This window comes from Hibiscus syriacus, unplaced genomic scaffold (genome assembly GCF_006381635.1).
Source record: "Hibiscus syriacus cultivar Baekdansim isolate YM2019G1 unplaced genomic scaffold, ASM638163v2 tig00110318_pilon, whole genome shotgun sequence".
Classification (NCBI taxonomy): domain Eukaryota; kingdom Viridiplantae; phylum Streptophyta; class Magnoliopsida; order Malvales; family Malvaceae; genus Hibiscus; species Hibiscus syriacus.
Window position 1 is genome coordinate 1,376,567 of NW_024062677.1, and position 55,578 is coordinate 1,432,144.

Here is a 55,578-nt window from a genome sequence, read left to right on the forward strand (position 1 = left end):
TTAAGAGTCCAAATCCGGGTTCAGTAGGTCTGATCCAGCCCAATAACCCAAGCCCATCTGACTGACCTAGCAGGGGATAGGGTTACACACTTTAGCAAGGGTGCTGCATGGGAAGGCCAAACAGCGCGCGTAGAGGTTACGCGCCAGTAACTGGCCGGGATTCCCGGCCAAGCAACCCGATACTGAACTCTCCCCAGATTTCCAGCCACACAAACAATCGAACGGCCCGCAGATAATGGGGATGAGGGAAACAACCCTATCAAGAGAGGAAACAACCACCGACGGTGGGGGTATAAATACCACCCACTAAGTTGTCAAAACATACAAGGAAAAACGGAGAAAACGACAACCACAATGACAGCAGAGACAAAAAGCAAGCAATATACCACCAAAACCAACAAAACAATCAATAAAATTCATAAGCAGTATTCGGCCAAAACCGAAAGTCACAAAGCAAAAACCAAAACAACGTTGAGCAAGGCATTTTTAGGCCCCAAAAAATAAGAGTAACGTCAATCTCGTTTCGGGAGGGGAACAGTCACTGGAGAACGAAGAAGCATGTCGAAAAAGGACAATTTAAAATTCGTCAAAGGTAAGTAAATCGGTCGAACTTTTAAATTTTAATTTAGTTTTTAATTTTTGCAATTAAGACAACCGATAAATCGAATTGGTACCGAAAGGGCAATACATATGTGTTAATCATTCCCTGACTATAATAGACTCCCAAATTCGATTATTTTCTGGTAAAAATGCATATTAGGTAAAATGGTAAATTTAGGTATCCGATCAACCTAATTTTAAATGATCGGTGGCGGCTCTAACACATTAAATTTAAGTCGAAGCCTGATTCCAGGCCCACCCGAAGGACGGTTACGACAGCTTGGCAATTCCACTGGGGATATGTAAGTGAGTCCAACCAAAATTAATTTTCGATTGTCTTCTTAAGCGAAAATTATAAGTTTAAATTTTAATTTATCTTTTCGATTTTTCTTATTTACCTTTGATTATTTTTTTTCTTATTTTCCAAATAAATAGTTGTAATGATGTTTCTTCAATGATTTCAGCTTTTCAAAAATTCCTCTGAGGCTCTATACCCGAGCTCTAAACCCTTTCGTAAGTGGAGGTGAAAGCGACGACTTCTTGAGAATTTATTCTCATTATAGGCCTACCAAGTAACCTTTGGGATTCATATACCTTATGTCTTCGTGTGAATTTATTCTCCGTACAGACATAAGGGAACGTATCCTCTCGAGTTTAGCTTAGTCCATATGAGATTGTAATGGGCTTAGGACTAAGGGACTGGTAAGCCCAATGGGGCACCAGCAAGGAAAACTCAAGTACCTTTTTAGAACCTAAATCGAGATGTTGCAAGGAATTAGAACCCACCATGAAACTCCGTTTCAAAACCTAGGCTACTTGAGTTATTTCCTGGTTTATTTTCTGTTCAAGACATGCGAATTAGAAATATATGCGGTTAGGATTTGTTCAGAAAATTAACATGCAGGATAAAAATCATGTCTGGGTAAGAAAAGCGTGTGGGTAAATATCATGTGAGGTAGGAATTCTTTATTTTATTATCATTCCAATTATTTTTTTTATTTTTCTAACTAGTTTCCTTTCATTTTTGTTCCTTTTCTTTTATTTTATTTTTTATCATTTGCATCATTTAAAGAGGTGTTGATCTGCAAAAAGTGTTTGTTAAAACTCAAATAATTTTCATTAATGGACAAAGGGGTTGTAATGCAAGAAGTGAAAAATAATAAAGTCCGACTATGGTCAGAGAAGACTCAGAAGGAAAAGGGGAACAGTCTGCAAAGAAATTATATGACAGATCTGGTTGGCTATGCTGCTGTTAGCCTTAAACATAATGATATTCAGGAGTTGCGAAGCATTTGGGACAGTTGGAAGAATTACAGGAAACAAAGATCTGTTAGCGGTACGGTGATATTGCACATCTGCTCTTTGTCAAGATTGATGAATCTTTGATTTGAGCCTTAGTGCAATTTTGAAATTCGGATTACAACTGTTTTACATTCAACCAAGAAGACATGGTGCCCACAATCGAAGAATACACTACTCTATTGCATTGTGAAGGAATCAGAATAGACCTGGTCTACACCAAATATATCAAAAATCAGCCTTTCAAGAATGGGTTGGCAAATGTTACAGGGGTAGATGAAAAGTATGTAACTGACCGGATGTAGTACAAAGGCAAGGGATAAGGAATTTCCTAGACTCACATCAAGCAATTAATGAAGAATCATCCTGATGAATGGAAGGTGATTGACCTTTTTACACTGGTGTTTATGGCTTGGTTATCTTCCAAAAACTTTGGTATAGACTGGTGAACTATTCAAACAACTACCTAAGTGAGTGAACCCTGCACTAGCAATCTTAGCCGAAACTTTTCGTTCACTAAACCATTGCAAAAGGACTGGTGGAGGATATTTATAGGATGTATACAGCTTCTTCAGGTTTGGATTCGTAGTCATTTTGGAATACTGATGGATTTCTTACCGCCAATTCAGCACCGCTTACTCTCATTTGGAGGAATTCCTTACACAAAAGTGGTGAGAAGGCATTCTGTATAAGTAATGGATAGTTGTATTCATGCACCTTCAAGATAAAAACATTGTATGAAGAGCCCCTTGGTTGACTCATAGTGGCATCCTTTATCGATGTAGAGACTCAGGAATCATATGTTACTTGGGTTATAGGGAGGAGATGTTTATTTTTTGCTTTTGGCACTTCTGCAATATAGGGCACGACATTTTGTCCCTATTGCACATGAGATATTTGGATCAGAGTTTGCATACCATGAGGATAATTACAAGAAGAATGTCAAAGATGTAGCTGAGTCATAAAAGAAGATATTTCGTACAAATGTCGTAGCTGCTAAAGACATGCTTACTCCAAATTATATAGAATGAAGGAAACTAAGGAAGAATAACATATTTACCATACCAGATCATGAAGATACTCAGGCCATGGAAGAGTATCTTAAACCTATTCCTTATAAATTAGAGATAGTAAAAAAGGAATTTGAAGTTAAAAATGAATAGCTGAAACAAAGACTAAGGGATCTCGAAGCCGAAAAATTCCAATAGAATTTAGATGTCGATACTTAAAAGGATCGAGCAGACATGTTAGAAAAGGAACAGAAGAAATTCTACTTTGAGTTTGAAGATTTGAGAAAAGGGTATCAAGAGCAAGTTCAGAACAAATCCATCTTAAAAAGGTTTTCTGAGTACTAGAAAGGTGAAATCAATAGTCTGAAAAGAAAGTTCGAGGGACAAGATGAAAGAGAAATGCTGAAAGAACAGTTAAAGACTTCCTAAAGACGTTTTTTAGAAATACAACACCAAAATAAACGATTAAAAACCAAGGTAACTGTTTTAGAAAGGTCCCTTCAAAAGCAGCAATAACAAGATGGTAGAACTATAGCTGAGTTAGAGGCCATTGTAGACAAATTCAATAAGCAAGCAAGTGAACTTCATATAGTTCCTTTTGATGGAGGATTTGAGTGGCATTTCGGTGGGAACAGGCTCAGCAAAAGGTCAAGACTAAAGATGCAGTCATTCAAGACTTCTTAGAGCAGGTACAAAAAGTGGTACGCCACTTACATGGTTTGACGAGAGAAGTCGGGGTGGTTCGACAAGGTATTTAGCCAGTAACAAATGAAGCAAGAAGACTTGTCAACCTATTAGAAGTTATTCAGGGTCTAGAGGACCTAGTTAGAATATACCTTTGAGTTATTTTGGTCTCTTAGAAATAACATTTTTGTCCTAATAAAGATTATTTATAATAACAAACACGTTTTTTATCAGTGCCTCGAAACTTCAAGCATGCATTCCTGCATTCTGTATTTTTCTTTTCATTTTTTACATTCACATTAACTAACAGAAAATGTCTCATCGAAAAAGGAACAAACACTAGACATACCACCTCAAGCATTGGACACACATCATCCTCATAATACCCATTCAAAGAAAAATAATATGGAAGCTAAGAACACTAAACTTAAAGAAAACATGCTAAGGTTAAAAAAAGAGCTTAAAACAAATAACTCAAAATCAACAAAATACCTTAGATTCCATCACTAGGAACCAAGATTCTTTAGTTGATCAGATTGTTGCAAGGCTATATGGCCTAAGTCAAATGAATGCTCCTAGGGCAGGGGCATCTGAAGGGGTGACTATACAACATACCCCATAGCTGATTATCTCACCTGAGATCTTATCGGGACTTCAAGGAGACTCATCTGCTGCAAAAGCACAAACTTCATCTGCTGCAAAAGCACAAGCTTCATCGGTCGCAAAAGCACAAGCTTTTGTAACTAACCCTCTAACAATCCAAATGATTGTCGTATTTTAGATTTTGATGAAGATGATAAAGCAAAGAATATGTAGGAGAAAATTAAGTTGTTAGAAGATCAAATAAAGGCAGTTAAGAGAGAAGATAATTATTACGGAGTTGATGCTCTGGAACTAAGCTTAGTCCCATATCTAATTCTTCCTCCTAAGTTCAAAGTCTCATATTTTGAGAAATATGATGGGAACAGTTGCCCTTTAGCTCACATTACCATTTTTGTCGAAAGATGATAGGATACGTGGGAAATAATCAGCTCCTAATTCACTGCTTCCAGGAGAATCTGTCAGGTTTAGCTATCCGGTGGTATAATCAGTTGAATCGTTCACACATCAGAACAAGGAAAGATATCGCCATCTTTCTTAGAACAATACAAGCATGTAAACGACATGAGGCCAGATTGTGTCATGATGCAAAGTATGGAGAAGAAACATAATGAAAGCTTCAAACATTATGCATAACGATGGAGGATTTAGCTGTGCAGGTTCATCCTTATTTGGATAAAAAAGAAACAAGGAAACTCTCGTACATAATTTGAAGGCTCCTTTATTCGGACATTTGGTTGCAATTACATCTGGGAATTTCTCTGATCTGATTATGGCTGGAGAGATGATCGAGATGTCCATTAAACAAGGAAAGATATATAAAGGTGAATCAAGTAGGAGACCTCCCATGAAGAAGAAAGAATGAGAGATCAACAACATCAACACCTTTAGTGCCAACAAAAGTGTTACGATCTCCAAGTCAAAACCAACTGCAGCTGTACCATCTGGTACTTCTAGAATATATGCGAATGAACCAATGAGGAAAAATGAGTATTTTGAACTGATCCCCATGACATATAAGGAACTCTACCAATAACTTTTTGACACACTTGTCGTGTCACCATACCAGTAGAACCACTAAAGCCCCCATACCCTAAGTGGTATGATGAAAATGCACATTGTGGTATCATGGTGGTGTCTCGGGGCATGCTATTGATAACTGCCTCACTTTTAAGATAATCGTTCAAAGGATACGCAACAAGAACTGATTCATTTTAATAATTCAGAATCACCTAAAGTTGCACAGAACCCTCTGCTTAACCACCAAGAAAGTGGGGTTAATGCAATCATGAGGAAAGGGGCAAGAAAGTTAAAACAAGTGTTTCTAAAGTAAAGTCTTCTCTGGCCTGTGTATGGAGGCAGATGGTAAGGGCAGGATTTCTTGCATCATATTATTGTGCACCAGAATACAAAGGTGGTAACCTTTGTTTTTATCACAATGAAGAAGGAAATGAAGTGCAAGAATGTTCTAAATTTAAAGTCATGATCCAGCTAATGATGGACATGAAAGAGCTGGAATTTTATGAGGAAGATAATGACACTTCAGAAGTCGATATTTGTGCTATTGGAGATTCATCTGACAAAGGATTCGACGCGGGTCATTATTTGATAATCACTCCAAAAGCAAAGGTGGTAATAACGACACCAAGACCTTTTCCCTATAAAGACATCAAATAAGTGCCTTGGAAGTATGAATGCCAAGTAAGCTCTTTGAAGGAAGATGTCAATGAAGTAGGGTATACTATAGGGAAATACCACTCCCAAGAGTCTAACTTACCCCATAGACCACTCGAGATGTTCAAAGGAGATGTACCAACAGTAAATGAGCCAATAAAAGAAGAAGAGGCTATGAAGTTCTTAAACTTCTAAAACACAGTGAGTACAACATTGTGGAATAATTACATAGCCTACCAACACGTATTTCAATGTTGGCAAAGTTGTTAAATTCGGAGGCACATAGAGAGACACTTCTGAAAGTCCTAAATCAGACATTTGTGCCAAAAGGCATACCAATCAATAAGATAGATTGGCAGGTTAACAACATCCAAATTGATAATCTCATCTCATTCTCTAATGATGAGATTCATTTCGGAGGAAGAGGTCGAGCTAAAGCAATACACATCACCACTTATTGCAAAGGGCATGCTTTGTCAAGTGTATTAATTGACAATGGCTTGACCCTTAATGTAATGCCTTTGGTTACTCTAAAAATGCTACCAATGGATATTTCCCACATGAGAACGTGCCAGAGTGGGGTTTGAGCATTTGATGGGACAAAGAGAGAAGTGCTCGGCAAAATTGAGGTATCATTGATCATTAGACCGCCACTTATAACATAGAGTTCCTGGTGATGGACATTATGCCTTCTTACAACTGCCTTTTAGAAAGACCATGGATCCATCAAGCTGGGGTAGTACCATGAACACTGCACCAGAAAGTCAAGTTTGTTATCGATGGAGCTATCATAATAATTAATGTTGAAGAGGATATAGTGGCGAGTGTGACCACTGATGCCCTTTACATAAATGTGAATGAGGAGGCTTTAGAGTGTTCGTTCCACTCTCTGGAGTTTGTTAATGCCATATTTATGGCTGAAGAGAGTAAGATTTCCAAACCTAGGCTCTTAGAATGCACCAAGATGGAAATCAAACAGACTTTGGGGGGAGGTGCAAAGATAGAGAGGGGGCTTGGGAAATCTCTGTAAGGAAGAATAAACCCTATTTTTGCTATTACCAAGCTAGATTAGTTTGGACTTGGATTTCAGCCTAGTTATCAACAAAGAAGGAAGGAAATTCAGAAATGCCAAGAAAAAGAAAGGCAAGATTGATTGGGGAAGAAATTCAAGGGGAGTCGATGTTTTTCCCTCATCTTCACAACACATTCAGGTTTGGTGGTAATACTTTTGAGAAAAAAACAATGATGGCCTTACCTAATTTAAAATAAGCTCTGAAAGACTTGAGCATCAATGTTATAACAACGGATGACACTGGGGATGTTGATAGATCTGGAATTAGTCCATTACCGCCAGGGTTCGTGCTTAACAAGTGGACGACTGAAGAACTACCTATGGTTTTCAAATCTCTTTCAAAGTAATACTCAAACTTTCCTATTCACCTATACCCGGGCAATAGGTGATCTTTTGTAAGGGTTAATGGATTGTTTTTATTTATATTTCAATAAAAAGATGCAATTTTCCTTTCTGACAAACATTTTTTTTTCTTTATCTTATTTACTTTCTTTCGTATATAATTATATTTCCTTTGCTTATTCTATGTGGGATATTTTTCTCTCGCATATACATTTTTTTCTCCTTGCCCTTTCAGGTCTTTGGATCTTCATGAAGTGGACAATAACGATTCTGACCCAGAGGTAGATTTTAAGCAGTTCAAGTGTCTTGGGGAAATTGATGAATGTAACTAAGAAGAAGAGTACAACTTACTTTCTAAGTTATTAAGAATGGTGGAGAGAGAAGACAAACAAATATTACCCCATGAGGAGAAAATCGAAGTTCTAAATTTGGGTACTGAAGAAGAAAGAAAGAGGTCAAAATTGGCACAACTCTTTCGTCTGAAGTAAGACAAAACTTGATATACTTACTTCAGGAGTACAAAGACGTATTTGTATGGTCGTACCAAAACATGCCTGGTTGGACATAGATATGGTGGTTCACAAACTTCCAATCAAGCCAGAATGCAAACCCGTACAACAAAAGTTAAGGAGGATAAAACAAAAAATGCTCCTTAAAATAAAAGAAGAAGTCAAAAATCAGTTTGATACTGGTTTTCTTCAAGTGGCCAAATATCAGAGTGGGTGGATAACATAATGTCGGTACCAAAGAATGATGGAAACGTACACATGTGTGTCAACTACCGAGACCTCAATAAAGCATGTCCTAAAGATATCTTCCCTTTGTCGCACATTAACACTTTGGTGGATAATACAGCCGTAAATTCTTTCTTCTCATTCATAGAAGGGTTCTTAGGATACAACCAGATTAAGATGCATCCAGAGAACATGGAGAAGACCATATTCATCATGATGTGGGGGATATTTTATTACAAGGTAATGCCTTTCGGATTAAATAATACAGGGGAAACATACCAAAGAGCCACGGTGACCTTGTTTCGCGATATGATGCATAAAGAAATCGAAGTTTATGTTGATGACATGATTGTCAAAGCACAAACTGAAGATGAACATATTAAGAATATGGGGAAACTATGAACCATTAGACTTTGATTTCCTAGATGAAGACTTGATGGTCATATATTTATAAGAAGCAAATATTTCCACATGTAACTCTTGGAAAATATATTTCGATGATGAATCAAATGCGTTGGGGCACAACATTGGGGCTATTTTGGTCTCACCCAAAGTAAATCACTATCCGTTCACTAGCATATTGAACTTCGATTACACTAACAACATGACTAAGTATGAAGCGTGTGTTTTGGGAATTCAAGCTGCTATTGGACATAGCATAAAGACTTTGAGAGTGTATGGAGATTCTGCCTTGGCGATCTATCAGCTCTGAGAAGAGTGAGAGACAAAAGATACCAAGCTGGTAGAATACAAAAAACTCATTTTGGATCTACTTAAAGAATTTGATGAGGTCATTTTCCATTACGTTCCAAGAGAAGAAAATCAAATGGCAGATTCTTTAGCTACCTTAGTAGCAACACTCAAGGCTGGTGGGGAACCTGACATGATGTCAATCGATATGCAATCATGAGTACCCGACTCATTGTTATTAAATTGAAGAGGTAAAAGATAAAACACCATGGTACCATGACATTATGCAATATATCAAAAATCAAAGCTATCCGAATGAAGACATTAAGTCTGACAAAAGGAAAATAAGAAGAATGACAGTCAGATATGTTCTTTATGGAGAAGTCTTATACAAGAAAAATCATGATCAACTATTGCTAAGATGTATAGATGTAGAAGAGGTAAAAATAATCATAGAAGAGGTACATGATGGAGTATGTGGAATACATACAAACGTGCATATGATGGCAAGATAAGTTCTGAGGTGCTGATACTTTTGGTCCACATTGGAGAGTGACTGCATCAATTATGCCAGATGATGTCATAAGTTCCAAGTCTACAGGGATAAAATAAATGTTACACCTCGTCCACTTCATGTGATGACGTCATCATAACCCCTTTTCCATATGGGGCATGGATGTTATTGGACAAATCCATCCAAAAGCTTCAAACGGTCATCGATTCATTCTTGTGGCAATTGACTACTTTACCAAATGGGTGGAGGATGCATTATATGTCAGTGTCACTCAGTCCACTATTTGTAAATTCTTGAAAAATGAGATCATATGTCAGTATGGTTTACCAAAAAGGATCATTACTGATAATACAACCAATTTAAACAACAAGATGATGGATATTACATGTGAATAATTCAACATAAAGTCTCACAACTCTATAGCTTATCGACCAAAGATCATTTGAGCGGTAGAAGTAACAAATAAAAATATCAAGAAAATAGTGGAGAAAATGACTGAGACATAAAAAAATTGACACGAGAATTTACTTTTTTCCTTATTTTCTTACCGAACTTCGGTGCAGATTTTGACTAAGGCAACCCTATTTTTATTAGCATATGGGATGGAGGTTGTATTGCCCATTGAGGTGGAAATCCCATCACATCGGGTTTTGTCACAAGTTAAATTGAATGATGCAGAATGGGCGCAAACTCGATATAATCAATCTGAACCTAATAGAAGAAAAAAAGTTGAAAACCATTCACCATGGTCGACTTTACCAAAAATGAATGATTAGAGCACACAACAAGAATGTGCGCCCATGAGTATTCCATGAAGGAGATCTCATACTGAAAAAGATATAGTCAATCCAAAAAGACTTCAAAAGAAAGTGGATGTCAAATTGGGAAGGTCCTTATGTCGTGAAAAAGACCTTCTCGGAGGAGCACTTATCCTGACTGATATGGATGGGCCAGAACTATCAAATCCTGTAAACTCTGATGCAATCAAGAAATATTTCGCTTAGGGTGAAAACCTGAAAGTGCACTCTAAGTTGAAAAAAAGAGGTTTAGAGTGAAAACCCGAAAAGCGCTCTAAATAAAAATGAAAAATATAAATAAAAGGTGAGTCTAAGATGAAAACTCGCAAAGGGAATCTTGAAACTGATGGAGGATCTAGGTTTAAAACCTGAAAGCCAGCTTGGGTAATGATCCAGGATTCACGCATGGGAAGGTCCCAGATCAAGGTAATAAAGCATCACGACATCCAAATCTTCAGAGGACTTGGTCATTTGGGAGGAGCTTTGCACTTTTCCAAATGTTGTCACATCTTCGAAGTCCCCTTGATAAAGTTGCACTCAAAAGTCATCTAGCGGCGTGTCAGTTCAAAAGCGTCCATATTATCGAGATCTAGGGCACCTATTTGTATTTCTAAATAACTTCATTTTTTATGTTTATCATGTATTTTATTTTTCAACATAAATAAATATAGCCATTTGTCTGAGAGAAATCAACTCCTTAACATCTTGCATTGAATTTAAATAATAATAATTTATTCACTTTTGAAAAGATAATTGTGTATTATTGTACAAAGATTTTTGAAAGGTACAAGAATTTGGAAGCTGATAGAAGTTCTTGCACCATACTCGAAAGAATGGCATGGATACTAGGCATTAATAAAAAAATTAAGATTAGAAGCAAAACTTCTTTCTAAAAATTCTCGGAGAGGATATCAGATCAAAACTCGTTGAGGATCAAATAATCCAAAATCAAGAATCAGAAATTCAAGATTGGCAGGGATCAAGAGACGTCATAAAAATCAAGACTGAGAGTAAGAGATTGAGATTTCTCTATAAAAATCCTAAAATAACACACTTCACATATACATTTTAGGCATACTGCATTTATAACATTGTACATATGCATAACTTTCGCAGATTTTTATCAAGAGTCAATTTCAACTTCGTAATGAAGGATATTGAACTCGAGAACACTCAAGGATTAAGACAATACAATCCATTCAAGTTAGATTTCAAGTTCACGGTGAAGGATATCCGGCTTACAAAATATATTCAATTTGGACTCAACTTCATGGTGAATGAGTAACCTATGATTTTAACTTCACGACAAAGGACATCATGCCTAATAATCGACTTAACTTCACAGCGAATGAGTCATCTACTACAACGAGGAACTATCTCTCAACTAAGGTCATCTAGTCAAATTCCAACTTCACGATGAAGGGTATTGGGCTAGAATGAGACGTTGAGGGCTTACTGCCTACTACAGGCATCGAGCTAGATTGCAACTTTATAGTGAAGGATATCATGCTCGATTGACTCAACTTCATGACAAATGAGTTAACCACAATTTCAACTTCATGACGAAAGATATCATGTTCAAAGACATCTCAAGATCAACTCAACTTTACGACGAATGTGTCACCCGAAATGCGGCTCAACAACAGGGAGCCATCTTCTATTTTTAAGTCGAATTTCAACTCTACGACGAGGATATTCGATAAAAGAGTCTACTGTAACACTGATTTGGATTTTAAACTCAGAGATCGACAACCCTCATAGAAACATGCTTACTTTCAAGTCCATTTGTACCAAACGAAAATTTGTGTCTTCTTGTCTTTGCCCTATTTTCGTTACACAACAATGGGCAAAGAGGGGCAACTGTAGACATCCATTTTCGTCCGAGTCTTTTTTACATTATATAATATATATGATAATATATATATAATAATAATAATTTCAAAATATATAATATATAGTTTTTGAAGATATAGTATAGTTTTTGAAAAACATGTTTTTTGAAAACATACAATATATAGTTTTTAAAAAATGGTTTTTGAAAACATATATAATATAGTTTTCGAAAACATATTTTTGAAAACATATAATATAGTTTTTAAAAAATGGTTTTGAAAACATATATAATATAGTTTTTTAAAAACATATTATTTTGAAAACATATATATATAGAGTTTTTTAAAAAGCGGTTTTTAAAAACGTATATAATATATATAACCTTTGAATATATTATATATTATATAGTTTTAATACATATATTTTATTTTCCATTTTTATCTTTATCTTTATTTTATTTTATTTTATTTTATTTTCATGTCCAAATTAAGAGTCAAAATCTGGGTCCAGCAGGCCTGATCCAGCCCAATAACCCGAGCCTATCTGCCTGACCCAGCAGGGGCTAGGGTTACACACTTTAGCAAGGGCGCCGCACGGGAAGGCCAAACAGCGCATGTGGAGGCCACACACCAATAACCAGTCGAGATTCTCGGCCAAGAAACCCAGGACTGAACATCCCAATATTTCTGGCCACACGAACAACCAAATAACCCGCGAATAACGAAGACGAGGGAAACAACTCCGTCAGAAGCGGAAACAACCAGCTGCGCTATCAAAACACACGAGGAAAAATGAAACAAATGGCAACCACAATGATAACAGAGACAAAAACCAAAAAAAAAAATTGAATTGGTACCAAAAGGGCAGTGCATAGGTGTTAATCTTTCTGATTGTAATCGACTCCCGAATCCGATTATTTTCTGGTAAAAATGAAGATCATGTAAAGTAGTAAATTAATGTATCAATAAACCTAATTTTAAATAATCAGTGGCGGCTCTTACACATTAAATTTAAGTTGAAGCCCGATTTCAGATCCACCCGAAGAACGGTTACGACATTACTATTAATATTTACTTAATCAATATATTAATTCGTATTAAATATTATAAAAATAATCAATATAAAATAGTTACTTTAACTTTAAATATAATTTTATTATAACAATTTATTTTTATATATTAGCAATAGTTAATGTAATTAACATGTTCCAATTCAGTATCGAGGTCTGAACAGACTCAAGTCATCTTCTGTAAGGAAAACACTATAAATCTTCTCTTCAACCTTTGGCTTTTCCTCAACGTCTAGTTCTTTTTTCTTTCTTTATTTTTCATATCACCCCGTCAAAGGCCTTCGAATCTAAAGAAGTGAAAGGTTAATTGTATTTCAGGTAAACGAAATGAAAGCAGGCTTGGTTGTGGATGGTGATTATGTATACGAAGAAGAGAAGCATCTAACTGTTCTCAAAACTTCGCTCTTCTTCGCCAACGATGGTTTCACTGTTTACGATTGTAAAGGCCAGTTGGTTTTCCGAGTCGACTCGTACGGTCCTGACCCTCGTGACAAAGCCGAAGTTGTTCTTATGGATGCTCATGGAAGATGCCTACTTACTGTTAGAAAAAAGGTAAGTGATTTGACTTGGTTTGTTTGAATCTGTAACCTGTTTAGTGAAATGGAAAGGTAACTGGATTTGCTTTAATGAGTTCTTTTATGATTTGATTTGGATAAATTGGTATTGATTTGATTTCCATGTTGTTCAAGAAACGTTGATAACTCGTTCATGGAGTGTTCTGACATTTAAACGATTCACTCTGTTTGGCTGAATCTGTTTACTGAAATGGGACCATATTTGGGTTTGCTTTATTGGGTTCTTCAATGATCTGATTTGGTTAAATAGGTATAGATTTGATTCCCATATGATATAAAAAAACTTTGGTAACTCGTTCACGGAGGATTTTTACCTATGAGTCAACTCGCCCAGATATTTTTCCTTCTCCTTCTGTATTAGTTTTGATTGTCTAAACCGAGTCAAATCGTCCGTCATTTGATGGGGGCATTAATCTATTTACGCGCGCCGGGGTGGGTGGGATATTTTTAGTGTTTGTGAGTTAACTCACTGATAAAATCTTATAACAGAGGCAGGGTCAGAAACCGGTCTTCAGTGCGAAAAGATCATCGATAATCGGACTGTGTGGGATGACAGTGGAGGTGTTCAACAATCCCGGGGAGGAGTACCAGATTGAAGGAAATTTCGGACAGCGAAGTTGCACGATTTTCGATGCGGCAAAGGTATCAGTGGCTGAGATTAAACGCAAAGTTGATGCTTCCGCTAACGTGGTGCTTGGTAAGGACGTTTTCTCGCTTTCCTTGAAACCTGGTTTTGATGGGGCCTTTGCTATGGGCTTGGTACTCGTTCTTGATCAGATCAACGGTGATGATTATGTGGAAAATGATGAGGCTGAGATGAGCCCTACCGCGGAGGATTAATGTGCTGTGTATTTTATAAATATTGGCCTTGGATCTCTTTTTCTAAATAAAAATGCTTGTATATTATTACAATACTAATAAGAATTACTCTTGAAGAAGATCAACATTCTTTTTGTTTCTATAAGTATATATTAGGAGAATGGCGAAATAAATAAGAGAACATATTAATATCTGAGTTTAATTTAATTAATTAATTTTGATAATTTTGGAAAATGGCTTACAACCACCTGTTTACTGTTGTAAATTATTTCATATTAGCTCGAATCAAACGATTTCGGTGATAAATAAAAAGTTATTCTTTGAAGTCTAATATTTGAGCATCATAAATAGAGATATAAGTGTTTAATGTTGATTGAGAATTATTTTTATATAAATACTATCCTATATTTGCTCTAAATTAATAAAAAATACATTTCATATCAGCGTGTAAATTATTATTTTTAAATTAAATATTTTATTATAAAATAAATACTGCACATGGATATACTTGTGTCTTAAAAAAAATGAGGTTCATATATCAAGTAAGATCAAACACCATTAGTATATAGTATTTTAAATCTAGCTCAAAAATTAAAATATCATGTTTCGATTTAGCTTAATTCATGTGAAATCTGAATGAATAATCCAATCAAATGTATGGGTATATTTGCACGAACCAAGTGATCTCCGTAATAAAAGAATTATTGTTATTCTTTGAGAATCTGAGTTCGAGCACCATAGATGTTAGGGATGTGAACGTTCAATGTGGAGAGATTGAGAGTTATCTTCGAAAATATACTATCTTGTACTTACCACAAATTAATAAAAAAATATGGGCATATGTAATATTCACATTTAAATATGAGAAAATAACATCAGTGACCAAAAATGCCTTATAATATACGATTTTAATTATATTTTTTTTGGATTTGCCAAAATGACCAACTAAATCGCAATGCGATCGATAATTCGCAACGCGATCTCCGGTATCGCAAATCAGTTTCCAGATTCGCAACGCGATTCTGACTATAGCATTGCGATTTTCTGAATTCGCGTTGCGATTTTCCGAATTCACAATGCGATTATGTATCGCAATGCGATTATGACTATCGCAACGCGATTCTGACTATCGCAACGAGATTCTGACTATCGCAACACTGAATTTCAAATTCGCAACAGGCTTTAGTTTCACAACACAAATGTTTTGGGTATATAACTACGTAGCATAAGCAACTCATAACCTAAATCCCTAAATCGCAACTCATTCCATCTCCATCTATCACTCTCTCCAGCGACATTCGTTCCTATATCCAACGACATCATTCCCCATCCGGCAACAGGTTTTAGTTTCACAGCTCGTTTGTTTAGTAAATTAATTTACAATAATGAAATCATCTAATGTTGATCATGTTTGGATAGATTTGTGTTTTGGAGGGTCATGGGAGAATATTCATGGTGTTTTACAATATATGCCTTTACCCATGAATCTTCAACTAAAATTGTCATTAAAAAAGTTAACTTATGAAACTCTAATGTTACGTGTTGCAAATAAATTGAATTTAGAGCCCTTAAGTGGATTTAGGCTATCTTATCAGAGAAAATGTAAAGTTTATTTGTTAACTGACAATGAAGATGTTGAACGATTCATTACTTACATTAGTGTTTCGCAAGATGATGTTACATTGTATGTTGTTGAACCTAGAAGTAGTGAAGTTGGGTCAGTAGTGGGTAGTAATCAACTAAGTTTTTCAACCCCAGTTTATGGTGCTCAAAATTTAATGGTTCCACCACAATTTCATCACCAAGCAAATTTTGTTTCACCACATTTCTAATACCAAACACAATCTCAAAACCCACAACCTTTCCCTAATCCAAATCCCAATCAACTTTCAACACCAAATTCCAGTTTTCGTATTGACCAGTTAGATGATGATGAGCCAACAGAAAAAATTGTGAGTACTAGTCAGTATTCGAAATTTGATCTTGGTCAATACCCAGACTTTGATCTTGGTCAATACTCAGATTTTGATGATGTTTCAGAAGAAGAAACAGACCCTACGTGTAATGATTTTGATATTGGTCAATACCCGAATTTTGATGATGAAACAACCGCTACCGAGGAAGATGTTGTTGATGATAATGAGGAGGAAGTTACGACTGTGAATGAACATGTTGAACATCCATTATGTAATTCATATAACCCTGAAGAAGAAAAAGAAGAAGAAGAAATCCCCAAAGAAAAGTCCCCGAAGAAAATGCCACGGGAGTATAACTGGAATATGCCAGAATTACTTCAGATACCGGAAGAAGAGTTGGTAAAGATAGCAGTTGATTGTTACACAAAAATTATTCGTATCAAGAAAGATGATTGTTTTGATACAAAGGAAGACTTGAAGATAGCTTTGTATACGAAATGTGTGGAAGATGGCTATCAACTAAAAGTTAACAAATCAAGCAAAGATCGTTTCGAAACAAGGTGTATGATTGACAAAAACTGTACGTGGCATATGATTACAAAGAGGATAAAAGATTGCGAAATGTTTCAAGTTAGGACTTTTATTGATAAACATACATGTTCAAGAACCCAAGTTTTTCCTCACCAGAGACAGGTAAACAAAAAGGTGTTGGGTGATTTTCTGGCTGAGTTAATGTTTTTGAATGGCAGGGTATATCGGGGACATGAAATTATGACTGACATGAATGCTCGGTTCAAGATTAGTATCTCATATTCTCAAGCTTGGAGAGCCAAATGTTATGCCTTGGAATTGTTGAGGGGGTCGCCAGAAGCATTATATTTGCCCAACTGTCGGCTTATTGTCACAATTTAAAGCTGAAAAATCCTGGGTCGGTAACTCATATCAAAATAGATAGAGATGTATGCTTTGAGTTGCTGTTTATCGCCATTGGTGCTGCGGTTAGTAAATCAATATAATTTTGTTGACTCATTTTATTAGTTACATGCATTTCACATTTAAATTATTATATTTCTTGTGTATATGCTTTTGTAGATTCGTTCGTTTATTACTTGCATGCGCCCAGTTATTATAGTTGACGGAGCACATTTAAAAGGTCGATAACTTGGAGTAAACTTATTAGCAGTAGCCATGGATGCTAACAATGGGATACTGCCAATAGCTTACGGGGTTGGCAAATCTGAAACCTCTGATTCATGGACATGGTTTATGGGGCATCTTAGGGATTGCATAGGTCCTATTAGCAATCTGACAATCATATCCGATAGGGCAAACTCAATTGACAACGCTGTTAGAAGATGTTTCCCAGATGCTTTTCATGGACTTTGTGGTGTTCATTTGTATAGAAATCTAAAATCAAGGTCAACTGGTATAAAAAATCACAAATGGACATATTGGAATGCTGTAAAAGCTTATCGGGAAGTGGATTTTAATAAGCATATAAATTGTTTAAGACGTGTTTTGCCTCAGTGTGCTCAAACACTAGAAGATGTCGGGTTTGAAAGATGGTCAAGAGTATATCAACTTGGAGCAAAATATGGTTTCATGACGTCTAATAGTGCAGAATCAATAAACGCTCTAAGTCGTCATTCCCGGAAATTACCCATTACTATGTTAATGGAGTTTTTTCGAGCCTCTATTCAACAGTGGTACTACAAGAAAAGAAACCATGCAGGTATTATTTCTTTAAATTCGTAACTTATCATATATTTTACTAAGTATTATTTATTTAAATTTACAGGAACATTGGAACATCGTGTTACACCATGGATTGAAAAAAAGATAACGAAACGTGTTGTGAAGTCAACGTCATGGAGAGTTGAACCATGTTCAAACACTTTGTTTGAAGTACTGGATAATAACTTAAATGGGCTTGTCGATCTAAATGCAAAGACGTGTAGTTGTATGAAATGAAAAACATCTGGTTATCCGTGTGGCCATGTTATAAAAGTTGCTCTTCATCTAAACCAAGATGATTCAAGCGCATACGCTATGGATTGCTACACTACATAAGTATATCGACAGACTTATGCCGAGATTATCTACCCAATTCCACATCCTTCTGAGTGGGACATATCAGATGACTTACAAACAGTTTTGCCACCAGCCATGGACAGAAGGCTACCTGGCCGACCAAAAAGTCACGATCGTATACCGTCTAAGGGTGAAGAGAAGAAGAGATCGACATGTAGTTGGTGCAAGGAAAGTGGTCATACAAGGTTGACATGTGGATCACCAGTGCCATTACAAACATCTTTTCCTCTACCAAAATATGGATCCTCATCAAAATCCAAAGCTCATATGGTGTCAAGAAAAAGGCAATCAAAATCAAAATCCCAATCACAACCGGCTTCACCTTTTGGGACTATTAGCTTAGGTGATTTTTAAATGCAAACGTTGTATTATGTGTATTTTATGTGTAAACTTTTAACATTTTCAGTTAGGCATGTATTAATAACTTGAGTTTGAACATTGCTATGATATGTTCAGTTGTTATCACTTATTACACATTCATTTGAATATCGCAACGCGAATTTGACTATCGCAACGCGAATTTGACTATCGCAACGCGAATTTGATTATCGCAACTCAAAAATCGCAACGCGAATTTGACTATCGCAACGTGAATTTGATTATCGCAACGGGTATTTGACTATCGCAACGGGTATTCAACTATCGCAACGAGAAAATCGCAAAGCGTATTAGACTATCGCAACGCGAATTGAATTTCTCGTTGCGATTTTGGCTTTCGCATTGCAAAAGTGTACCTTCAACAGGTCTTTTGCCTTCAATATGATGTAAATTGAAATCAACAAATCAACTTTTACATTTCAATCAATTAAACAAGCACAAATAAGAATTATTTACACATCAATATTAAACAAATCAACTTTTACAAATCAATTTTTACAAATCAATTAAACAAGCAAAAATTGCTAATAATTCTTATTTTTTCCTCATCAATTAAACAAATCAGACTTTTAAGAATCAATTAAACAATAAAAAAAAGTGTACCCCAGACAGTTGTTTATGCACCCATACATCAATTTCACGCAGCTCACTTCAGGATTAACTTGCAGAAACCAAACATTTGCTCAAACAACACTTTCTACACATCTAAAACTAACAAACAACAAATTATTATTGAATTCTAGGTACTTGACAACACTTGCATTTGACTTACAAATTATTTATGGACACTTTCATAACGCGGATGCAGGTAGGCAGCGTCTCGCATATATCGCTCTAGCCATAAAATGCCGAAACCACAAGCCTACTGCACCTCTATCTCTATCGGTGGAAGGTAGAAACTGTGTACTTCCTGTCGTCAAACGCTCCAAGCACATGCATACGAGAGGACCACAGTCCCCTTTGGCTTCCTGCGTTTGTTGTGGCGCGGTCTCATCTCTAATAACTGTAACATTGAACTTCTTTGGCTTATTGTTTCCAGAATAAGTCCAATAATTAATCGCATCCAAGAATTTAGCCAAATGAGAGCTTCATCCCTTAATAATATCTCTCAAATCAGACAATGATATGTAATTTATCATGTTCTCATATACTATTTCTTTAGGGATGAGAGCTGAAGCTCGATGAGAAGCCAATGAGTACGTTCCAAAACACGGATTAACACCTGCATCGAAATGTAATAATTCAAATTGTGCACTTATTTATGAACACCTTTAAAATATTTAAACAAATAAATACTAACCTTATCGACCTCCCACCATGCAGGATAAAGTTTAGCTTGTCCATTAGCCAACAAATATGATTCATGTCGTTGATTCTTCAAGTGAACTACGTGAAAAGACGTCGACATAATTGTATATCGCGTATTTTTTTTATTTTTCTTCAATTTCCTTACTATTAGAAGACGTGACACCCATGCATCAATATGCTGTTTTACAAAAAAAAGACATATATTAGTGAATTACATAAATTTTAAAAAAAATTAATCAAAATGAAATATAAGAAGAAATATAAGACTTACCCCCATCGAAATAGCCATTGTCTTCAACCCCTAATAACACACCCCACCAAGACCGTTCAATCAACAAATGCATATCATCGTTGAGTTTGTATATGTCAGCGTAAAACCCTTGGCTCCGCTCATGTAGATAAAAATCAACTGCGGTCTTAGTCCAAAGGGTATTATCCAGAATTGTTTCCGGTAGTTGTTTCCTCTCCACTTCATCTGCCGGAATGGTACTGGCCGGTAACTTATACGAAAGCCAACAATCATCCATCATGTCCGGCACGTGAGGAGGTTTCTCAATAATTCGATATATTACACCGTGTGAATCGGGCTCTAGAATGTTGGGAGGGACCTCTTCAACGATGACAGTGGCCTCTTGAACGATGGGAGGGGACTCTTGAGGGATGATAGGGGCCTCTTGAACGATAGGGGATGCCTCTTGAACGATGACAGGTGAGTCGGGTTTTTTCTTACGGATTCTTCGCATTATTGGGGTGAACGGAGACGTAATGGCACGTACACGCCGTCTGATGCGCGAACTCCGTCTTGCAAGAAAAACCCGACGTAGAGCATTCACCTTAGCGGGCCGCTAAAAATAAATTAATACATAAATCAGTAAATAAACAGACATGATATTAAACAGTGAAAACAAAGACAAATATATTTCAAACTTGCACGGTATTCACCCAAGTCATTATTCTATCATTATTCACAAAATGCATCAGATAATATTCCAGAAGTAATCACTTATATAAACATTTAAAAGGACAACATATAGGTTTAGTGCAGGTTCAATGACAACATAAAGAGTAGTAGTTTATTCTTGAAACTTAAATTTTCAACACTGTGAAGTTAGTATTTATCTTTGTCTTTTGGTTGAAGTAATGCAATTCATTCAAGTTTCAATTTGCAGAAGAAGAATAGAATCTGAAACTTAAAATCGCAACACGAATGACTATTGCAACGCGAAAATGACTATCGCAACGCGAATTTGACTAACGCAACGAGAGAATCACAATGAGATTTTCATTTCGCATTGCGATTCTTTCATTGCGATAGTCAAATTCGCGTTGCGATAGTCATTTTCGCGTTGCGAAAGTAAACTATTCTTCTTCTGCAAATTGAAACTTGAAAGGATTGCATTACTTCAACCAAAAGACAACAAAAACAAATACTAACTTCACAGGGTTAAAGAATAAACAGTTTAGCAGTATTGGCAGCAACCGAATGAATTTACTAAGCAATCTAATTGAAATGGTTAATCTAAGTAAAATGGTTAATCTAAGTGAAATTACGAGTAAATTTATCATCAAGTTAAATATGAAAAATATTAAACTTACCTCGCTGCGTAGAGTATGAACCTCATTCTGCAACGATGCTACCATCTCACATAGAGCGGCTACCTCACCACGTAAAGTAGACACCTCAACACGCCATGCACCATTGTCATCGCGTAAAGTACCGACCTCCTCACGCAAGGTATTGACCTCATCACGTAACTCCCCTAACTCATCCCGTGGAGGTGGAGGTGGAGAACACGGAGATAAACGTCGTGGCATCTTTATCGGTCGCCTATCATAAGGTGATGGTGGAGAAGAGGCTCGATGATGTGACAGAATAGGTGATGGCTCTCATTGTGGAGGTGTATAGTCGGGTCGATCAGGTGATGGCTCTAGGTGAGGTGATGGCTCTCGAAGTGGAGGCTGCTCATCATCCGTGCCATAAAAAAATGCTTACTAGCTTGCCACCAATCAGTGGCAAGCTCAGCTTTCGTTGGTGTCAGCCTCTGTAATGGAGTGTTGGCCTCCTAACAATATAAAAGCTCAAACAAAGTTAAACGTGTACTAATAATAACTTGTTTATAAACATATGGTAGTATTTGTGTTAACTTACATTATTTATTGTCGTATACGGTAGTAAATCTTCCCATTGCTGCAAGGTCTGTTTCCTCTTCCAGGAAATAGCCCTAGGAATATCATTAAAAGTTTTTAATGCATATGTATGCATGGCGGGAAAGGCCTCAAATATCCAAATCTACAAACAATATAATAACAAACATTAGTAATTGTTAAATAATTAATTATAATTTTGGAAACATTATATAAAAATTCTTACCTTAAAGGCCCAAATAAAGCCTGACAAAGTGTATTTTGAACCATCGCCACGCAAATTTTTTCGATCATCAAAGGCAGACGACAACTTATTACATGTAGCTTTCCATAGATACGAACCCCACAGAAACAAGTTCCATGCATTTAGGTCCTCTACCAATTTAATTAGATCATTAGGAATAGGTTGTCTGGCCTCTCTGCCTAAAAAGCCGGCATGCAAAAGTATTAGAAGGCATACTCGGACAACATCGACGTCATCCATCCGAGTAAAACCATATTTCTTATTCAATAATCTCGTCAAGTCTTCCATGTGTAAATTCGGCTTCTCCATTGACAGCTCAGGAAAAACCCGGGATAACCATGATAGGCTGGTAATATGTCTAGTGTACCGACCTACATCATCGTGTCCGAAGCGTAGACCAATGATTAAACAAAACTCCTCCCGCCCAAAACACGTATACGCCGGTGGAAAATCAAACCATATCTCTTCATCACGACGTTGTATAGTCTCTGGTAGATTGCTAGTCATGGTTTGAAGAAATAGATGGGTCAACATAGCATATCCACCCGGATATTGTACTTTCAGCCATGGCCCGAAGCAAGTATCCTCAAATATTTTTCTTTGTGCAGGTGAAATTTTCGACACAATTGTTTTGGCCATACTTACTTTATTTCTTAAGGTCAATTGAGCCGAATAAAAGTTCTACAAAAACAATAAACATACCAAGTTAGATATACCAAAAACTACACTGTGAAGATATACCAAGAACAATAAACATAAAGAGTAGTAGTTTATTCTTCAAACTTAAATTTGCAACACTGTGAATTTAGTATTTGTCTTTATTTTTTTGTTGAAGTAATGCAATTCATTCAAGTTTCAATTTGCAGAAGAAGAATAGTTTCTGAAACTTAAAATCGCAACACGAAAATGAAAATTGCAACACGAAAATGACTATCGCAACGCGAAACTAAAATCGCATTGCGATTCTGTCGTTGCGATTCTCGGTTTCAAATACTAAAATTGAAACTTGAATGGATTGTATTACTTTAACCAAAAGACAAAACAAAGACAAATACTAAATTCACAGGGTTTAAAGACTAAACAGTTTAGCAGTATTGGCAACAATCGAATGAATTTAATAAGCAATCTAAATGAAATGGTTAATCTATTATTGAAATTACCAGTAAACTTATCATCAATTTCAATATGAAAAACCTAATAATAATACAAAAATTTCAAAATAAAAATAATTAAAAAAACTAACCCTCGGTAGTTGATTTGGTTGATTTTCCATTTCTGACCGTGAATGATTGTGAGGGTGGCTCTGAGAGATGGAGATATTCGGATTTCGTCGGAGATGGGGACGGATGTCGCCTTAGAGAGTGAGAGAAGGAGATGAGATTGAGTTGTGATTTAGGGTTTTAGGTTATGAGTTACGATTACGGGATATACTATGGATGGGTCAGTGTTCCGATATATTAATATTCGTGTTTGGAATTTAAAAAAAAATATATGCGTTGCGATAATAATGGCGCTTTGAAAATCGCATTGCGATAGTCAGCATCGCGTTGCGATAGTCATATTCGCATTGCGATTTACATATTCGCATTGCGAATTCGGAGAATCGCAACGCGAATTTGGAAAATCGCAATGCGATAGTCAGAATCGCGTTGCGAATCTGGAAACTAATTTGCGATACCGGAGACCGCGTTACGAATTATCGATCGCATTGCGATTTAGTTGGTCATTTTGGCAAATCCAAAAAAAATTAGTTAAAATCATATATTATAAGACATTTTTGATCACTGAGATTATTTTCTCTTTAAATATTCATAAAAGATATACGTGCTATTATAGATATTCATACTATAAAGATCGAGAGTTGCAAAAGTAAAATAAAAAAAGTCTTAATAGAAAATTTTCATAATTATACTATTAACTTTATTCAATATACGGACATATCTAATATTCACTTTTAATGACACCAGTTAATAGAAAATTTGGTAAATATTAGTTGAAGTTATTATTGGCCAACCAAATAATTGGCAATTTAAAGCCTAATATATTAGTTTAAAAAAAAGGAAAAAACCTAATATGTTTGACCTTTATTACCACAAATTTTATTAACTTCTATATTCGCTACAATTTGCAATTTGGTGGAAAAGAAGAAGAAGAAGATACATATTAAAGGACGAATTACATGTTTAGTTTCTAACTTTAGACAAAAATTTAAAAGATTATTCACTTATGGGAAATCATGATTTGGTTACTGACATTATATCTAAAATTATTCTGTCGCCGTTCCATTTTTAGAGATGAGGGAGACGTGTTATCATCATGTATAGGTATAGCAATATAATGATGTAGAGTGGAATGAGACAAATTTTGATTCTATTGTTTTTTTTATCTTGATATGATATAATGAAAGTATAATTTGATTCTAACTTAATAGTGATTTTAATACAGTTTTATTAAATTTAAATTTGAATCTAACTCTGAAATATATATGTCTCTATAAATTTATTCGATATTAAAATTTTTACTGATAAAATAAATATATTATATAAAAATTAAAAAAGTATTTTAATAAATATATGGGGTTGGGGTAGGTTTTACCTAAATTCAACCATGCATTTTTTCTTCAAAAATTCTAATTTGATCCATCACAAAACTCAACTTTAAAAAAAAAAATCAATCGGGTCATATCAAAATCTATCGATTTAATTTTTTTACCATCCCTAATAATATCAATTATCATACACCATATGATATTGGTATATCATTTAAATAAACTAAATATTTTTCAAAAAATAATAAAGTGATTAAATGTGCAATTTATTATTTTTTACAAATTCATATTTCTTTTTAAATGTTTGTAACGTGAATATGCCACTAGTTTCATGGAAACAATCAATGATAGTAGCAAATGATGAAAATGAAAACTATATTAAATTAAATCACCAAACATATAATTTATCCAAAAACAAAGGGAAGACATAAGCATAAAAGCCATTTTGTGGAATTAATTGTTCTTTGTATTTAATTAAAGAAGACTAAAAGATTCCGGGTCGACCACAAAAAAACGAGTGGATATAAAAGTGATAGAGTAAAACCATTTATATAGAGTTGTTCATTCGGTTCATTCGGTGGTTGATCGAACCGAATTACCATTAACTGAATTAATCGAATTTTTTTCTTTAACCGTTAATCAAACTGACCTTTTTAAAAAAATATTAACTGAACCAAATAAATTTCAGTTAATTCAGTTAATTTTTAAATTAACTAATTTTTTTAAATTTTTTTTATTTATATAAAAATTAAATATTTTTTAATTCAAAAAACAGTTTCTAATTAATTTAAATAATATCTAATTATAAAATATAAATTTTATATAAATTTTTTAATTAATAATTGATTTAGGTTTAAAAGTTATTGGATCTTAAATTATTAATTGGATTTTAAAAGGTTTGGGCTGAGCCTATATTATATATAATATTTTTAATTAAAAAAAACATTTACAATTAATTTAAATTATATATAATTATAAAATAAAAAATTTATATAAATTTTTTAATTAATTAATATTGATTTAGGTTTAAAAGTTATTGGATCTTAAATTATTAATTAGATTTTAAATGATTTGGGTTGAGCTCATATGTTATATATAATATATTTAAAATTTAAAATTTAATTTCGGTTAATTAACCGATTTCGAACCGAATTAACCGTTAACCGAATTTTAAAAATTTTCTTAACCGTTAACCGACAGAACTAATTCGGTGGCCTACCGAATTAACCGAACTAATTCGGTTCGGTCGGTTAATCGAATTAGTTTGAAAATTTGAACACCCCTAATTTTATACATGTATGGTGGAACATTTAAGGACGTGTTTGGTTCAGAGAATGTGAGATTACCGGAGGAATGGAATCCACATTCCCCGTTTGGTTGCCGATAATCTCATTCACAGTAATGTTTTATTACCAACAGTAGATTTTTGGGATATATTATCCGGAATGTCATTATCTCACTTCCCTTAAGTATTGTTGGATTACCAACGTTTTGGACTAAAATGCCCTTAATTTTTTTTCAAATATACTTCTTATGTTATTGAATAATAAAAATTCTACGAATGTTGAATTACAAATTTATCCTTAAACTATTTTAGATTTACAAAAAAATCTATAATTAAAATTTTATATGAAGTTCAGGGGTTAAAATAAAATTTTATCCTTTCATTAAACCTTTTTATATTTTCAAATTTGTAAAAAAAATTATATAAATTTTATGAATTTAATTTTTTTTAAAGAAAATATATAAATATCTTATAGTAATATTATAGTATAATTCAACTTGTTAAAAAAATAAATATATAATAAGGACAATTTGATCAAATATACATTACAATAATCTTTTATTCCTTTAACCAAACACGGTAATCTTACATTCCTGCTAAACCAACCAAACACAAAATATAACATTCCCAGTAATCCTATTCTCTTGTAATCTTTTATTCTCACTGGTAATCTTACATTCCGTGAACAAAATACACCTTAAATGCAATTAGGTAACGTTTAATGGACTCCAAAGTTTTTAATGGCCACACTCGATTTAATTAAGCTGAGCAATGCTAATAAAATTAATTTAAGAAATTAACCTTAATTTTGGTGATAGAAAGTTAGGAAGCAAATGAAAACAATATGTAATTAAGGTTTTGAGGGAGATTTAAGAAAATAGGGCCAAAGGAGAGTTCTGGATTGATGAGGCCGACAAATACATTAGCAAAGTCAAAACTTTAGGCCATTCACATATCAATTTTGAAGGGTCCGGCTCCTACTTTGATAGGGATTCCTCAATGTGTGAGCCATAGTTGAGCAGACTGGTTGATGCCCATTTTTAACATGGGGGCGTGCTAAAGCTTAAAATCAAATTGTGATATTAAATTAGAACAAATCATATTTCTTTTTCTTTTGAAATTTTAACATTGATTTTTATTCCTAGATATGAGTAATTTGCATGGTGCGAAAACAACCGAAGGGGTCTACAAAATGAATAAATAAACAAAAATAATTTTTCCTTTTTCACGGTATGACAGTTTAATTAATTAAGGATATGCATTATCACTTTCTTAAATTTGCTTTTATATAACTTTGCATTTAGAATCGATGACAGGCCATATCAAGCCATGAACTTTATATGTACACACACAGGTGGTTGGCCAGCATATAAGATATTGAATAGTAATATGAACCCCACCAATGCGCCAACTCCTATCCAATACCAGTATGCTTCTGTAAAGAACCCGAGAGTCTTTAAAATTAAAACATCTAGCCTTTTAGAAGTGAACGGAATAACCTATATCAGAAAGTTATTTAGACATTAGCTTTACTTGATAACCTGACAAACAAACGATCAAAAGGACACCTAGAATGCTCAAATGACAAGCCAGTTCAAGAAAGTACATGATTCCAGCTCTCTCCATGGAATTCATTAATTACTACGGCATTCTGCGAGTACATCAGGGCCGGTCCTGAGTCCAAACGTAGAGTACGACCGTCTGAGTTCAGGTTTAGAGGGATTCATTCTTCTCAATTTGTTAGTTTGCTACTACTTTAAAAAAAAAATTGTTCTTACCTATTGCAAAGTTAAATGACGGGATGTCACAAACCACAAGCCCACAACAAAAAAATAAACTTTCTCAATTAATGCATGCTAGTCGTCATGCATATTTAAAAAATAAAAAAAAATTAAAACATTAGTTTTTGACCTTTGAATCACAATTATATTAGATTCTCAAAAACTTTTGACACTTCATATCCTTCTTTTTACGACCTTCAGTAGTTCAGTCCACCGTAACTGATTCTCCGAAGCTCAAGTTTCAAGTTTACAACAGTCTAATTATTAATCATAGTATTAAACACCATTAAATTTTCTTCTTCCTTTCCCAAATTCCTAGTTTTTCTAATCAATATGGTGTCAACCGAAATAAAATTACCTAATATAAATAGAGAAAGAGGTGGATTCATCAACCACAAATAATCAAATCATCATCTATCAAATATTAGAATCATATATTCAATCAATCGATTCCTTATTTACTATTCTAATTTTTCCGACTCGTGGTCTTGCGGAGGGCAATTGGCGATTATGAATTGTCCTAATTGAGAAATTAGAAGGTATGCTTGTTTCTCCCTCCTCTTTCCTATTTTTAATTATTAAAGCATAACTTATAACTTGTAATTTATAATTATAATAATATTCATGATTTAAAAAATTCTACAAATCTACAATGATGTCTAATAATTCTGTAAATTTCTTTTATGTATAGTAATTCTGTATTTTTGTATATATTTTGTCTATGGTACAAATTGTAATTCTCAAATTCTATACAAACTTACAATTATAAATTTTAAATTTTAAAGTAATTATCACATGCCTATTTTGTACAATAGATTTTTTTGAGAAAAATGTATACAATAGTTATTTATACTCTTATTTGATGTTTTTATTTTGGTGTTCATGTTATAACTATTAATATTTATGTCAACAGTGTCAATTATCAAATTGGGAATTTGGGATTTTATCTTACTCCAATGGGTTACAATTCTAATTGAAGAATCCAGGTACAATTGTTCTTTTCTTATACTTATTTATTAGAACTGGTTTGTATTTGGCTCTTTGATGAGATGTTACCTAAAAAACATTTGTCTGGAAGTGAAAAAAGGAAACGAGATGAGGAGTTAAAGAAGTCACAAAAAGGTGCTCTTGATAAATTTGTGTTTAAAAAGGCTGATTCTCATAAAACTTTGAATCAATCAACTGAAAATTTGCATACTAAAAATCCTGGAAATTCTGAAAAATGTGAATGATGAAGTGAATGATCCAATTGATGTTAATGATGTACCAATTGATGAAAATGTTGAAAATTTAGGCATTAGTGAAGAAACACTTCCTCATTTGAATATATATGATCCTATAAATTGGGAGAATCTTGACAATAATGCGAGGGATATATTAGTTGAAAAAGGACCCATAAGAGAAATGAATCTTGAATTTCCTGTTGATAAATATTATAGACATTTCTCATATGCATGTTATTCTAGAAAGTTGAGCAATGGTGAGACTAGTGATAGAAAATGGTTAGTTTATTCCAAAAATGTTGACAAAGTATATTGTTTTTGTTGCAAGTTGTTCAAATCGATTAGTAATGTAAGTTTGTTAGCAAATCATGGCTTAAGTGATTGGAAACATATTAGCCGAAGGCTTAAACAACATGAAAATAGTGTTGAACATATGACTAATATGAATACTTAGAATGAATTGAGAGTGAGATTGGATAAAAATCAAACAATCGATAAAAATTTGCAAGAAAATATTATGAAAGAGAAAGAGCGTTAGAGAAGTGTTACAAAGAATATTCTCAGTTGTGAAATGTCTTGCTAAACATAATCTTGCATTTTGAGGATCCAATGAAAAACTATATCAAGATAACAATGGTAATTTTCTGGGATTGATTGAAATTATTGCAGAGTTTGATGTGATTATGCAAGATCATGTTAGACGCATTCAGGATCGTGAAATTAATTATCATTATCTTGGACATAAAATTCAAAATGAGTTCATTTCCCTTTTGTCTCAAAGTGTGAGAAATTCTATCATTAAGATCATAATTCTTGATTGTACACCTGATGTGAGCCATCAAGAACAAATGACTCTCATAGTTCGATGTGTTAATATATTAAATAACAAAGTTAAAATTGAGGAGTTATTTTTGGAGTTTCTAAAAGTGGATGATACATCTGGATTAGGACCCTTTAATGAACTACAAAATGTTTTGAAGTCTCTTGATCTTAATGTTGATGATGTGAGGGGATAAGGTTATGATAATGGTTCTAATATGAAAGGAAAGCACAAAGGTGTTCAAAAACGATTTCATGAAATTAATCCAAAAGCATTATACACGCTTTGTGCTTGTCATAGTCTAAATCTCACTCTTAGTGATATGGCACATTCTTGTGTTAAAGCTATTTCTTTTTTTGGAGTTGTTCAACGCATATATGTATTATTTTCGGGTTCTACAAAGAGATGGAAAAATTTACTTGATAATGTTCCTGGATTAACTGTGAAATATTTATCAAATACTCAATGGGAGAGTCAAATTAAAAGTGTCAAAGCTATTAGATTTCAATGTCCCCAAATAAGATTAGCTTTGTGTGAATTATATGAATCTTGTGGAAATGATGCAAAGTCAAAAAGTGAAGTTGAAAGTTTGGTGAATACACTCTCAAGTTTTGAGTTTTTGCTTGGTGTTGTGATTTGATATGACATTTTATTTTATGTTAATATGATAAGCAAGAAATTACAATCTAAGTCTATGTGCATTAATACTACCATAAGGCAATTAGACGGTGTGATGTCCTACTTTGAAAAATATAGATATGAAGACTTTACAACTAGTATGAATGTAGCTAAAAGTCTTGCACTTGAAATGGATGTGGATCATATCTTTCCCACAAAACGTCGTGTGATTAGGAAGAAATATTTTGGAGAGGATAACGAAGTTGAATCGCCTGAAGAGTCATTTAGAGTTAATTATTTTTTGGTTGTGGTAGATATGGCAATTACTTCTTTGAAGAATATATTTGAGCAATTGAAGACATTTAAAAGTATTTTTGGATTTTTATATGATTCAAATAAGTTAAAGTCATTAGATGATAATGAGTTGAAAGAATGTTTTGCTCATTTTCATTCTACCTTTTCTCATGGCAATTCATTGGATGTTGACTTAGATGATTTTTTCTATGAATTGAAAGTCTTACAAATGACTTTGCCGACAAAATTGTTATCCGCCACTGAAATTCTTAAGTTTGTCAAATCTGCAGATTGTTATTCGAATGCTTCAATTGCTTATAGGATTTTATTAACTGTGTCTATGACCATAGCTTCAGCCGAAAGAAGTTTCTCAAAGCTTAAATTAATAAAAACGTACTTGAGGTCATCAATGTCACAAGAAAGGTTGAATGGTTTAGCAACATTAGCTATTGAGAAGGAGATGATAGGAAACATTGATGTTGATGTTATTATCAATGACTTTGCATCTCAAAATGCTAGAAGAAACCGTTTCTTATGAGAATTTGTGTATGTTGTTTTGTAGGTAAGATGCGTCAATTTTCGATTGAAAGAAACAATTCTAAGAGATGATTGAAGACATAATAGGAGTAAATTGAGTGAAAAATTGTCGTCTCTTTATATTTTTGGTAAAATAGTGTTGGTTAATGTAATAGAATCTATTCGTATAATTTTTAATGAAAAAAATTGTTTGGCGTTTATCGAAGTTTATTCTTGAATTTTAAGTTATTTTTTAAGGGATCTTATCTCTTATTTTACCTAGAGCCCTTAAAATGTCAGGACCAGCCCTGATTAGGTGAAATATAGAATTTATTCATAAAATTGAAGCAGGCAATTTATTAGAAGAAATGAATTAATTGAATTAATAAATGTAGATTAACGAGCGTCTGCGCATAGTTAATTTTGCTTTTGCCATCCCACCCCAACCCCCCCCCCCCCCAACCCCATCCCCCAAATTGGTACATCTGTCAAACGATATTAGATTCATTAATTATTATATTAAGTTATTCAGTAAATCATTACTCTTAATTGACTGAAGGGAAAAAATGATCGCTTTTTAATTGAGAACATTCTATGGATGATTGGATAGCCTATAAATAAAAGGAGAAAACTAGTAATTACTCCACTACTTGAGAACAAGTTTCAAGCCTAAATTTAATCAAGGATAATCGTAAATGTTAACTCCAATATTTATCCTTTTGTCAATTTGATCCTAAGCTAGATATTATCTTCGAAATCTAAAATTAAAAAAGATTATATATTTAAATACACTTAAATCTATAATTTTAAAAATACTAAAATAAAACCAGATTAGTTAATGCTTACATTAATACATGTAAATAATACTAGATGCATATTTTGGACCACTAAAAAGAATATATTGGATTTGTAGACACCCGTTTTTGTCCAGATCTACCAAAAATAATAATATAATATTTATTATTATTCATATTATTAAATTATTATTATTATTATTATTATTATTATGTTTATTTATTTGTTATTATTATTAATACAAGTATATATATTTTTGCAGGCTTAATTTGCAGCCCAGATTATAAGCCCAACAGTACAACCATATCTACCCAGCAACCCAGAAACCCAGTAGCAGACCCAGATCTAGACTTGACCTGAAGGGTTTCATTCTCTTCAGTTTCCAGCCGCCCGAATACAAGCCATTGGATTTGGACCTAATCAACTGTCCAGATCACCCCGAACCTAGGGTTTCACTCTAATGGATAATAGCCAGACGCAGCTCAAGCCAGATTTCACTCTCGCCACCACCGCCATCAGAGCCGATCATAACACATCCATCCATAGTGATTGATTTCTGCAAATAGTAAAAAAATGACAGAAAAAAAATAATGTAAACAACAACACTATCCCGAGGCAATCTCCCTCTGTCAATTAAAAGAGATAGGATAACGATATCCTATCTCATCAAACTCAAATCCATCAACGAAAATCAACGCATGCAAAAGGAGATAAAAGCAAATGAGGCTAGTTTCGAGAGGGGGAGTCATTCAGGTTTGAAAAAGGGTGGAGAAAAAAAACAGGAGAGAATCGGGAGAAAAAAAAAACAGAGAGAGAGAGAGAGTAGAGGGCTTTTCGAAGAGAAAAAAAATAGGAAAAAAAAACAAACATGGAAAGACAAGAAAAGAAAGAAAGAAGGGGGAAGAAAAAGTTTATATTTTTCTCGAGATCTGCTCTGATCTACTCCCCATCTCAAAAATCCGATCCTAGATCATTGCTGAGAAGAAGAAGGCACGTCAAATAGTGCCATTTTCTTTCTTCTCCACCATCGAAAGTCGGTGTTGATCAATGGCAGCCGGCATGGCGGATGCTCGTCGGATTCTGGGAAGCCTTGGACTCCGGTGGAAGCCCTTAAGGTTTCCTTTCTACTCTCTTTCTCTCTAATTTCTGAAATGAGGAACAAATGGGGGGAAATGAGGGATAAAGCTCGGTTTTGGGATTATATCCCCAAATCAAAATGGTATCGTTTCAAAGAGGGACCTTCAGCGTATTTTCTGGGATGGTATAATAGTCGTATATGTCTCTCTGCCTTTGTAACTTTACTTTTCAACCATTAAATGAAAGTTTATTTTATTTCGTTTTGAGCACTTATGTTTATGTATTTATTTTTTAGTCCCGTTATTATTTGTTATATTATCTTTGTTAATGTTTGTAATTATTTCATGTTGGTCACTAATTTCATGTTATGATATTTTCATTGATGTTCAAATTTGGCCATGAAATTTGTAAATAATTTATTTTAGTCACTGTTGGCATTTGGTTTAATTATTGTTTAGTCCTCCATATTTCTAGTTATTTGATTTTATTCCTAAATATTATTTATGGGTTATTTTCTATTTATAGTGCTTGTAATGTTTAATATTTCTAATATGGGTTATAGTTTATTAATAATTATTGTTTTAGTCCTTTTACTTATTTTTTTTACTATTTAATCCTTTAAGATTCTTTTTTACTGTTTTAATCCCTTAAATGTTTGTTTTTACTATTTTAGACCTTTAAGTTTATGTTTATGCTATTTTAGCCCTTTAAGTTTCTGTTTTTGTTATTTTAGTGCTTTAAATTCCTGTTTGTACTATTTTGGTCCTTTGGATTTATGTTTTTTTTTTCTATTTTGGTTCTTGTAATTTTAAATACATACTTTTTGGTTATTATATTTTGGTGTGTAATATTTATTTATATTTATTTAAATCCTTTATGTATGTACATATTTTATATGTTATATATTCATTTCTATCATATGTAAATGAATACGCTTAACTCTATTTATTATAAATATTGTATTTCTCATGTCTCTAATAGTATTTATTTCCATTTCCTTAACTATTAATGTTATCTGAATTGTTTCAAGAACACGTATTTGTAGAACGGGCGTGGAGAGTATCACTTGATCGAAGTGGTACAATCCGACATGACGTTCGAACGAAATGGGAGTTGAAATAAATGGATTTTATTTTAGTTAATTAACTCTTTTTATTTCATGTTGAACAATGCAATACATGTTTTTAAATAGCGATTTATTTTATTTTATGTCAAATTTCAATATTCAATTTCTATTCGATTCCCATTTTATTAAAGAGGGAATATTCTTTATGGATAAGAAATAGTCGAAATAGCTCTCCCGATGAAAGATTGCTAATTTCGAGGTTTCTTTTCGAGTTAAAGAATTTTTCCTAACAATAATTAAATCGAAGCAAATTAATCAATGTTCGATAAATATATCATATTTTAACTTTATATTCTATTCATAATTTCCACCATTAAGACAACGTGTAAGTGCCACAGTACCATTTTTGGGGCGTTGTGGGGTGCTAATCTTTCCCCACGTGTAATCGACTCTCAAACTCGTTTTAATTGAATCTTTGTAAACATAGACCGACTTTTTGTCTTAAAAATGATTTTTTTAAAATTGTTTTTAAAAGACATTTTTAGATATTTGACCTACCTAACCCAAAGGTCGATGGCGACTCCCTTTCAACTTAATTCTAATTAAACCCAAATCATCATTTTTTCCTAATTAAAGTCATAATCGTTTTTTAAAATAATATTTTTGTTTTAAAAAATGGTTATGGCAGCTTTGCGACTCCACTGTGGATTTTTTTAGAGAGTCGGACTGTAAGTCCCTTACACATTGTCGTTGTGGTGGAAATTATGAGTTCGAGTATTTAGTTAACTTATGATCCCTTTATTGAAGTTTTTAATTGCTTCATTTTTAATTGTCATACTAACATTTGAATTTTATTTTTCAGCTTTGACCATGTTTTTGTCGAGTTTTTCTCTTCGTTTTTTAGTCAAATAGGTACGTTCCTCCTCACACACACCACTTGCATTTACATAACATAATCTCTAGACACGAGCTTCGATCCAAATTAGTCGGGGTGAATGCTTTACACTCGTAAGAATTTATTCTTCTTATGAGTTTTAGCAAATAACCCTTAGGATACATACTATACATTCGTAGGGATTTATTCCGTATGGGTATAAGGCAATGAATCCCCTCGAATTGAACTCGTTCCGTTCGAAACCTATATGGTAAGGATCGACGGTTCGCAAACCAAGGGGGCACCGACATCAAGGACAATTCGGGTAGCATTTTCTTGTTAGAGTCGAAGTCATGCATATAGTGAACCGTAGAACGGTTACCTTAGGTAGCTATACCGAACCTCTGTCCGTTAGTAGGTACCCAAAATAGGTGTACACAAAGGAGAAGCATTTTTGAACCTTTCCTTTTGCTTTAAATTTTGTTGAACAATTGCATGCGAACTAGATACCATGTGGTTAGGATTATTTTCTTGAAAAATCATTTTGGATAGATAGCATGTAGGGTAGGAATGTTATTTAATTAAGCATGTTCGGGTAGATATCATGATCGAGTAGATGTATATTCATCTTTGAATAACATTTTATCTATATTTATGTCTTACATGTACTAAATAATTTCTTTTCTTTTGTTTTGTACTAATTTATTTCTTTTCTATTGTTTGTATCATTTTTCATTCTTCTTTGCATTGCATTGCATTGTATCGTCATAACATAATGCGAGAGTGTTGATCCACAAGGGGATATTCAAGTGAAAATTTTATCAAGAAGATAAAGTTTTCAATCAAGCAGTCACATATACAACATGCACTGACGACTAAAAGAAGTTCAGAATACAAGAACGATAGTTGCTCGAAGATCGTACAACATTCGAGATTAGAGAGATAATCCTTTGATCCAAGAAGTAATCCAACAGTAGATTCTCATATACGATCATTCCATCACTAACCATCAAGGAGCGACGCGCTGACTTCAATATTGTCGGGGTATTAACGGAGTTAGGTGACAGAACGCTTGAGGGGCATCATTTTTTAGGACGAAGATTCGAGACGAAGCATTGTTCCACTTCAGAATCAACATCTAAGAGAAGGCATGTCTGTAAAGTGGACTGTCTTATAATGTGAAGGCTTTTATTTTTGGTGAAAATTATTCTATAATATTCCTCATTGGGATCAACATTTTTGCATCTGCATTTGCATCTTGCATTTCATTTTTAAGAATTTTCACATGCATCATGGATAATTCGATGATGGTGGTCCTAATCTCATGACACCGCATTAAGAATAGAAGTAAGGTTCGAACAATTAAAAGAAGAAGCTGAAATCGATACGATGGGCGTTTTTTGGCTGGTTGTAGGATTGAGCCTTCCAGGATGATCTGAGAAAAGAGTCCCCATATCCTGAGGTCTATGGTGTTGATATCACATAGGAAGATCCAGACATTCCGATGAAAATGTAAGACACTAAAGATCAAAACCCAAAATCTGATTTCTTCAGGGGAATCATAATGCTAATCAAGAAAAGTCATTGCATCTACCACTTGCATTGAGAGCATTGTTTTGTTTGAACCCATTTTGTTATGTCTTTAATAGTTGTTAAATATATTTAATCTTTTGACAACTGAATTTATGCTACCTTTTAAGGTTGAATAATTGAACAAATTTAATTTTTAGTTCTTTGAATATCAAATGATTACAGATTCTCTTAATTCTTCAAGATTATGGATTTTTGACATATGGTAAGATTAGATCTTTCTTATTCTATCTAAAACCCCAAAATAAAATCTCTTGATTCTTTACTTGAAATAATTCGTGATCACTACAAATATACCAAATTTTGACATTCCCTCTTTGAGACCTTGAACTGCCTTTATATTTTCTAGACACAAAAATTCATACCTTACCTTTCTTTGAGCCAAAAAAAAAGTCACACTATTGTCTTCTTAGACGTAAACTGTCATTTTTTCTACCAATAAAACCTAAAAAGCAGTATAAGATGTTCGCTTGAACATGATCATTCCTTAAAGAGACTAACATAGGGTATCTCGCACAATCTTCTAAAAGGGAGCCTGTACTAGAGACTGCTGGGAGCAAGAAGCAGAGAAAAAGAATTAATTCAAAATAATTATGTCATGCATTAATTACATTGTTTTCAATGTGAATAAAAATTAATCCTAAAATTCTATCTCCTGGGATATCTTCTACAAAGATTTCTATGTATGAAATGATGAATACAATATTTCATTATCCATTAAAAATAAGAAAATATATCCCTTGTGTCCCCATTTAAGCCTAAATTATATTTCTGATTCAACCATAACCAAGGATCACCCTCCACACTGGGGGGCAGATGGAGGAAATCTGTAAAACTATGTTTCAATAATATAACAATTAAGGCAAAAATTTTGGACTTGAATTGAATTTATTCAAAGTTTTCAAAAGGTTTCAAAAATAATTCAAGTCCATTAAATTCGGATTTGAGAATATTAAGAGGTACCGATACCTCTATGAATGGGTATCAATACCCCTATCAATACTCTTATGAACGAGTATCGATACTCATATGGAAGGGTATCAATACCCCATGAAGGCTCAAATTACAGAATGCAAAATGGGTACCGATACCCCTTTAGAGGTACCGATACCCCAAGGCTCCAACACTAGTTAAATTTGAATTTAACAAGGTAGTACTGATACCCTTTGAAGGGGATACCTTGAAGGGGTACCGATACCCCCTGTTCTGGACAGCTATTTTTGCAGACAAATTATCCCCAAACGGCTCCAAAACATCCCCAACGGCCTATATACGACTTCAAACTCATTTCAAGCTATAATACAAGCTGATGATACTTGAAGAAGAATGAGAAAACCTATCAAAGCATTCAAACACAAGAGAAGAAGTGTTGTCATTCTTATTTCATTCTCTCTTGTAAATATTTTCTAGTGAACTTAACTTGTAAACACCTACCTTTGAGAGGTTTATTTGTACTTATTTTATCCTTTTGTAAAGGGGAAGATTCTATGATCCCGTGAAAAGTTAGGAAAGGTTCTAGTTTAGCCTGTGAAAAACTAGGGAGTTTGTAAAGGTTATCTCTTTGTCCTTAAAAAAAAGAACAAATTAGTGAATTTGTTGAAAAATCCTTGGTGATAAGCTAAGGTAGTGGATGTAGATTTGGTTGAGAAGTTGAATCACTATAAATTACTGTGCAAATTTTCTATCTTTCAATCTCCTTATTCCCTAAACACAAGAACCATCCCGACCCCTCTTGGCGAACTCTTTCAGTTGTCGATTCGAGCTTCCGTAAATCCCAACAATTGGTATCAGAGCTTAACTCGTTAGAAGTCTTAACATCCTTAAGACAACCCTAGAAGACGCTCTACCAATTCCCGACACAACCGAGAAGATGACTTCCACCTCCGCTCATTCACATAGAAGACTCCCAACCGATCGACAAGCCTCCATACTTAAATGGAGTAAACTACTCCCGACCCCTCTTGGCGAACTCTTTCAGTTGTCGATTCGAGCTTCCGTAAATCCCAACAATTGGTATCAGAGCTTAACTCGTTAGAAGTCTTAACATCCTTAAGACAACCCTAGAAGACGCTCTACCAATTCCCGACACAACCGAGAAGATGACTTCCACCTCCCGCTCATTCCACATAGAAGACTCCCAACCGATCGACAAGCCTCCATACTTAAATGGAGTAAACTACCGTCATTGAAGGAAATTAATGAAGTTATTCATACAATACAATGATCTTGATACATGGTAGATGGTCGAGAACGATCACTCTTTTCCAAAAAAGAAGGAGAAAGTGGACAAGAACAGAAGAAAGCTCAACTTAATGCCAAGGTCATGCACATGTTATTTTTCATTTAGTATATATATGAAGGAGTTTCTTCTTCAAGTGCCAAAGAGCTTTGGAATGAGCTTGAAAAGCTTCATAGAAACAAGAAAGAAGAACCAACAAAGGTGGTGTCTCTAATGGCTCGTGAAGACCCAAGATATCTTCTAACTCAAATGAATTAAATTCTTATTCTTTTAATGAGTTACAAGATGCATTCGATAAACTATTTTTTTGAGACCATGAACTCCAAATATAAGAAAATGATTTCAAAATTAAAAATTGAAAATGATTTTCTTTTGAAAGCTAAAATTGATTTTGAAAATCAAAATAAAATTTTGAAAAATAATTTAGAGCTTTCAAAAATGAAAATTAAAAGTTTTGAAAAAGAATATTTTGATTTAACATTTAAGCTTGAATGCTTAACAAAAGAAAAAGAAATCATTTTAAATAATTCATCTAGTTTCATAATGGAAAAATGCTCACATTGCCATTATCGTGGTCATAAGGAACATTCTTGTCATTTGAAGAAAGGAAAACATTTTAAAATTAGACAAGTATGGATTCCTAAGGGAACAAAGGGCATTGAAACTAACGTTCAAGGATCCAAAGCAATTTGGATACCAAAATCGAAATGAATGTCTCTTGTAGGTGTGTGGGAGCAATGGTGATGATAATGAAGATATTCAAATGCTCTAGCTACACATGAAAATAAATGTGTAACCTCTAAGCTTAATGCTCTTGTTTTGGTTATTTGGTTGCTCATTTAAGTTTATGCATGAGTTTGATTTTAAATGATTATGCATTGTTTTAATCTCATGTATGTTGAAAAATGCTTTATGATGAATATTTTAAACTTTTAATAATTTTTCATAATTTTTAGTTCATCATAATGATTTTAGGTCAAAATTGGTTTTAATGCAAATGATATCTCTCCAATAATTGATATCAACTTTTCAAATGTTTTGATTTTATAAATTTTAATTTGACCTAAAAGTAAATGTTTATGCATGTGATTTAAAATGCAAAGATATATCTCTAACAATTGATATCAAAATTTTCAAATGCATAATTTTGGAAACATTTGTGCACTTAATTTCAATAATTGATATTGCATAAGTAATTTAGACTTGGATATATGAATTTCATGTGCTACTAACATGTTTGTTCTTCTTTGTTGAAATTCAATTTTGTTTAAGTGGCAAGTTTTAAAGCTAATTTTTGTTTGGAATGCACTTATTGAGGGGGAACTTTGATTTTTCAAATAAAATTTTAATGTTAAATTACCACTTACTCTCCAATGTTATTTTAGAACTTAATAGTTGAATGATTTTTTATATACAAAAAGGGGGGAGAAGGGTTTGAAAATTCAATTTCTTAATGAAAAAGGGGGAGCTTAACATTTTCATATATTTTCCAAAAATGATTTTTTAAATGTTTTGTTATATCAAAAAGGGGGAGATTGAAAAACTATATTTCGATATAAAAAATTAAGGCAAAAATGTTTTTGGACTTGAATTGAATTTATTCAAAGTTTTCAAAAGGTTTTAAAATAATTCAAAGTCCATTAAAAGATTGAGCAAAAATAAGAGATATTTTATACCCCTATGATGGGTATCAATACCTCTTATGAACGGGTATCGATACCCCTATGAAAGGGTATCAATACCCCATGAAGGCTCAAATTACAGAATGCAAAATGGGTACCGATACCACTTTAGAGGTACAAAAACCCCAAGGCTCAAACGGCTAATAACGGCTAGTTAAATTTGAATTTAACAAAGGTAGTATAGATACCCTTTGAAGGGGTACCGATACCCCCTATTATAGACAACCTATTTTTATAGAAAAATTATCCCCAAATGGCTATATACGACTTTAAACTCATTTCAAGCTAAAATACAAGTGGGACACTTGAAGAAGAATGAGAAAACCGATCCAAGCATTCAAACAAAGAGAAGAAGTTTTTCATTTTATTTTCTTGTAAAGGGGAAAGGTTCTAGTTTAGCCTGTGAAAAACTAGGGAGTTTGTAAAGGTTATTTCTTTGTCCTTAAAAAGAAATAACAAATTAGTGATTTTTTTGGAAAATCCTTGGTGAGAAGCTAAGGTAGTGGATGTAGACTTGGTTTAGAAGTTGAACCACTATAAATCGTTGTGAAAATTTTCTATGTTTTAATCTCCTTACTCCCTAAACGCAAGATCCATCCTGAGCCCTCTTAGCGAACTCTTTCGATTTTCGATTCAAACTTTTGCAAATCCCAACAAAATCTGCTCGCATGAGTGAAGACATTGATTCAGATAAGATACCGAAAAGGTGAACCGAATGCTAAGTGCGAAGATCCAATCAAAACAAAGAGAAAAGAAGCAAGGAAAAAAACAAAGAGCGAAAAGAAAAAAAGCAAAGAAAATGAAACAAAGAGAAAAAAAGAAAAAAAGCAAAGAAAGAAAAAACAAAGAAAATAGTAAAGAAAAAGGATACAAGAAGCACACGCAAAGAGTTCATCGACTCAAATGGCGCATCAAGCTTCAAACTATGAGATTGATCAAGCATCAATTCACCAGAAGGTCATAGAGTATCCAGAGAAAATAAAAGACACATACGAGTATGTAACATCCCAAAGACAGGGTTAGTGACTAAAATATAAGTTTTGAAACCTTGAGGTCTGATTTTGAAAAATTGAAAAGTTTGGGGATTTAATTGGAAATTATGTGAATGTGATTGATTAGTAAAGATGAAAAGATGGAAAGGTATAATGGTCATTTGGTTAGAAAATAATTAAAAACTTATAGTGGTGTTATATATTTACACGTGTAGATAAGAAGAAGGAAAAATTAGAGAACTCTGGAAGTTAGCTTCTTCTTCTTCTTTTTCCACCGTGAGTGATTGTAAAAGGTAAATTGGTCTCAAGTTGGTTATTTCTTTCATTTTAAAGTTGGTTTTGGTACTTTGAGTGTTAAGAAAGCTTAAGGAAATATTAAGGTTGCTTAAAACTCAAAGAGGGATGAGTTATGAGAGATTAAGTAAAATGAGTTTTTGAGTGAATTGTTGGAAAAGAATGAGTAAATGAATTTAGAAGTCATATTTGACTTGTCAATGGTCTAATTAAGAAGTTATAAGTAATAGAAGTGAATTAAGAACATGTTAAAAATTTAGTACGATTCTTTGTTTCAAGAATTATAATGAGATATTGAAGATGATGATGTGTTATATGGATATAAGATGGTATAAGGAAGTATAGTTGAAGTTAATGGTATGAAAGGAGTTCAAAATGAGAGGTTAAGTAAGCTTTGGTAAATTTCGGGTTAGAGAAATGTGTTTTGGGAATGAGATATCGATATTGTTCATCCAGTATCGATACTTCAAAGCAAAATGAGTAGAAATTTAGCTTAGGGTATCGATACCATATGATAAAATTGGATGAAATCTTTAAGAAGTATATATACCTAAAGGGTGGTATCGGTACTGGTTAAATGGGTGTCGATACCAAGTGTCTAGTATCGATACCATTATCGGGTTATTAAAACAGAATATCAAAATAGTATCGGTACCTGGAGGTATCGATACCAAAAGAGGGTAGTATCGGTACTATAGTAAGAGTACTGATACTATTAAGCTTAAAATACTAAATTAAGTGGTTCTTTCAGCATATGTTAGATTAATTATTTATAAGTGATTCAAACTCTGATAATCATATAAGTCGTATAGTTATGTAGATATCGATCGAAAGCGAGTATCTGATGAGTCAACGAGATAAGATCGAACACGAAAGAGATAAGTGCATGACTTGGACTAGTGAGGCTAAGGTGAGTGCTTATTACTATGGTATATGATTAGATGAAAATTAGACTTGCGACTAGTCTGTTTCCAATGATTTGCTTTCATGATTACATAAATAAAAGTAGGTTGATATGGTTCCTATGCGTATATAAATATAGGTATGGTTGGTAACGGTTTGGATGTGAACATGTATGGTTATATTCTCTGTTGTATGATATTGATCTATGTGAAACTGAACTAAGTAAATAGATTAAACCAGTATAAATGATGTGATATAAATGATATGTTTATATGTTATGATATATTATTATGGCTCTATGTGAACCTAAGAGAACTAAATATTGGTATATATATATATATATATATATATATATATATATATATATATATATATATATATATATAAATGATTATATGAACATGTAATATAAATTAGGGAATGATGATCTTTGTGTTATATGTCTATAAGAATATAAGAACAAGATATAAGCCATGTAATATGAACTACGTGATTTAAATGTTTATGTGATATTGTCTATGTGACTACGTGAAATGTGATATCAGTATATGGCAATGATCTACGTGAAATGATGTTATTTCTGTCGCAACGTCTTTCGGTTGGGCCCCGGAATTGGGCTTCGACTTGAAAAATGTGGATTGGAGTCGTCACCGATCATTTATTTAAAATAAATGGGTTGATCGGATACCCTATTTCTTACCTGATCTGTGTCTTTCCAAAGATGTGTCAGATTCGGGAGTCGGTTACGGTCAAGGAAGGATTAGCACCCTTGATCCGTCCTTTCGGTACTACGTAATTTCCAGTTATCTTTGATTAAGAAAATTGCAAGTTAAATTAAAAGGTAAAATTTGATCCGAATTACTTACCCTTAATGAGTTTATAAAAATACCCTTAAAAAAATAAGATTTTAAAAGAAAAATAATAATAATAAAGAAAGTAAAAGCTAAAGAGTAAACCAATGAAAAAATGAAACCATAATAATAAACATAAAATAATTGGATGAAAAAAAATGAAATTGAATAAAATAAAATAAATGAAGATAAAATATATATACAAAAAGAATAAAAGGTAAAGTATTTTTTAAAAAAGAAAATAATAATAAGAGCAAAGAAACTAAAATATAATGAAAATAAATAATAGTAATAAAATAATAAAAATATATATATATATATATAAATATAAAATGTATGTATAATATAATAAATACTAAATAGTAATATAATAATAATAAATAAATGAAAAATAAATATACATAGAATATAACTAAAAAAATAGTAATCATAGAAATATAAATAAATAAAGTAAGAATATATATATAACGTTAGGAAAATATAGTAAAAAACATAGTAAATAAGTAAACATAGATAAAATAATAATAATATATATATATATATAATAGGAAAATAATATAATATAACGCAAAGAAAAATAAAAAAAATTATAATAATAAATAATAAAATATAATTAAATATATACATATACATATAATAATAAGGGTTAAATTAAAATAAAAAATGAATTAGGGGCCAAAATAAAAGCCAATCGAAGAAAAAATGACAAAACAAGCGGATCCACACGACCCGTTTATAAAAATCCGAATAGTTTTCAAAAACACAAGCGTCGGGACTAGATCTACAAAAATAGATCTCGAAAACCCCCGTTCATCGGCCAAAAACACTTCTCTCAGTTTTCTTCGAAATCAAAACACAGCAAGGTAAGGAAAAATAACATGCGAATGTATGAACTTTACCTTTCAAAATATAAATGCTTCGAAAAATGGCTACGAGTTGCTTGTAATTTTTTGCTTGGTATTTCGTATATCTCCTCCGAATGGTTACAAGTGAGTTACAATGACTATTAAATGCTTGTGGATCCTATCTTTAGGAGTTTATAATAGTAGAACTTTATCCTATTTTTAGGAGTTGAATCCTAGCAAAATTCTATCCTATTTTAGGAGTTTGAATCCTAGTAGGACGAAAATGTTGACGCTGCCCCTCTTTGCCATAGTCGTATACGGGGATAGGGCAAAGAAAAAGACCACTTTTCGTCAATGGAGTTGAAAAATTCCGATGTTTCAATAACTCCCTGTCGAATTGAGTTACGGATGACTTCTCCATCTTGAAGTCGAGTTCATCTTGAAATGATATGAAATTGAAGCCGTAGTTCGGAATTTGAATCAGCACGTGGCTTCTCGTTGCCCTTCGGTTCTTCTCGGTTTTAAATACCTTAGATCAGAATCGAACTCAAAAATCTTCATTGACAGATAGCTTTTTCTTGACTTAAGCTATGCTGCTTGAAAATGGTTGCTTGTCACTCAGGCACGGCTAACCCAGGTCCTCTTCTCGACTTGAAAACCTCGACTGCAACCGGAAATAGTGCGATTGATGTGTCATCGAGCTGAATGAATCGAACTCGACAATTTGATGGCAGATAACCTCTAGCCTTGAGTTATGCTGTAAATAATGTGCCTTGGACTGAGCGTAGTCAAACTCGAAGGTCTTTGTTGACAGAATAATCCTTCTTTGAGTTGGATATCCTCGTGTGAAGTTGAAATCCAATCTAAAGATGGATGATGCTTGTGTGCATGATTCCCTTCGTCGTGAAGTTGAAACCGCATTGTCGTGAAGTCGGAATTGTAATTTTTGAATTGATCCAGTAAGTAGCTTGTTTCGAGTCCAATATCCTCCGTGTGAAGTTAAATTGGCTCTGGAATCAGGAAATTGTTTGTTGACAACCAGCTGTCCCTTCGTTGTGAAGTTGAACTTGTGTTGTCTCGAGTCCAATATCCTTTGTTGTGAAGTTGAAATTGGCTCCGAAATTGGGAAATTGTTTGTTGACAACCAGCGGTCCCTTCTTCGTGAAGTTGAACTTGCATTGTCTCGAGTCCAATATCCTTCGCTGTGAAGTTAAAATTGGCTCTGAAATTGGGAAGTTTGTTGAAACCAGCGGTCCCTTCGTCGTGAAGTTGAACTTGCGTTGTCTGGAGTCCAATATCCTTCGTTGTGAAGTTGAAATTGGCTCTGAAATTGAGAAATTGTTTGTTGACAACCAGCGGTCCCTTCGTCGTGAAGTTGAACTTGCGTTGTCTAGAGTCCAATATCATTCGCTGTGAAGTTGAAATTGGCTCCGAAATTGGGAAATTGTTTGTTGACAACCAGTGGTCCCTTCGTCGTGAAGTTGAACTTGCTTTGTCTGGAGTCCAATATCTTTCGCTGTAAAGTTGAAATTGGCTCCGAAATTGGGAAATTTTTTGTTGACAACCTGCGGTCCATTCGTCGTGAAGTTGAACTTGCGTTGTCTCGAGTCCAATATCCTTCACTGTGAAGTTGAAATTGGCTCTGAAATTGGGAAGTTGTTTGTTGACAACCAGCGGTCCCTTCGTCGTAAAGTTGAACTTGCATTGTCTGAAGTCCAATATCCTTCGTTGTGAAGTTAAAATTGGCTCTGAAATTGAGAAGTTGTTTGTTGACAACCAGCGGTCCCTTTGTCGTGAAGTTGAACTTACGTTGTCTGGAGTCCAATATCCTTCACTGTGAAGTTGAAATTGGCTCTGAAATTGGGAAGTTGTTTATTGACAACCAGCAGTCCCTTCGTCATGAAGTTGAACTTGCGTTGTCTTGAGTCCAATACACTTCGCTGTGAAGTTGAAATTGGCTCTGAAATTGGGAAATTGTTTATTGACAACCAGCGGTCCCATCATCGTTAAGTTGAACTTGCGTTGTATGGAGTCCAATATCCTTCGTTGTGAAGTTGAAATTGGCTCTGAAATTGAGAAGTTGTTTGTTGACAACCAGCGGTCCCTTCGTCGTGAAGTTGAACTTGCGTTGTCTGGAGTACAATATCCTTCGCTGTGAAGTTGAAATTGGCTCTGAAATTGGGAAGTTGTTTATTGACAACCGGCAGTCCCTTCGTCATGAAGTTGAACTTGCGTTGTCTTGAGTCCAATATCCTTCGCTGTGAAGTTGAAATTGGCTCTGAAATTGGGAAATTGTTTATTGACAACCAGCGGTCCCTTCGTCGTGAAGTTGAACTTGCGTTGTACGGAGTCCAATATTCTTCGTTGTGAAGTTGAAATTGGCTCTGAAATTGAGAAATTGTTTGTTGACAACCAGCGGTCCCTTTGTCGTGAAGTTGAACTTGCGTTGTCTGGAGTCCAATATCCTTCGCCGTGAAATTGAAATTGGCTCTGAATTTGGGAAGTTGTTTGTTGACAACCAGCCGTCCCTTCGTTGTGAAGTTGAAATCCACTCTCGAGCAAATTGTGTTGTTTCGAGAGAAACTTTCAATCTTTCGAGTTGGTCAAAGTGTAGCTTCTTGCTGCTGAGTTAAGCAACCAACATGAATCTTTAAAGGTGCTTTTGAATCGAGTATCCTTCGTCTTGAAGTTGAAACTTGACTCTAAAAGCTGCAAAAAATTATGAATGTGGAAAATGATAAATATGATGCTCTAAAATGTATGCATAAGATGCATGTAACATGAATTAGTTATATTTTATCTCCTGAAAAAAGGTATGATAATTTGCATTAGGATGTTGAATCCCCAAATGATACCCCAATATCAAAAAATGCCCCAATATTTGATGTTGAATCTTCAAAGATTCCCTAAATATTCCTCATTTCTTGCTTCAGCATTGATTCTGAGCATGAGTTTTGTGTCTAAGAGTCGCATGTCATTTACCAAGATCCACTCTAGAGAGACTGTCTTGTTTGAAAAAAAATGTTTTTCTTTCTCTTTTATTTTCAAAGTTCTGAAAATATCAATAAAGAGTTTCGAAAAATGTTTAATCAAAAGTTTTGAAAATATTATCTCTTTCACGGTTTTACAATTGAGACGAATCATAAAACTAGAGTTCATTGGATATCAAATGTTTAATTATAATGTTAATCCTCCAATAAATTATAGCTATTTGACACGTGCCAAGATCAAAGCTATCTTTGGGAAATGGTTAAGTAAGGAAAGGATAAAAAGGTCTCAGGTTATTGTGTTTGGTCAAAGGTTTGGCATTTGATGCTCAAAGGTTTGATGGGGTAGCTTGCATGCTCCTCTACTAGAAGTGTTCTCCGACTCCCAGCTTTCATAGTCACATTTGGATTGTGCGATGCCTTATCAAGGAATTTGTGTGATCGCCTCAATTGCACAATTCTTATATTCGAGCCGCCTTTTCAGGTTTTCAACTCGAATCCTCCTTTGGTTTCAAGACGTTATTCAGGATTTATGTCTTGAACCCCCTTTGTTATTTTTCTCTACCATGCATTAATTACATTGTTTTTTGCAAACAAAGATTAATCCTGATGAGCGAGATGAAATCTGAAGATATTCTCTTTTGTTTAGAAATCCATGTATGATTAGAAGGGACTTGTAAGGCACGTAATGTAGGCCAGGGTTCATGGTTATAAAAGAAAAGGATAAATAGGCCCAAACAAGTGTTTCAGGGTGTTGAACCAAGGATCAATTCATTATGATGCCTTCAATCTTGCTCAAAATGTTTCTCTCTCTTGATGCTCTATGATCTTCGAGTGAAGTGATTCAGTGATTCGGGAATGATTGTGTTTGATCAATCTCATAGTTTGAAGCTTGATGTACCATTTGTCTTTAGGGAATCTTTACATGTACTTTTTTGTCCCTTTTTCTTTTTTTCTTTTTCTTTTTTTTCTTCTTTTTTGCTTCTTTTCTTTTTTGTTTTTGCCCTTTTTGTTCTGATTGAATCTTTGCACTTGGCATTTGATTCACCTTTTGGTATCTCATCTGAATCAATGTCTTCGCTCATGTGAGCATATTTCTTCCACCTTGCGCCCCAATGTGGAGGGTGATCCTTGGTTAGGGTTGAATCAGAAGAAAAATACTACAGGCTCAAAAGGGGACACAATGGATATATTTTTTCTCCTGTTGTGAAGGGATAAAGAAAGAAAGACGTTCATCATTTCATACATGTAAATCTTCACAGAAGATGTATCCCCAAGGGGGATAGATTTTCAAGATTAATTATATTCACATGAAAACAGTGTAATTAATGTATGATAGAATTATTTTGAATGAATTCTTCTTCTTTTTTCCCAGATGTCTCAATGTTCAGGCTCCCCGCGAGATGCCCCAAGTTGGTTCTTTAGAAGAATGCTCATGTTAAAATGAACAACTCAATGCCTTGGGTTTTAATGGTAAGAAAGGTTATTTTTTAGTCTAAAAAAGACAGTGGTGTTATCTTATTGACTCAAAGAAAGGTATGAGTGTATCAAAAAGATAAAGGCAATGTTCAAGAATTTCAAAAGGAGGTAATGTCAAAATTTCGTCTTTTGGTAATGATTACGAGTTGTTTTGGGCAAAGAATTAAGGTATTTTATTCTGGGATTTGAGACAGGGTAAGAAAGGTCTAATCTTTCCATATGTCAAAAATCTATAATTCTTGAAGAATTAAAAGAATTATTAATTCATTTAATATTCGAAGAACTAAAGATTAAAATTTGTTCAATTGCTCCACCTTAGAAAGCAGCATAAATTCAATCATTTAAAAGATTAAGCAAACATGAAAGATCAAAGACGTGTTCAAACAAAACAATCCTCTAAGTGCAAATGGTATATGCCATGCCCCCTTCTTCGGCAAGCGTCTTACAGTTTTCAGAGGAATGTTTGGGGCTTCTTATGTGGTAACAGCTAACAGCTTCAACATCGTAGCCCTTAGGATATGGGGATTCTTTTCTTAGATCATCCTGGCAGGTTTTGTCCTACAATCAGCTGATCAGGCTCCCATTGTATTGTTTTCAATTTTTTCTTTTGATGTTACAATCTTGCTTCCATGTGGTGTCATGTGGTTAAAACCACTTCATCGGATCCTCAATGAAGAAATTTCATGTTTATGAACATGCTTAAAAATGAAATGTAGATGCACAACGCAAAATGAAAAAAATGCATGAAATGTTCGAGGCATTAATCCAGAAAAGTGCCCATTATTATAAATAATCCTTATTTCGAAAAAAATGTTTTATCTTGCAAGAGACATAAAAACAATCAAAGGTACATTCGGACTAAATCCTCTAGACCCCGAACAGCTTCCAGTAGGTTGACAAGTCTTCTGTTTTCATCTGTCACTGGTTGTATGCCTTGTTGGACCACTCCAGCTTCCCTTGCCAGGCCGTGTAGATGGCGAGCTTCCTTCTGTACTTGATCCAGGAAATCTCGGATGACTGCGTCTCTGGCTTTCACCCTTTGTTGTGCTTGCTCCCAACAGAAACGCCACTGCAAACCCCCGTCGAAGGGCACTATCTGAAGCTCACTCGCTTGCTTTTTGAAGCTATTGTTTTACCATCTTTCTCATGTTGTTTCTCCAGATCAGCCATTTGGATTCTCAGGAGTTGGATTCTCAGAAGTTATCTTTGACTTTATCTTGGTACCCCTTTCTCAAGTCTTCAAGCTCAAAATAGACTCTTTTTCTGCTCCCTTTCCAGTTTGTCTGCTCTATCTTTCTAAGAATCGGCATCTAGTTTCCATTGATAACGTTCAGCTTCAAGTTCCTTAACTCTCTGTTTTAGCTCATTATTCACAGCTTCAAACTCTGCCTTGACTATCTCAAGTTCAGAAGGGACAGGCCTGGGATGTTCCTCCATGGTCCAGGTGTCTTCACAGTCTGGCATCGGGATGCTATCATTCTTTCTCAATCTTCGCTACTCCATATAATCTGGAGTAAGCATATCTCTGGCAGCCACGACATCCATTCGGGATACTTTCTTCCATGACTCGGCTGCCTCTTTGATCATCTTCTTATAATTGTCACCGTGATACACAAACTCTGATGTAAATAATCCGTATGTTGCTGGGATAAACTAACGTGCCCCATACTATCTAAGTGCCAACAACGGAGCATACCCAACTGTACCCCAAAGTCCAAGTAAGGTCATAGTGTCAGAATCCCCAAATCAGAAAAGAACGTCACTGAGAAATAACCAGGGGGCTCTCTAAGTAATATCCCGGTCCTGAAGATGAGTGAAGACCTTCATCCATTCTTCCTTCGAAGGGCTTTCATGCCATTTCATAGTGATGAACTCTCCCAATGGTGAATAGGTAGTGCTGAATCGGCGGTAGGCAACCCCGTTATTCTTCCAGAAGTGGCTTTGAATCCAGACTTGAAGGAGCTGAACACATCCAATGAACCTTCCTCCAACAGTTCTTCTGCAATGATTAAGAGACCGAAAGGTCTCGGCTAAGATGGTCGGTGCTGGGTTGACTCGCCTTGGAAGTTGTTCAAATAGTTCTACTACGGCTGCGTCGATGCACCCCAAGGTCTTCGGAAAGATAATCAAACCGTACAGACCCAGTGCAAAAAGATCTATAGTCTTCCATTCATCAGGGGTGGTTCTTCATTAGTTGCTTTATATGGATCCACTCGATTCCTTCCCCGTTACCTTTGTGTCAAAGTCGATCAGTCACCCATTTTTCATCAACCCCTACAATCTTAGTTAGTCCGTTCTTGAAAGGCTGACTCTTGATGTGTTTCATATATGCCCTCTCTAGTATGATATTTTCGCAATGCAGTAGGGTAGTATACTCTTCAATTATGGGCACCATGTCCTCCCGGTTAAAGGTGAAACAGCTATATCCTGGGTTTCAGAATTGAATTAATGCTTGGAGCAGGGGCTCATCAGTCTTGACATGGAGTAAGAGGGCAATATCACCATATCGTTGGCTGAACTTCTGCTTTCTGTCATTCCCCCAAATGTCCCAAATATTTCGCAGTTCTTGGACATCATTTTGTTTCAGACTGACAGATGCGTAACTAACAAGCTTTGACACATAATTTCCCTGAAGACTGTCTCCCTTCTCTTTCTGAGTCTTCTCGGACCATAGTCATGCCTCAGCGTTTTTAATCTCTTGTATTACAACACCTTTGTCCATTAATTCGGATTTATTTTGTGTTTAACAAACGTTTTTTAAGGATCAATAACCTCTTGTTATGATGCAAATGCTAGAAAACAAACACAAAGGCAAAAGGATTAGTAAAATAAAAATAAAAATAAAATGACGAAAGAAAAAAAACACAAAAAAGAAAATGATTAAGGTAAAAATATCTTAGGTTTTGGAATGTGGTTTCGGGGTAGGCTCTAATTCTCCATGGTTTCCCGATTTAGGTTCTAAAAACGGTACCCGAGTTCTCCTTGCTGGTGCCCCCTTGGGCTTGCAAGACCCTTAGTCCTAAACCTATCACAGGCTTGTGTGGACTAAGTTAAACTCGAGAGGACACATTCCCTTATGCCCGCACGGTGAATAAATTCACACGAAGACATAAGGTATATGAATCCCGAAGGCTACTTGCTAGGCCCACACGGTGAATAAATTCACACGAAGGCGTCGCTTTCACCCCCACTTAAGACAGGGTTTAGAGCTCGGGTATAGAGCCTTAAATAAAAAAGATTTGAAGGCTGAAATCACGAGAAAATAAATTAGTACAACTATTTACCCGAAAATATAATCAAAAGTAAATAAAAAATGATCGAAATGTTACCTTAAAATTTAAACTTACCCTTTTCGTTAAAAAGACAACTGAAATTACCTTAGCCTGACTCACTTACCTGTCCCCAACGGAGTCGCCAAGCTATCGCAAACGTCTTTCGGTTGGGCCCCGGAATTGGGCTTCGACTTGAAAAATGTGGATTGGAGTCGCCACCGATCATTTATTTAAAATAAATGGGTTGATCGGATACCCTATTTCTTATCTGATCTACGTCTTTCCAAATATGTGTCGGATTCGGGAGTCGGTTACGGTCAAGGAAGGATTAGCACCCTTGAACCGTTCTTTCGGTACTACGTAATTTCCAGTTGTCTTTGATTAAGAAAATTGCAAGTTAAATTAAAAGGTAAAATTTGATCTGAATTACTTACCCTTAATAAGTTTATGGAAATACCCTTAAAATAGATTTTAAAGAAAAATAATAATAATAAAGAAAGTAACAAAACTAAAGAGTAAACTAAGGAAATAAATGAAACCAATAATAATAAACATAAAATAATTGGATGAAAAAATGAAATTGAATAAAATAAAATAATGAAGATAAAATATATATACAAAAAGAATAAAAAAGGTAAAGTGTTTTTTTTAAAAGAAAAATAATAATAAGAGCAAAGAAACTAAAATATATGAAAATAAATAATAGTATAAATAAATAATAAAAAATATATAAAAAATATAAAAATGTATATATAATAAAATACTAAATAGTAATAATAATAAATAAAAATAATATACATATAATATTAACTAAAAAATAGTAATCATAGAAATATAAAATAAATAAAGTAAGAATATATATATAACTTAGGAAAATATAGTAAAAAACATAGTAAATAACTAAACATAGATAAAAAATAATAATAATATATATATATTTAATAATAATAGGAAAATATATAATATAACGCAAAGAAAAATGAAAAAAAAAGTATAATAAATAAATAAAAAAATATAATTAAATATATACAAATATACATATAAATAATAAGGGTTAAATTAAAATAAAAAATGAATTAGGGGTCAAAATTAAAAGTCAATCGAAGAAAAAAATGATAAAACACGCGGATCCACACGACCCGTTTATAAAAATCCGAATAGTTTTTTCAAAAACACAAGCCTCGGGGACTAGATCTACAAAAATAGATCTCGAAAATGCCCCTGTTCATCGGTCAAAAACACTTCTCTCAGTTTTCTTTCGAAATCAAAACACAGCAAGGGTAGGGAAAAATAACATACGAAGGTATGAACTTTACCTTTCAAAATATAAATGCTTCGAAAAATGGCTACGAGTTGCTTGTAATTTTTTGCTTGGTATTTCGTATATCCTCCTCCGAATGTGTTACAATAGTGAGTTACAATGACTATTTATAATGCTTGTGGATCCTATCTTTAAGAGTTTAAATAATAGTAGAACTCTATCCTATTTTTAGGAGTTTGAATCCTAGCAAAATTATATCCTATTTTTAGGAGTTTGAATCCTAGTAGGACGAAAAGGTGTGTTGACAATTTCATATATATGTGATGAGCTATGTGACTATGTGAACATGTGGATATATGTTTATGAGACATCAACTATATGAAATGTATAAATGATAATGCACATGTTATGTGTTATGAGAGCTAGGGGTATAGTTGGCATGTCAAGAGTCGAGGGTTCTACGAGGTCCTTCGGGACATATATGTGGTCCTTCGGGACATCTACGAGGTCTTTTGGGACAATTTTATATGCCCCAGTGGGACTTTATACGAGCTGTGGTGACAACATATGTGCACAACCTCTATGTACTCACATATCTTTAATTCTCATGAGTATATACGGGAAAATAAAAGAGAAAACATAAATATACCTTGTGCAATGCTATTTGTGTTTTTATGAAATGTGTTATATGATGTGTACAAATGATAAGTACAAGTTCATATGACAAAAAGAGATTAATGATAATAATGTTATATATATGATATGATAATGATAATGATGTTAGTAATAATAAGGATCATAATGAACATAATGAGATTAATGATAATAATGATTAGATATGTGTATGTATACATTTGTTATAAGAAATGTTTATAGTTTTTTGTGATATTACTGTATGAAATGTTTATGAATCAATAAGTATTTAGAGTTTCTATTATTAGTTTAAATGCCTCACTAAGTCAATGACTTAGCGTGTGAGTGTTTCACACGTAGGTTCCGAAGAAATGAAAAGGGATTGAAGATAGGCAAGTCATGTCAGCTTCTCCTTCCCAAAGATCAGATCAGAAAAGACTTGAATCTTATGTATTTTATAATATTCATTTTAGTTGGCATGTAAATAAAGATTTAGTAGAATACGCTCTGATCAGTTTTGTAAAACTATATGATTGTATTCAATATAAGATATTCAATTTTCAATGTAAATTTGAATTGTCATCTATTTTGAAAAGGAAAGTGGTTTTAAAAGTCAATGTGACACCTCATACTCGTATTCAGGTCGAATACGGGTTGGGGTGTTACAGAGCAGATCCAAGTTTAGCAATACAAGATTGAAAGGAACCAGAACAAATTGATCCTTGGTTCAATTACCCGCAAACACTTACTTGGGCCTCTTTATCCCTTTTTTCATAACCGTGAATCATGGCCTATATTACGTGCCTTAAAAAGTCCTTTCAAATCATACATAGATTTCTAAATAGAAAAGACTATCTTCATATCTCATCCCGCCCATCAGGATTAATCTTTTATTTACAAAAGATTTTCTAAAAATATTTAATGCATGATAGAAAAAATAACAAAGGGGTTCAAGACGTAAATTATGAATAACGTTTTAAAACCAAGGAGGATTCGAGTTGAAAACCTGAAAAGGCGACTCTAAATATAAAGATGTTGCAACTATTGCATAGGAGGTGATCGAATAAATCCTTTGATGAGTCATTGCACAACCTGAATAAGATCATGAGAGCTGGGAGTCGGAGAACACTTCCAATAAATGAGTACAGAAGCCACTTCATCAGATTAGTGAACATCAAATAAATGAGAATATCAAACCTTTAACCAAACACAATAACTTGAGACTTTTTTAATTCTTTCCTTATTTAACCATACTTCAA

At 34.0% G+C, this 55,578-nt stretch overlaps 1 protein-coding gene across 1 annotated transcript; it reads left to right on the forward strand.

Moving 5' to 3' along the window:
• The first annotated feature begins 13,683 nt into the window (after positions 1 to 13,683).
• On the forward strand, positions 13,684 to 14,383 carry LOC120117025 (protein LURP-one-related 12-like). Its single transcript, XM_039137370.1, has 2 exons — positions 13,684 to 13,713; positions 13,983 to 14,383. Exons 1-2 carry the CDS (start codon positions 13,684 to 13,686, stop codon positions 14,331 to 14,333), a joined length of 381 nt encoding a protein of 126 aa, XP_038993301.1. The 3' UTR covers positions 14,334 to 14,383.
• Positions 14,384 to 55,578: the final 41,195 nt, after the last annotated feature.

Coding starts and splice junctions, on each gene's coding strand:
- LOC120117025 (XM_039137370.1), top strand. CDS start 13,684: ATGGGACCATATTTGGGTTTGCTTTATTGG. Junction 13,714..13,982: donor ATTTGGGTTTGCTTTATTGG/GTTCTTCAATGA, acceptor ATCTTATAACAG/AGGCAGGGTCAGAAACCGGT.